Consider the following 60,948-nt stretch of genomic DNA (forward strand, 5'->3'; position numbering starts at 1 on the left):
AGAAATGTGTGTGAATTTTTTTGCTTTTTATTTTTTGATTTGTTTTTTTTTTGTTTTTTTTTATTTTTTATTTTACTAAAAATAAAGATTTAAGAAATTGATTAAGACTTTTTAAATCAAAATTTAAGGATAACAAGTAGTTAATTTTGGCTTGACTCTCGAAAACAAAAGGCATCCCCAGTGGAGTCGCCAAGCTGTCGTAACGATTTTGTGTTCGCCTGACGAATTTGGAAACGAAATAAAAAATAAAGGAGTCGCCACCAATCTTTTTTGGCTAGGTGCAATTGGCCACCTATTAAAATATATCCTTTTAATGAAATCTTAAAATTAATTAAAATTTATTAAAAAGATAATTTTACGGTCTGCGAAACAGTCTAGGTTCGAGAGTCGGTTACGTGTGGGGAAGGATTAGCACCCTCACAGCGCCCGTTAAAAATGGTACCAATTAACAACGTGTTATCCTTTGATTTTGATAAAGACAGTCTTATTTTCAGTATTCGAAAAATAATTTCTTTGATTTTTTAATTTATGTTTTAAAAAATTATTCTCGAGAAAAATAAATCAAAACCTTTTTATTGAAATAATTCTTAAAATGTTCCAGTACGTTGGTAACATTAAAAGAACTCTCTCTTACCTAGAGATTTCTTAAAGCATCTCTACTCGGAATACTTTTAGAATCTCATCTTTGGAGGCTCGAATTTATTTTTCGTAAGAAAATGTCATGTTAAAAAAAATTTATTCTCAAGAAAATATTGAAATAATTCTTAAAATGTTCCAGTACGTTGATAACATTAAAAAAAATTTTTCTCACCTAGAGATTTCTTAAAGCATCTCTACTCGGAATACTTTTAGAATCTCATCTTTGAGAGGTCTAAATTTACTTTTCGTAAAAAAAAAATGTCATGTATGCAATGTAAATAATAACATGTTGATGCACATATTTTATTCTTTTTCAAAAATTTTATTAATTGTTTTATTAATTTTTAATTTTAATTGAAATTTTGAAGAAAAAAAGGAATTTAATCATATTGAAGATTTTCTATAAATATTCCAATACGCTGGTAATATTTTACAAAAAATCTTCTCACCTAGAGATTTCTTAAAGTATCTCTACTCGAAATACTTTTAGAATCCCATCATTGGATTAAATTTCTTTTCTTCCTATTTTTATTACTTATATTTTTAATTTATTAATCAATTTTTATTTATTATTTTTAAAAAAGAAAATCTTTACTGTATTGAAATTTTTTTATAAATACTCCAATACACTGGTAGTACTTAAAAAAAATCTTCTCACATAGAGATTTCGTAGACATCACTACTCGAAATACCTTTAAATCTCATCGTCGGATAAAAATTTCTTTTTCTCTTATTTTTTATTAGTTTAGTATTATTATTAAATTTATTTTTATATTATTGTTTTTAAAGTTTATTAACATAATTACATAAAAAAAATTAACCACAATTTCATCAATTAGTCTAACAAATATAGATATTTTAATATGCATAAATATTAATAAAATAATATATAAAAAAATAAAAAAAATTCAAAAAAAATTTTTTTTACCTGAATCGGATCGATCAACGGTCCAATCAACGCTCGGTTCGGTCCGACGATTTTGCTCAATCTGGTTGGTTCAGCGGTCTGGTATCGGTTTGATTTGGTCTAAGCGGTTTGGTTCCGATTCAGTCAGACCGGTCAGAGCTGATGAAGGAAGTGGGTCGCGAGTCGAGTGTGTGGACCCCGGGTCGGGTCACGAGTTGACGCGCGAATCCTCCTTGGCTGAAACGACGTCGTTTTGGCCCTATGCCCAAAACGACGCCGTTTTGCTTTTAATTTTTCTATAAATAACTTGAAAAATTTTTTTTGTTCATTTGGTCTTGTTTTCAGAAAAAAAAATGAGAGAGAGAGATATGGCTCTGGGGGAGGGGTTCGGTCGGTGGCTGTCTGGCCGTCGGATCGCTGTATCAGTCGCCGTCTGGTCCACCGTCGGCGGTGGTCGCCGATGACCAAAAAATGGTCAGAAGGTCACGAAGACTCCTCGAGATGCCCTCTTTCCAGATTCGATCTCCTTTTCACGGAAACAACCCCGATCAACGTAGATCGAGGCTCAAAGTTTTTGTTTTCAAAATTTTTTTTGTTTGTTTTGTTGAAACAAGATTGATGTAATTTTTTTACTTTTGCAGGTAGCTTCGACGCTGGGTTCCTCCCTGCGGGGAGGACTGTGTTGTTTTTTTTTTTTGTTTTGTGTAAATCTGTTTTCGGTTTGGGTGCTTTGGGGGGGTTGTGTGAAACTGAGTTTTTTACGTGTAGGAATAGGGGTCTGTCTGGGGTTGAATGGGGATTCCAGAGGGAGATTGAAAGAGATTTCAGCCAGCTTCTTCTCTAGCTTGAAGGGGAAATGGCTGGAGATTTTTAAAGGCTTCAATTAGGGGGATCTAGGTGGCTGTAGGGTAGTTAGTTGGTGGCTATAGGGTGGCTGGTCGGGAGGCTGGTTGGGAGGCTGGTCGGGGAGTTGGTCGGACCAGTTCGACGCCGTACCAACCCCTTGACTTTTGTTTTATTTTCGTTTCTTTTGTTTGTTTATTTTTTTATTTTTTGTTTTGTTTTGTTAAATATTATTATTTTTAAAATAAAACAGTAGACCCGAACAAAACCGATGTCTACACTGAGATTTTCTTAAGCGTAAATTAATGTCGTTTTGGGGAGCTATAAAAGGCAAATACCTCTGTTTTTTCTCCAGATGCTTCTCCCCTTCTCTCTCTCTTCCCCTCTTTTCCTCCCCCTTCTCTACTCGAACTCAGATTTCAATTGAAACTCTATCGGCATCTGGCAAAAACTTGTCGAAAACTTCAAATTTGATCGAAAAAGTCGTCGAAAAATTCAAATGTCACCGAAAAATTCCTTAGATTCTGAAAATTTTCTAAAAATTTTTCAAAAAAAAAAACTTCAAAAATTCTAAAATATTTCCCATAAATTCTTAAAGCTGTTTCTAACGCGCCAAAACCTTTTTAGCTCATGTTTTCTCTCTGTCTCCTTCTGTGTGATCTCTGTGGATTTATTTATAGGGATTGATCAGAAAAGTTTTTGATCAATCCCAATTCCCTCTTAGATTGGGATTCAATCTTTGAATCCGATCTGGACTCTGATTGAATCCCAAATTCACGATAAATTTCTAATTTTTTCTGATCAATATCCTTTAATCCTAGCCAAAGAAAAAATAATAGATAAATAATAAAATAAATATATATATATACTAATAGATAAATAATAGATAATAGTTAATAATAAAAATTTATATACATTAATAGATAAATAATAATATATATTAATCGAAAAAAATATATATATATTAATAAATAATAATAATAGCAATAAATAATAAATAAGATAAAAAAATAAAAATACAAAATGGGTTTATCCATTTGGACCAGGCCCAATTGATCCGGGCCTAGACCAAATTGGATGTCTACAGCTGCCCCTCTTTGCACATTTTCTGTGAAACAGAAATTGTGCAAAGACGTAAACACTCATTCAAGACTCAACTTGACATTTTTTTTGCTTTTTTTTCTATTTTTTTTTGTTAAAATTTTGATCAAAGCTTCTCTAAGTAGCGGCTCAATGACTTTTAAAAAAAATAAATAAAGTTCCTCTAAACAGAGGCTCCGCGACCTTGAAAATAAATGGCTCCTCTAATCAGATGCTGAACGACTTTTGAAAATAAATGGCTCCTCTAATAAGAGGCTCAATGATTTTGAAAAAAATAAATAAAGCTCCTATAAACAGAGGCAAACATGACTTTTAAAAAATAAATTACTCCTCTAAACAGAGGCACCACAACTTTATAAAAGTAAATTGCTCATCTAAATAGAGGCATCACAACTTTGAAAAATAAAAAAGCTTCTCTAAGTAGAGGTTCAACGACTTTTGAAAAATAAATAAAGCTCTTATAAATAGAAGCTCAACGACTTTTATAAAGTAAATTGCTCCTGTAAACAGAGGCACCACAACTTTGGAAAATAAATTGCTCCTCTAAACAGAGGCATCATAACTTGGAAAAGTAAATGGTCTTTGACAATCATGTCTACAGGAGTTAAAAATCATGTTTAAAGAAATTTCAGGAGATTATGCCCAAAGGCTTTACAAGCAATCATGATACCGAGAGATATCCTATTTCAAGAATTAAAAACTTACCTGACAAGCTTTTTTTCAAATTTAAAAATGTCTTCATATTTGTCTTCTTTATGTGAGATTTTGAAATACCCTGCTTCTTGAATTTATGCACTATATTTTCTTGAATGTAGTATATGCTATGCGATGCGTGTAAAATTCAATGCATGCTATGTAAAAATTGGCTAATTAATTTCTATTCAATTGTGGTACTCAAGTTTCTCAAGCTCTTTTCTTGGGCCTCGAACCCTTAATTCTTCAAAGACCAAGTTATGCTATTCTTAAAAAATTGAGCCAGTGTAACTCTCAATCATTTCTTTCATTTAATTCTCACATTCTTTCTGTAAGAAATCTCTTTCCAAATTCAATGTCCTTATCAGGAACTGAACATTTCAAATTTACCTTCATCACTCTTGACCTTTCCAATGTAATGTAGTAATCTTTCATGTTATTATTTATTTATCAATCATTATTTCAATATCAAAAAGTAAGAATGTATTCACACATTTCTTCCATTGTAAGGTGTTAATGAGAAAAGAATAAGAATGATTAAGAAATAGTCAACAGAAAGGGCACACAAAAAGTGAAGTAGAATGTCTTTTATTAACAAAACTGTTGGCAAACTTTGGCCAAGAAAGAATTACAAAAATAGGCATAGGGAGATAATGCCCAAAAATGAACAATCGGACAATCATGATAACATATCTCAAGGTTCTTTTGAAAATCCAATCATCTTATGCACTTGAAAACTTAGAGCTTCTCTAAATTTGCTAGCCTTCTGGCCAATGAATTTTCAAATTTGATGTTGTATTCTCCTTATCTAATCTGCCTTTTAAAGTTTTCAACTTAGATAAACCCCTTATGACTCAAACCGCCCTTTTAGAGTTTTCACCTTGTGTCCTCTTTTTTCATTCTTTTTTTTCTTTATTTTTATTTTTTTTTACTTTTTTCTTTTTTAGCATAAATTTCTTCACAGCATCAGAATTTATAGGATGAAATAAATCATTTCCATCCATCTCAATCAGTATCAGTGTTCTACCCGAGAAAGCCCGTTTCATCACATACAGTTTTTCTCAATTCGAAGTCTATTTTTCTTTATTATCGTGCTAGGTTGAGAGGATTCTTTTTAAGACCAACTCTTTTTCTCGAAAGTAACGGCGTCAAACTTTTTGTCATGAGCCCTTATTATTCTTTTTTGATATAGCTGACCATGGCACAATACAGTCAATTTTTTTCTTCTATGAAATTTAACTGTTCATAGCATTATCAAATCCATTCAGCTTTTTTCAATTCAACTTCTTTTAGAACCTTCAAGGATGAGATCTCCACTTTCACTGGTAGTACAGCTTTCATTCCATAAACAAAAAAAATGAAGTTGCTCCAGTAGAGGTATGCACTGAAGTTCGATATGCATACAGTGCCAATGGTAACTTTTCATGCCAATCTTTATAAGTTTTGATCATCTTCTCAAGAATTCTTTTTATGTTCTTATTAGCTGCCTCAACTGCCCCATTTATTTTCGGATGGTATGGCGTCGAATTATGATGCTTGATCTTGTACTGGGTACATATTTTTTGTATCATTCTGCTATTTAGATTCTTGGTATTATCTAAAATGATTTTTTCTAAAAGTTCGTATATGTAAATAATTTTTTTTTATGAACTTACAAACCACAAATTATGTTACACTCCTAAATGATGCTACTTCCACCCATTTCGTGAAGTAGTCTATCATCACAAAAATAAACCTATGCCCATTAGAAGCCTTTGAGGTGATAGCACTAATGACATCCATGCCCCATATTGAGAATGGCCAAGGTGGTGCTAAAACATATAAAGTAAATGGCGGAGCATGGATCTTATCAGCATATATCTGACATTTATGGTATTTACGAGCATAGTCAATGCAATCATTCTTCATTGTCAACTAATAGTACCTTACTCTCATGATCTATCTTGCCATCATGTGTTTACTAGTATGTACCCTACATATTTCATCATGCACTTTTTCAATGATTTTTTTTGCATCAGCCTTACTTACGCATCTTAGTAATACTTTATCACGATTTTTTTTATACAGAACATCCCCATCCAGGAAAAAGCTCATAGCTAATCTTCGGATGACCCTTTTATCTTTTTCTATTGCTTGAACTGGGTATTATTGATCCTTAACATACTGTAAGATATCATAATACCAAGGCTTCCCATCTTCCTCTTCTTTTACATTGGAGTAATGAACTGGCATATCTTTTACATTTAGCCTGATAGGCTGAATGTCAATATTAATTCGAATCATTGTAGCCAGAGTAACCAAAGCATCGACAATCAGATTCTCTTCTCGAGGTAAATGGTCAAATTGGATATTTTAAAACTATTTTATCAACTCTAAAACATACTTATGATATGAAATAAATTTTGAATCTCTCGTCTCTCATTCTCTTTTCAAGTGATATATAACTAGAGTTGAGTCCCCAAACACTTTTAATGTTTTTAATCTTCTATCTATAGCAGCTTGTAAACTCATGACACATACTTCATATTCTGAAATGTTATTTGTGTAATTAAAATTTAACCTCGTCATTACAGGATAGTATTATTTTTTTAAAGCGATCATAATTACCCAAATTTCATGTCTCAAGGCATTGGCAGCTCCATCAAAATACATTCTTCAACATTTTTTTTCATGCTTCTCCTTCTCCGGTTGAAAAATATTCCATCATGCACCTCTTCAATGATTTTTTTTGCTTCAACCTTACTTACGCATCTTAGTAATACTTGATCACGGCTTCTTTTATACAGAACATCCCCATTCAAGAAAAAGCTCATAGCTAATCTTTGGATGACCCTTTATCTTTCTCTATTGCTTGAACTAGGTATTATTGATCCTTAACATACTGTAAGATATCATAATACCAGGGCTTTCTATCCTCCTCTTCTTTTATATTAGAGCAATGAACTAGCATATCCTTAACATCTAGCCTGATAGGCTGAATGTCAATATTAATTCGAATCATTGTAGCCAGAGTAGTTAAAGCATTAACAATCAGATTCGCTTCTCAAGGTAAATGGTCAAATTGGATATTTTGAAACTGTTTTATCAACTCTAAAATATACTTATAATATGAAATGAGTTTTGAATCTCTCATCTCTCATTCTTCTTTCAATTGATATATAACTAGAGCTGAGTTCTCAAATACTTTTAATTCTTTCAATTTTCTATCTATAGTAGCTTGTAAACTCATAACACATACATCATATTCAGCGATGTTATTTGTGCAATTAAAATTTAACCTCACCATTACATGATAGTATTATTTTTCTGAAGAGATCAAAATTACTCCAATTTCATGTCTCAAGGCATTGGCAGCTCCATCAAAATACATTCTCTAACACTTTTCTTCATGCTTTTCCTTCTCCAGTTGAGAAATAATCATTAGATCTTTATCAGGGAATTTCAATTTCATTGGTTTATATTTTTTAGTAGCACGATCTGCAAGAAACTCCGTTATAACACTCTCTTTTATTACCTTTTGGCTTACATATATAATGTCATATTCTGAAAGTATTACTTGCCATCTAGCAATTTTTTTAGACAAAAAATACTTTTTGAAGATGTATTTAATTGGATCCAATTTTACTATGAGCTATGTGGTATGATAGAGCATATACTATCTAAGTCTTTTGGCAGTCTATGCTAATGCACAACACATTTTCTTCAATAAGAAATACTTGAATTCATATTCTATGAACTTTTTACTTATATACTAAATAGCTTTCTCCTTTTGGCTAGACTCATTTTACTGTCCTAGCACACATCCCATTGAATTCTCACACACTGTCAAGTATAGAATTAAGGGTTTCCCTATAACAGGTGACACCAACACTGAAGGATTTGACAAGTATTGCTTAATTTTATCAAAAGCCACTTGACATTCTTCATTCCATTCTCCAAGATTATTCTTACGAAAAAGTTTAAATATGGGATCACATTTGTAGGTAAGTTGAGAAATGAACCGAAAAATATAATTCAATCTTCCCAAAAAACCTCAAACCTCTTTTGATGTACTCAGAGGTGATAAATTTTGAACCGTTCGTATCTTGTTTGGATCGACTTCAATCCCTCTTTCACTGATCACAAAGCCTAGTAACTTTTTTTACTGTAACCCAAATGTGCACTTGACTGAGTTTAACTTGAGCTGAAATCTTTTTAATCTCTCAAATAACTTTTTGAGGTTGGTGATATAATCTTCATCTTCATGAGATTTTACAATCATATCATCTACTACACCTCAATCTTTTTGTGCATCATGTCATGGAAGAGCGTCACCATGACCCTTTGGTATGTTGCCCCAGCATTCTTTAAGCCAAAAGACATGACTTTGTAACAAAAGGTTCCTCACATAGTCATGAAAATAGTTTTTTTCATATCATTTGCAGCCATTTTTATCTTATTATACCCTGAAAACCCATCCATAAAAAAGAAAATTGAATGCTTAGCCGTGTTATCTACCAGTGGGTTAATGTGAAGCAAAAAAAAGTTATCCTTTGGGCTAGCCCTATTCAAATCATGATAATCTACACATATTCGTACCTTTTTATCTTTCTTAAAAATTGGTACTATATTAGCTACCCACTCTGGATACTTAGCCACTTATAAAAAACTTGCATCAAACTGTTTCTTCACCTTTTCTTTGATTTTTAGTAGCATTTCAAGCTTCATTTACCTCAGTTTCTGCTTGATTGGCTTACATTCTGGCTTTAAAGGCAATCTATGCTCTACTATTTTCGTGCTTAGCCCTGACATATCTTAGTAAAATCAAGCAAACATATCTATGAATTCTCGAAGTAAATCTACCAAACGTTGCCTATCTCCTGATGAAAGTGAAGTGCTAATTTTGACATCTTTCTTATTCTCTTCATCTCTCAAATTCACTAAGTCATCTCTCAGATTCACTAAGTCAACTATCTCTTAATGAGGCTTAATTGGCTTATTTTCTTGTTCAATCAATCTTATTAGGTCCGAAGGCATAACATATTCCTTAAAATTCTCTTCATTGTCAAGTTCATCAGTGTTAATTAATTTTCAAAACTAACCTCTTGATTGTTATCATAATTATCTTCATGTTTATTTAAGGACCTAAAAATTGAATGAAATGGGATATGTTGGCAAGATGTGTTTGAAAAAATAGCAATAATGAAGACACAAGAAGAAATAAATGAAAATGCATCATTTCTAATCTTTATTAGAATAATAAAATATAAATGACCTAAACAAGAAAGATCACCCCAATGCCTTGGGTAATAACTATTGGGATGTACAATTACATTGAATTAGTTTCAAAGATCAAAGGCATTTCAATAGCACTCCAATTGTTCAGCTCATAATCTGACGGACAAAGGTAAACCCACTCTTCTTGATTAAGCCCCACTTTATCTTCAATAACATGGATGATTAACTGGGCAAAAGCTCTTTTTATACTTTTTCATGTATTTGGGTACATGAATCCTCCAGGTTTGAAAGTCTCGTACAAGTGTGAGATAATCATTAGTCTTGTTATTTTACCTGTTGGCCTTCTCTTGATCTCTCATTTTGCTACTCCATAGCCTAGACCTAGCCTTTCACTATTGTCTACCATTATTGAGGGTTATTTTATTCCCTGCAAGTTCTTGTTTAGTTTTATTCCTGGATACCAGCCCTTATTGATGACTTGGCTCGTCACTATCTTTGAAAAATGTTGATTTTTAAATCTTTCACCTACAGAGTTGACCAGTTCAAAAGATCGATAGGAACACTCCTTTACTTCTTCGACAGCTTTCACATATGAGGCATTCAAAGGTTAGGTCACTAGCATGTCTTCTTCCCTAAACATTACCACTAACTGGCATTCCATATTGAACTTAATTTTTTAGTGAAGAGTAGAAAAAACAACCTCTGCCATGTGAATCAATGGCATTCCTAGTAGATAGCTATAAGACGGAGAGATATCCATCACTTGAAATTTCACATTAAAAGTGCACGATCGAATTTGCAAGGGCATCTCGATGTCTCCCAAGATTTCCCTTCTAGTCCCATCAAAAGCTCGCACTATCATTTGATTACCTTTCATATGAGAGTAGTCGCTAGGTAGTCTTGCCAAAGTTGACATAGGCATGACATTGATAGCGGAGCCATTATCAATAAGAACTTTAACCATGATATGGCTCTTGCATTTAACTGTGATATACAGAGCTTTGGTACTTCTTCTTCCCTGTGGGAAAATCTCATCATCACTGAATGAAATATAATTTGGCATGACTAAATTTCTAGCCATGTGGTTCACATATTCAATAGATACATTATGTGCCACATATGCTTGGTTCAATACTTTCAGCAGGACATTTTGATGTGGTTCCAAATTCAATAGCAGTGATAATAATGAGATTCGTGCTAGCATTTTGTTCAACTGTTCAACAACTGAATATTCACTATGTTTTACCAATTTTAAAAATTCACAAGCCTCTTTTTCTGACACTGGCTTCAGACGATCCTCTTCAAGTTCCATTTCAGGGTTATTCTGTTCTTTTCCTACCTTAGCTTTCTCTCTTCTAAAACACTTTCAAAACAAGTTTGGCAAAAAAACATAAGATAAATAGTTTAGAAGGGTTTTTTATTGAGATGAAGAAGCGTTGCAAACAAGTAGAACAAGATATGTTGAGAAATAGGAGAGAGAAATATTGGAGTGGAACTTGAAGTATTGAATATAGTTACAGGTGATGGTAGGTGGTGAAGCAAAGTTGAGTAAGGAAGAGAATAGAGCTGAGAAAAGAATTTATGAAGATAAAATTAAGTAAATTTGCTAAAAACTCTCCCCAAAAGCCTTTCAATATTTTAAGAATAAGAGTTATATGTTTTGAGTATTGAATAGTAATAATGGTGAAATTGACAATTATAAAAGGTGTTAATGTATTAAATATGAATAGTACCTTTTTTAAAATTGTTAAAAAGCTAAAACGTTTAGTTTTCCATTTTTTACTTTTTTTTTTTAGTTTTTCTTTCATTTCCAAAAAAAGGTCTTAAAAGCATTTTCTTGGATAAAGACCTCATCTACTAACTGTCCTAGTTTACCGTATCTTTGGTTTTATTTCTTTTGGAACAATCGCAAAGACTTTGATTTTTTTTATTATTATAAAGGGACTGTGATCATATACTAATTTTCTTTCTCTGAAAATATAGATATTGAATAATGGGGGAATTGGCTATTATAAAAGGTGTTAATGAGAGTTTAATTGGTTTTTGATGATATGCATAGTGAGCATTCATGCTTTAGAGAAAGGTTAATAGGAGATCTCTTAACTATTTTCATATCTGATCCACCAAGCCAAACTCTTCAAAACATCTTAATAATGGAATTAACCCAAGAACTCTGCTATATTTTGGGGTTACTTTTCCTTCTTCATTCGGTAAAGTAACATTTGGTGAAACGTCTCTTATGGAATTACTTTTAATGAAGTAATTTTTGGTGAAAGAGTTTTCTGTAAAAGTATTGGTGTTGTTCCTTGAGAAAATTGTTCTGAAAATAGTTGTTCCATAAAGGTGTTGTTCCATGAATATGTTGCTCCGTGAAGGAATTATTCCTTAAATAGTTATTTCGTGAATAAATATTCTGTGAAAGAATTTATTCTATGAATAACTGTTTCATAAAATAACATTCATTGATTTTTTTCTCCTATTCTAACATATCTTCAATTTTAACAAATTTAGATAAATTTAAAAGGATAAAATACTAGTAACCAAAATAAAGTATCTACAAATAGTACCATTTAATGAGATTTTACTTTCGATTCTCATAAATGACAACTTTTGTTCATTTTTAGACTTTTCTTTCTCTTTTGTCAAAAAAAACTTGTATAATATTTCTTACTGCCATTGTTGTATCTTCTTTTCCACCCCTAAATCCTTAAATCTCTTACCCAAGCTTTTTGTTGTTGGTTATCCTATCTTTGTCAAAAAATAAGTGGTTTTGAGCAACGAATGGCAGATGAAGAGTTGAGAGAGCCATTGTGAAATAATAGAGGAAGAAAATAAATGAGACCATAGGAGTTGAGAAAGCCACCAAACTGAACTTTTTTTTTTTAACAACCCATTTTTAAGAGTCAAGCTAGTTTTTTGTAAGCTTTATTCGTTAGGGATTCTGTTATCTATCAGATATGATCCATTATTTGGTTGCTCATTCAACATTTCATTTTTTTTCTTTTTAATAGTTATTTATTTGTATTTTATTTTATTTATAATATATAAAAAGAGTATTAGATTTGTGAACTTATAATTAGTTAAATTCCATATAAATTTAAATTTTAATTAGTTATGAACTCTTAAATCCATTTTTATCATACTTTATTTATATTTGAATTATCAATTTATCATTGTAAATAAAAATTTTTAATATGTCAATTTTTTTAAAAAATGTAAAATATCAATAATATATAATTTTAATATATTATATCAAATGTTCCACATTTACAAATTATAAAATAAAAAATAATTATTATATTTTAATTTATCAAAATTGTCAAACATGTTTTACATTTTCGGTTTTTTAAAAATAACAAAAACATTATTTAATCAAACATGTTTTTTGTTTTCAAATTTTTAAAACAAAACAAAAACTAAATTTTCAAAAACAGAAAATATAAAACAAAAACTGTCAATGATACTAAACCACCCATAAATTAAATTTTTAACTTTTTCAACAAAATTTCAAATTTTCAATTAAGTACCAAATGTGTTTTTTTCTTTTTCTTTTTCTTTTTTTTTTTTTTGTTTAAATAAGGCTAAAGCCTAAGGGATTTAGAGGAAGAGACATTATAGGTCTCGATAATCAAACCTTATACTCGAAGAAATCTACTTCCTAAGAAAGGTGGGTAAACCATTTGGATTAAATCTTAAGTTTTTTTTCGCTTATTACAATTTCTCCTCTCTGAATCATTCTTCACTTTTATTTTTACCTTAGATCTCTTGCATCTTTTCCAAAAAAATAAAATCATATTGGAACTACTTCGCAAAACAATGGGAAAATACCATAACCTCAAATTTTTAAATTCCATCTTTATTCTTTTAAAAATATATTTAGTTTCTTTGTTTGATAAAATGCTTAATGATTGATTTATTTCTATCTTTTTCATTTCAAATTTAAGTTACCAAAAAATAAGAAAATTTTCATAATTCATTGATAGAGTGTGTAATTAGTAATTTTACCATTAATGGTAAATTTTGTTATTGTTAAAAGTATAATTTTGTCATAATAACATTTGTGTTTTATAATTTTATGACCTCCTCATGTTTTTATAAATATATTATTTGTATATATATTAATAAATATGATAAAATACATCTCTAAAGAAAAAAAGATGAATTATATTAATATTATTAGTTGACCATTTTAAAATTAAATATCAAGATCTATCGTTGATCTTTTAATTTAATCATATTATTCATTCTCGTATTTATATAAAAAAAATTATTTGAGTAAACCCAAAACATCTTAATATTAATTTAATTCAAATAAAATATTATATCTTTAATTAAAAATTGACCCAAACATTGTATGGTAAATCGAGCATTTAGCTAAAAGAAAAAGGAAAGTAACTGTTTCACATTCACAAGGGTCACGTTTTTGGGCATTGGGTGGAGTCATAAATGGGCAAAATTGAAGCTTTCTGAGATAACCAGAGGCATTAAGTGCAATGGAATCTCACGTAAATGAAAAGGAAAAAAAAATAATTTAACCCCAAAAATTAAAAGAGAAAGGAAAAAAAAAAAGACAAAGAGGAAATGAATTTGCTTTTATTTTTTGAACGCAAGGAGACGAAACCACCGGAGCAGATGGTCCAAATTCAACACTCATATCTTAAGCATTCATTCCTTAGGGCATTTGAGGAAAAAGGCCAACTATCGACGGTTTTTTTCTTCTTCCTCTTCTTATCTGGATTCTTTCTTTGTATTAAATAAATTGGAGAACAAAAGAAACTTCAATTCTTCTATTTTTGGTAAAAATCAAACTGTAATTAATTACTGTTTATAAATGTAAGAGTTATTGTTTTTAATAACTCTTGTAATAAAATTTTAATATAATATTTAAATTTTAAAAATTTATAATATGACATTTAAATTATAAATTTATTAATAAATATGATATTTATTTTTAATATATTAATTAATTAATTTATAATTTAAATATTATATTATAAATATTTAAAATTTAAATATCATATTAAATATTTTATTATAATTAAATAGTGATTTGAAATATTAACTCTAAATGTTAATTTTACCATGGTATGGTAATTAATACTATATCGATTAAAAGAAAAAAAAAAGACTGTAGAGTTTGGTATGTGAAGCATCATCCATCATCCATCAACGTAATAGGAAAAAAAAAAAAAAAGGGTAAAATTGAGGTAAGCACCATTGGAAAAGTCAAGGCAAGTACTTGTTTTGTTAAGTCAGCTCAATCAATTAAACTTTTGTATGCTCATTTTCTTGTTTTCGGTTATAATGTCAATTTGAGTTTTTTGGGTATACAAGTTTCTATCGATTCATCAAGCTCATCACGAGTAATTTATCAGTAAATCTAATTTATGAAAAAAAGAATAGTTTTACGAAATGAACTTACACTTATTAATTAGTTTTACTATAGGATGAATCTTACGCTTTTTATATTCTATGAAATTTAATTTGATTCGATTATAATTTTAATTTGGATCAAGATTAAATTTTTTAAAATTAATAAAGTTAAAAAAAAAAAATTTTATTTATTTTTAATATATGTTAAAAGACTTTGGTTTTTTATTCAACTATCAATTGAACTTATTTATAACCAAAAGTTATTTTTAGGATAGATCTATAGTACTTATATATTATACTTAAATAGTTTTAATAAAAAGTGAAATCAGAATTCAATTTCGGTTCATAGGAGTAACTAATTTGTATACTGAAATATTAGTAGGTTTATATGTATTAATGTATTTAGTCTCTAAAATTACAATATTATTATTGTTATTATTATTATTATTATTATTATAAGGTGTGATGTACTGACATTTGCTTTGTTATGACATACCTTTGAACTATATCATGAGTCATGACATTGATGATTGATGGTTATTAATGTAATATTAGTATGTATGTTCATTTTTTAATTAATTTTTTTATAAAATTATAATAATTTAAAAAAAAATTGTAAATATTAAAATTTAAAATTATTGAATATTATTTTTTAATTATGATTATATAAATTAAATTAAATTCTGAATTTATTGATTTTATTAATATGTGAATAATAATAATAATTGTTAAACCGATTTAACCGTCACTAAAACCTATGAGAAAAGAAAAAAGAGAAGGAAAATAGAAGAAAAAGAAAAAGTGAGAGAGAAAGGAAAGACAGAAAGGAAACCACGCACGCAGGGGGAGTACTTGTCTAAAGCGTGGGTTAGAGTTGAAACACGTGCAGCAACCCTGCCGTTAGGGGTTTCGCTTGCTCGGGGCCGCAATTCGACTCGTAAACGGCGTCTCCCTCTCCATTGGCCGCTGTAGACCCCACCTTTCCTTCCCTTTCTGTTAAACAAATACTATTATTAAAATTTTAACCCGTTTTCCTTTACTTGTATAAATACACTTCTCTTAACACATTTTTTCATAGCTCTCTGTCTCTCTCGCTCAAAGCGAATATAAACTATCCCCTGAGAGAGAGAATCTGCAGCAAATTGAGCTTTTTTTTTTTGTTAATTTGATTCCCAGAGAGAATTGAAGGGCAACCATAGCTAAATGCTCCTGCCTTTCTTATCCAATTTGTAAGCTTTTTTTTCTTCTTCTCTTTTATGATGGTTTCTGGACTCTTTTTACTTTCTCATTTCCATTGTTAAAGCTGACTTTTTTTTTTATTTGTTTTTATTTTTTGTTGGATTTCCTTTTCTGGGTTGTTATCATTTTTTTTTTTGAAATAAAGGTGAGTTTTTTTTTTTTTTTTCTTTTTATGTGAAATGGTATTGATTTCAGTGAAGGGTAGATCTTTCTTTTGGCTTTTTTTGGAGACCAATTTAGATTTGGTTTTCACTGTTGATTTGCTAAAAATTTTGGCATCTGATTGACTCTTGATGAATTTCTCTTTTTTCCCATCTTTTATCTTTATTTTTCTCCATAGGTTGTGAATTTAAAAGATCTGATTTTTGGATAATTGTCATTGCTCGTTAATGTGGTGGATTTCTCTGGCTATTCAGCTTTGCAAAGAGTATCAATTTGTAAGTTTTATTTATTTATTTATATGTTTGTTTGTGGATTCTTGGTTTCGGTTACAAGATTGTTCTTGTTATGCATGTTGTTTCTGATGATAAACAAGGTTGTGATCTGTCATTATGGAAAACGGTTGCATTTTTTTGTCTTATTTCTTGGTTGCTTTTGATTTTACATTTTTTTGGGTTAATAGAAGTGTCCGATTATTTTTCTTTTAAATTCAGTTCTTTTTGGAATTCCCTGTGCTATATATGAATAGACTTTATCAGGTCTCCAGCGATTGGTTTCTGCTGAGATTTTACATCCTTTTTTTTTAAATAGAATTCTATGATATGTGAATTGATAATGTTATCATTCTTCTAAAAATTGCATTTTTAGCTAAATAAGTATATTTGTGTTCATGCAGTAATTGAGGGTTGTCATTTTCCTTATTGACTGCTTAGTTTTGCATATCATTATAATGAAGAAGAAAGGAAACGTTCCCGGTGCTTGGATTGTATAATCCTGAGATCATGTTGGAGGGCCCATCATATCTTGTCTCGAGGGATTTGCCAAGCTCCTGTGAGCAAGAGAGCAAGTGGATTTATAATACTTTTTGTGTAATTGAGCTCTCAAGAAGCAAGCGCCAGATGGAAGATGGTGAAGACCAGAGGGCAAGAAAAGTTCTTAAGCCACTCAAAGGTGATGAGAACAAGGATACAGAGGGCAATATGTCACTTGCCCAAATTGACCAAACAGATAACCACCACCATGATGATGATTATTCAGAATCAAGTTTACTGATCCACCAGCTTGGGCGAGACATCTCAATTAACTGTCTCCTCCGCTGCTCAAGGTCGGATTATGGTGCCATTGCATCTTTGAATACAGGTTTCTGCTCTGTTATACGGAGTGGTGAGCTGTACAGGTTGAGGCGGGAAATGGGAATTGTTGAACATTGGGTTTACTTCTCTTGCAACCTTCTGGAGTGGGAGGCTTTTGATCCAATCCGTCATCGATGGATGCATTTGCCCAGAATGACCTCCAATGAATGTTTCATGTGTTCGGATAAGGAGTCATTGGCCGTTGGGACCGAACTTCTTGTTTTTGGAAAGGAAATAACATCCCATGTTATTTATAGATATAGCATTTTGACAAACACGTGGTCATCTGGGATGAAGATGAATACTCCCAGGTGCTTGTTTGGATCTGCCAGTCTGGGTGAAATTGCAATTCTAGCTGGTGGTTGTGATCCACATGGAAAGATTTTGAGCTCAGCAGAGCTTTATAATTCAGAAACTGGCAAGTGGGTGACCATTCCAAGCATGATTAAAGCAAGAAAAATGTGTTCTGCCGTTTTTATGGAAGAGAAGTTTTATGTTATTGGTGGAATTGGGGTTGGGGGTTCAAAAACACTGACATGTGGAGAGGTGTATGATTTGAAGACGAAGATGTGGAGTGAGATACCTAATATGTTCCCTGCACGAAATGGGGGCGCTGGAGCAACTGAAGCACCTGCTGCTGCTGAGGCACCTCCTCTAGTGGCAGTTGTAAATAATGAGCTGTATGCAGCTGATTATGCACAACAAGAAGTGAGGAAATATGACAAAGACAAGAACTTGTGGGTCACACTAGGGCAATTACCCAAGCGAGCAGTCTCAATGAATGGCTGGGGGTTAGCATTTAGGGCATGTGGGAATCAGCTAATTGTTATTGGTGGACCTAGGGCTTTAGCTGAAGGGATGATCGAGCTAAACTCTTGGGTTCCAAATGGGGGTCCACCACAATGGAACTTGCTCGAGAGAAAGTCCTCTGGCAGTTTTGTGTATAACTGTGCTGTTATGGGATGCTGAAATGTGCATCCAGTTTTGGTCGCACTGTGTCGCTGTATGAAGTCCTTTTCTACTGGAACTTACAGCTGTGGCCTTCAAGGAGAAAGGATTCTGGAGAGTGGGTAATCTCTGCCTTCCTTTTGGGGAAAGTTCATGTTTTAATTTAGATCAATAGATGCTGTCATAGGAGGAAGTCTGGAGATTTCTTGGACTTTTTAGTTTTATCATGTTTCATTGCTTTGTGTCTTTTTTTTTTTTTTGTCTTGCCTATTCTCTTTTTCCTTTTGTTGGGTCAGAGAGTCGTTTTTTTATTTGGTTACCATCAGGGTTTTGTCAAAGGTTGGTGTCATGTAGAACATGCACAGTTCAATAATTTCAGGACCCAGTACATTAGGTTGTTTACAATATTCATAGAGTTTCTTTCACCAAATGTCAATTTTCTCATGTTGATCAATTACTTAGATAATATGTTAAAACTATAAATAATGGCCTGCTGTCTCCATACCACCACCCCCAAAGCACCATTCCACTCCCCCCCCCCCCAAAAAAAAAAAAAGGGAAGGAAGAAAGAAAGATCATAAAAGCTAAAAATGTTTAACCTTTTTTTTTGCAACTAACTACTGCTTCTTTTTTGTTATTATTTTTTTATGCAGTACATACATTTACATATTTTGGTTAAGGACTTCTTGCGTGATTAGGACATTTTAAACTAATTGTATTATTGCATTACTGACAAAGTATTGTGGATTGTGGTTTATGTAGCTTTATTTTTCATGAAAAAGTTGTAAGCCATGGTCATTCCAGTATCTCCCCCCTACAGTTTAGTGTACAAGCATCCTTAGTAGGAATATAAAAACACTTAGTAGGATAAAATACATGATTTGTTCTCTGCTTTGGTTCATATAGTATGTGAATTTCTTTTGGTTAGTTTTAAGCACTTGTGGAGAACAAAATTTGAAACAGAAAAGAAATAAGAGATTGTTAATATTCCAAAGCAAAACAGAGTAAACATAAATTATTAAGGAAGATATTTATGTATTAATAAAAACCTAGAAAGAATAAATATATTTCTAAGATCCATAAGTACATCAGGGTTGGTAACTTTGAAAAACAGGGATGAACATTTGGTCAATACTAGGTGGATAACCTTGTTGGAAGATTACCTATGAATTTTGTTCACTTAAGCCAGCCTCTCAATATTATTAAATGTCTAGGAGTACTTAGTTTTGCCTTCAGCGAGACAAGCTTCACACAACCTGCAGTAACTTCCTTTAGCTCAAAATACATTAGGGAGGGAAAATAACTTCTCAAAAAAAAAATTTAGGTTAATCTTATAATTCATTCTTATGTTCAGCATTCAGATGGTAGTTGTCGACAAAATTTTGTACTATGCTATTTTATTTCTGTCTATAATATGCAATTTATTCATTCTTTTGAAACTTCACAGTATGCAATTTTTAACATTTTGCTTTGTTGCATGTAATAATTCAATTGGCTTTTCCAGCGCCAGAGTTTGAAGAAATTTTCATTAGTCTCCAATCTCTACTGTTGCTTTATCACACTGTCATTTTTTGATGAAGTTAAATGTCTTGGTTTATCTCTTTTATATTGGATCACCAAAATACAGTACACCTATTCATGAATATCCTGCAAATGTATGAGCCTCTGGCAATATGCAGTTTATCCTTCGTGAAACTGTTGGGGGGACATGTTTGGAAAGAGTTCATCTCTTTCTTTTGGATCTATTTTCTCTGGAATTTAGAATCTTGCAGAAACTTTCACTTTCATATGTGTGATTATGTTGACTCTTTGGTTGCAAAGATTTAGATGGATTTGGATGATAACATTTTGTGACGTTGCAATTCACATCCCTAACAAATTTGCCCTAACAAGTTTTCGCTTTTCATTGGTGTTTTGTTAGGTTGCATTATTCTTTATCCTTAATTGATAACAAAAGCATTATGCATGGATTACTTCATGGATTTATGGCTTCAGTTATCTTTCAGTGTAAAATTTTTCATTTACAGAAGGATGCATCTGACAGCAATTGCCATGACTAAACCAATCATTAGCTATATCTGGAGTGAAAAACTTTTATAGATGTTGTAACTCTTCATTTATTTGTTAAAACCTCTTTTTACGTTTTGTGAATTTGCCTTGGGGTACTGAGATGGGATTGTGGATTTTTTTTTTTTTTTTTTTTTGTCCTTACTTCCCTGTAACATAATCAAAGATGAGGATTTTTCAATATGGTGAAGATATCAGATTATCTGTTTCTGTTCTCTGGATGGAACATGTATCTGTTTTTTTTTTTTTTTTTTTTTTTTTGGAAGTGGTACTTCGAAGTAGGAACTTTGCATGACCAACAATGCAAAATCAACTGCAAAGTGATGTCATATACCTATATATGAAAATTTCTGTTACAGATGTGCAAGATCAAAGGGCTTGGTGCTATCTCTTTCAAAATTTACCTGTAATTTTTGTGTTTTGCTGGAAGGAAAAAGATGAAAACCTGTGAGAAGATCAATATCATAAAAAGTATATCACAATTTTCTTTTTACCTTGTGTTGCTATTCATCTGTACAGAGCTGTGTGTCACCAAAATGGCATTATTTGCATTTTTTCTGTATTCATGTCTTGATCGTGGACATCAGATGTGTGAAAGAACAAAGTAGAAAACTTGGCGTACGTGGCTGGTTGAATGCTATGTTAATGCACATGGGAAGAGAAATGGCCTAGAAGAAAAGTTTTGTGGGGAAATTTTCCGTCATAGCAAATCACCTGTAAACAGATGATTAGCTATGATGGAAAATTTCCCTCTTTTCCTTCTCATTATGGTCCAATTTCCTATCATTGATAGCCATTCATTGAAAATTTCTTTCTATCACTATAAGATATTGTTTTCAAATCTTTACTATGCCTTCATTATAATTGGTGCAAATTTATTGTCGCATAATGTTCAGTACAGATCTATGATTCAGTGTTTCTCTCCTATGCTGTTGTCATTATGTCTGGTGAATGTTTTTTTCTTGTTGTTCTTAACTGTACTTCTGGTTTCTGCATTAGCTATTCAGGTTTAGTTCTAATTAACATGATTAAAGATCTACAATCATGATACTGATTAATTAGAAATAACCATGTTCTTGTTACTCTTCATGCATCAGTCTGATATGAACTTTCTTAAGATTATTCACGAAAAGGATTTGATGGTAAAGTGGGGATTAAAGTGGGGATACTTGATCGTATCATCAAAGAAAAAAAGTTTGATTTAAACTTTGGGTTAGTTGCAGTTTCAGGTCAGGTAGGGTCCCTGGGGTTTCTCCATTTTTTTTTTTTTAATGTATGGGTACTTCCAATGAAAGAAAAAAGAAAAGAAAGAAATAAACACTCAATGTTCAAAAAATGGCTTATGATATGATGACCAAATTCTTTTTCACTGTACTAAGTTGCTTCCAAGTAAGAAACACCCTTTTTAGTTGTACTTGCTGGCTTTTGCTGCAAAAAGCAAGTCTCTCTCTCACCACCTGTACAAAAGATAAGGGTTAAAAATTTAAAAAGAGAGAGAGAGAATGAGGTAGCTTTAGTTGGCCAGCAATAGAAACAGTAGCACAGTTAAGTACAGTGGTTTGTTGTTGTTGTTACTGTTGTCGTTTGTGGGAGAGGCCACGTAGGATTTGAGCAGGTGCAGGAGCAGGGGGGGAAGGGGGGCTCACGTGGATAGTGCTCTGCTCTGCAATCTGCATGATGTTGCATTAACGTATCTCTGCTGTGTTTCCCCTGCTTTTGAAGTTACTCATTTTAACTACTTGAATGTTCAATATGTACTTCGACGACTCAGTGTTTGGCAATTCCATGAAAGCTGACAACTTTTTGCTTATATTATCTATTTGAGCATTTACATTTCTATTTTTTTTTATTTGGATTATTATAATTTCATCTTTTATTAAAATAAAAAAGACTAAATCATTTCAAAAGTTAGCTCCACTCAACATCCTTTTGAAGGAATGACATTATGAAATTCATAAAATTTGTAACCAACCACTAGTACTTTTTTGTCAGTCTTTACCGGTTTACTTGACACAATGCTTTAGTGCATTTTTTTCTTTTAACTCAAAGAGTTTAATGGGAATCTTGTCACCTTCAATATCCAAAAACAAGTGTATAGGTGGATTTCATTTATGTTAGGAACCCACTTCCATGTCGTGCATTTAGAGGTGAGCATGATAATCTAAGATAGTAGATCAATCTTCTAGGATCAATTCTAAAAGTTTCTAATAATGGATTGGGCCAATTGTAAAAATATGTTTGTTATTGGTTTCTAAACTTATAATTTAGAGTCAATTCAAAATTCAATACTACGCTTACGAGGTAAGTGAAAATTATGAATCACTTTCATGTGGTGTTTTGGTATGTTATGATTTCTTTAAAATTAAAGATCATTTAATTATGATTATATTATCATGTTTGATAATAATTTGAGAATTTTATATAACAGTTATTTTATATTATTGATAATAATTAAATTATTATTTTATAAGATAATTTGAATCTCATAAAAAAAGTGAAAAAAACTTATCCTCAAGTTGATTTTTTAATATTATTTTAATAAAAAATTATTTTCAAAATGATGCTCACTAAAATATGTTTCTTTCTAAATTTGTAGATTTTATAAGCAAATTTTCACTTCAATCATTTTATAAAAAAATAATTTTTATAATTTTAAAATTTTTTTAATATATCATTAAATTTTCTATCTTATTATTTAGTTAAAAAAGACATTACACGTATAATTTTTTCAAATTTATTACACTCTAAGTATCAATTCTTATAGCATACAAAAAGATTAAAAGGTCAATTGACAACAATTTATGTGATTCTTGAACGTATCAATAACTTTTAATATATTTATCGTAATTTATTCAAATCTTATGATTTTTTATAGAACCGCGAATACTTATTTTTTAAATTATTTACTCAATAAAACAATTAAAATTGTTGTTTTTTTAAAAATAAACTTATCATTAATAATAAGTTTATTTTCAGAGTTTTATATTCATTGACTTTTTTATGTAATACTAAATACATTAATTTAAATTTATTAGTGATTTATAATATTACATTAAATATATTAATTTAAAATCATTAATACTCAATTTAAAAAAAAATTCACTAGCACTCAAATCATTTTTTAATTTTATTATTATAATAATTAAATCATTACAATGATCTTAAAAGAGATAATCAATCTTACACTAAAATTATTTAAAATTTTATTTTTCAAAATGAAGTACTTTTAAAATTTATTCTTAAAAATATGGAATTTGACCTAAATAAGGTCTCGTATCCTCGTATTGCGGACTTCTTTTACAAAAAAGCACTGCCTGAAATCTTATTATAATGAAATTATTAGATATAATAATAATACATAAACCCATCAGAGTCACCATTTTCGGCCAATTAATTGAAATGGTGATGGCCCATTTAGGCCCAAGTCCACGCCCACTTTTAAGTCAATCCGGTCTTGGGTTGACCCGATACCAACCCGAATTCGATTTTCTTACTTTTGCCAACCGAATTCGACTTTCTTTTTTTTTTTTTTTGTTGAGAAATGTAATGTTGAGTTTGAGTTGATATAAATTAAGTTTGCGTTTTAATTTTATTTTAAATTTAAAATTTAATTGGAATACGAATTTAATTTAATTTTTTTAATTTAAATTTGATTTAAGATAAAAATCGAATTACTTTAATTTATTCGATTAATATATAAAAATAAATTTAATTTTATATTTAATAAAAATTTAATAATTTATGTTTAAATTTGAATTAAAATTTAAAATATTTTACAATTAAAATAATTAAAATATAAATATTTAATTTGACTCGTAAATTATTAGAATTAAATAAAAAATTATTTAAATTTAATTTAAATAATAAATTAAATTATTTAAACTCAATCTTAACTTAGGAGACGAATCCAAATTTAATTTGAATAAAAAATTTGAGTACCTTTCGACTACTAAACTATTATTTACACTTATAATTTTGCCAACCCGAATTCGACTCCTTTTTCTTACTTTTGCTAAGTGTAAGTGTCGGACTCAGTATCTCCTCCATGGAACCATCGAATCAGCCGATTCTGGTCCACTTTCACCCTCAACTCAGTCCAATTCTGAACTCCGAAATTCCCAATATACCCTCCTCTCCCTATCAAATTTCCCTTGCCGCCCAAATCTTCCCTGGCTTGACCCGAACATCCGACCCAAATGGACTCTCTGCAAAGTCTCCCTCCACGCTCGACTCTCTCCACCTCAGCCTTCTCCGTCCTCAACGCTAAACTCGGCACCGACCATGACCTAATTCAAGCACCGAGTGTCGTGTCCGAGTTTCTGACTCAGTGCGATTATCTGGAGCGAAACCTAATCCATCTCAGTAGCACCCTAGAATCAAACCTCGCATCTTACGCTTCCTTCTCCGATCGCATCTGCTACCTCTTCGGCGATGTAAATTGGAAATTGACCTATGTCGGATCCTCTGTTTGTTCTTGGAGCTCCGTTTCAGGTTCGAATCAATGTAAATTTTTATTTTGATTTTGATATTGATTTTGTCTGTTTTCTGTTGGAAAGTTTAGGCATTTTTGGAATCTGTGCATGGAGAGCATTGATTTTTTTTTCTTATTATTTTTCTTTGTTGAAATTGCGGTGTTATAGATGGAGAAGGGTTGGGAGAGGAGCCGCCGGCATTGGCCAAGGAGGTGGCGAGGGTTGAAAGTTCCGAGCATATGCCGGTGAGGGTTCTAAAAGATCATAGCTTATTGAATCTAAAAAAGGCACTAGATTTTCATTTACATGGCTTAAGAATTATTATTGTTCATATTATTCGGGGATTTCAGTTGTTGTGATTCAATATAAAAAGAGAGGTGGTTTTTTTGTTCAATGGTTGAAACTGAACAAAACTTTGATCATATTAGGCTCCGTTTGATTGATGCTTTTGCTATTTGCATTTTATAAATAATTATTAAAGTTATTTCATACTTCTCTGCCAGTAAAGAAGTTATCCATAGCCGCTGGGGCTTCTTCTCGATAACAAGGAGGTATACCTCTAGTTCTAATGTTCAAATCCCACCGTATGTGGGCTTTTCCTAGCTTTATATTGGTTGATTAATTTTTTTTTGGCTTGTTTATTGGTTTCTTTTACTAGATGCATGTTAAAAATTGTTATAATAGTTATATCTATCCATACATGTAACTTCATTGAAAAAACAAGTTATCTGATTGGAGAGATCTTCATGGGTGGACTTCTATAGAATTATTACTTTCCAAGCCTTGAAGATCAAGCAATTCTAGCTTGGATTCACATCTGCAATACATTACCATGGGTTTGCCTTTGCTGTGACTTATGAGTTTTATTGTTTCTGAAGTAATTTGCTAATGTGATCTTACTATTGTATTTGCAATTGCTTTGATCTGTGTTTCATTTGGGTCTATCAATGATGATCTAGTCTGTTAACCACCAGTGACACATCTGCTTATATCTATCTTGCTGCGAAATTTAGCAACTGGGTGTAATGGGCAAAACTTATATTTGGCGGCATAGGTTGTCGTCTTATCTTTTCAGTATCCTGATAAAATCCAGATATAATAGATTGAGAACTATGTTGCTGTTAGAGTTATTGTGTCATAAATGTGCCTTTTGCTGGTAAGAGCATGGTTAGGGTGGTTTAGTAATATAGATATCAGTATTGCAGCAGCTGATTGGGATATGCTGATCTCTTTTTTAAGCAAAATGTTATTTATTTCAATGAATATTGTTTATTGGAACAAATAATATAATAGAATCTATGTATCATGCACTTATGTCTTGTCCATTGTTGGATTATATTTCTATGCTTTAAGATATGTTATCTTTTGATAATTGTCCAAATTCGAGATTTGAGAACCATGAGGCTAATTATCATAGTGAAGTGGTAAATAATGTTTGGTCCAATGAAGCTAAATATCTTCTTGTAGTGTCAACTTAGATCATTTTTTAATTTTAGTGTCAACTTAAATCATTACAAGAAATTATTATTATAATAATGTTTGGTCCAATGAAGCTAAATATCTTCTTCTAGCACTCAAATCATTTTTTAATTTTATTATTATAATAATTAAATCATTACAATGATCTTAAAAGAGATAATCAATCTTACACTAAAATTATTTAAAATTTTATTTTTCAAAATGAAGCACTTTTAAAATGTATTCTTAAAAATATGGAATTTGACCTAAATAAAGTCTCATATCCTCGTATTGCGGACTTCTTTTATAAAAATGCATTGCCTGAAATCTTATTATAATGAAATTATTAGATATAATAATAATACATAAACCCGTCAGAGTCACCATTTTCGGACAATTAATTGAAATGGTGATGGCCCATTTAGGCCCAAGCCACGCCCACTTTTAAGTCAATCCGGTCTTGGGTTGACCCGATACCAACCCGAATTCGATTTTCTTACTTTTGCCAACCCGAATTCGATTTTTTTTTTTTTTTTTACTGAAAAATGTAACAATTGAGTTTGAGTTGATATAAATTAAATTTAAGTTTCAATTCAATTTAAATTTAAAATTTAATTTAAATACGATTGAATTTTATTTTTTTAATTTGAGTTTGATTTAAAATAAAAATTGAATTACTTTAATTCATTCTATTAATATATAAAAATAAATTAAATTTTTATATTTAATAAAAATTTAATTATTTGTATTTAAATTCGAATTAAAATTTAAAATATTTTATCAATTAAAATAATTAAAATATAAATATTTGATTCGACTCGTAAATTATTTAAATTAAATATAAAATTATTTAAATTTAATTCAATCAATAAATTAAATTATTTAAACTCAAATTTAATTTGATAATGAAACAAATCTAAATTTAATTTGAATAAAAATTTTGAGTACCTTTTGACTACTAAAATATTATTTACACTTATAATTTTGCCAACCCGAATTCGACTCCTTTTTCTTACTTTTGCTAAGTATCGGACTCAGTATCTCCTCCATGGAACCATCGAATCAGCCGATTCTGGTCCACTTTCTCCCTCAACTCAGTCCAATTCTGAACTCCGAAATTCCCAATATACCCTTCTTCCCTATCAAATTTCCCTTGCCACCCAAATCTTCCATGGCTTGACCCGAACGTCCGACCCAAATGGACTCTCTGCAAAGTCTCCCTCCACGCTCGACTCTCTCCACCTCAGCCTTCTCCGTCCTCAACGCTAAACTCGGCACCGACCATGACCTAATTCAAGCACCGAGTGTCGTGTCCGAGTTTCTGACTCAGTGCGATTATCTGGAGCCAAACCTAATCCACCTCAGTAGCACCCTCGAATCAAACCTCGCATCTTACGCTTCCTTCTCCGATCGCATCTGCTACCTCTTCGGCGATGTAAATTGGAAATTGACCTATGTCGGATCCTCTGTTTGTTCTGGGAGCTCCGTTTCAGGTTCGAATCAATGTAAATTTGATTTTGATTTTGATATTGATTTTGTCTGTTTTCTATTGGAAAGTTTAGGCATTTTTGGAATCTGTGCATGGAGAGCATTGATTTTTTTTTCTTATTATTTTTCATTGTTGAAATTGCGGCGTTATAGATGGAGAAGGGTTGGGAGAGGAGCTGCCGGCATTGGCCAAGGAGGTGGCGGGGGTGGAAAGTTCCGAGCATATGCCGGTGAGGGTTCTAAAAGATCATAGCTTTTGTAATTCTGAAATTCTTATTGAATCTAAAAAAGGCACTGATTTTCATTTACATGGCTTAAGAATTATTATTGTTCGTATTATTCGGGGATTTCAGTTGTTGTGATTCAATACAAATAGAGAGGTGGTTTTTTTGTTCAATGGTTGAAACTGAACAAAACTTTGATCATATTAGGCTCCGTTTGATTGATGCTTTTGCTATTTGCATTTTATAAATAATTATTAAAGTTATTTCATACTTCTCTTCCAGTAAAGAAGTTATCCATAGCCGCTGGGGCTTCTTCTCGATAACAAGGAGGTATACCTCTAGTTCTAATGTTCAAATCCCACCGTATGTGGGCTTTTCCTAGCTTTATATTGGTTGATTAATTTTTTTTTGTCTTGTTTATTGGTTTCTTTTACTAGATGCATGTTAAAAATTGTTATAATAGTTATATCTATCCACACATGTAACTTCATTGAAAAAACAAGTTATCTGATTGGAGAGATCTTCATGGGTGGACTTCTATAGAATTATTACTTTCCAAGCCTCGAAGATCAAGCAATTCTAGCTATTGGATTCACATCTGCAATACATTACCATGGGTTTGCCTTTGCTGTGACTTATGAGTTTTATTGTTTCTGAAGTAATTTGCTAATGTGATCTTACTATTGTATTTGCAATTGCTTTGATCTGTGTTTCATTTGGGTCTATCAACGGTGATCTAGTCTGTTAGCCACCAGTGACACATCTGCTTATATCTATCTTGCTGCAAAATTTAGCAACTGGGTGTAATGGGCAAAACTTATATTTGGCGGCATAGGTTGTCGTCTTATCTTTTCAGTATCCTGATAAAATCCAGATATAATTGATTGAGAACTATGTTGATGTTAGAGTTATTGTGTCGTAAGTGTGCCTTTTGCTGGTAAGATCATGGTTGGGTGGTTTAGTACTATAGATATCACTATTGCAGCAGCTGATTGGGATATGCTGATCTCTTTTTTAAGCAAAATGTTATTTATTTCAATGAATATTGTTTATTGGAACAAGTTAGCCATTTCTTAATGTTATTTAAGTTTCAAATTAATTATACTGTACTTTAATTTGGCAGTTATATCTTTTATTAACAGTGTTTTAAGCATCAATTTTTAAATATAATAAAATCTATGTATCATGCACTTATGTCTTGTCCATTGTTGGTTTATATTTCTATGCTTTAAGATATGTTATCATTGGATAATTGTCCAAATTCGAGATTTGAGAACCATGAGGCTAATTATCATAGTGAAGTGGTAAATAATGTTTGGTCCAATGAAGCTAAATATCTTCTTGTAGTGTCAACTTAGATGCTCTTTTTTCCTTTTAAGAACTTTCTTCCTGCCTGGGAACTAGGTTCTTTCTTGCTTTTAGAGTACAAGATGACATAATCTTATCCAAAAGATATGACTATATCTTCATGAGATTGGATAAAGAGGATTGATTTGATTGGAAAAAAAACTAATTAGCAAGATATTCTGAATAATGGAGCTAAGTCTTTCTTGTATTTTTAATTTTAGTTAGTTTTTCTCTTCTAGTTTTTCCTTTTGTTACCTCTGTATATGATTGTGATCTAATGCTCTCACCCATCCTTTTTTCCCTTGAAACTATCTTTTCTACCAGAAATAGCTTCAAAACTTCATAATTTAGTTGGTGATATTGAAGATGCTATCTCTTGTACTATGAACAAAAATTTAAGAAAGGATTCATCCACACGAAATTCAGAAGTAAGCACCTCCATTATATAAAACACTCACACACATACACTCTTTTGGAAACTATTCTTTTTTTTTTTCTGAGTAAACCTTTTTCTTTCTTAATGTTGCAGGATACCTGCCTGGTTACTATTTAAACACTCAAACTGACAGAAGGCTTTTTAACTTCAGTCACAAAGACACGCCCTCAATGGGTACATCTAGTCTCAGCTGTTGATCACAGAGTAGATCAAGCTCTAGCAATATTAAGACCTCAGGCAATTGCTGATCATCGAGCCCTTCTATCATCCCCTGGATGGCCACCATCACTTTCCAATTTGACTTCCTCAAGTCTGGATACAAAGAAATCAAGTGAACTACCAAGTCCTCTTTTTACACTGCAAGGTGATCTCAAACACCAGTACTGTGAAAACTTTCTTGCCTGTGCCGCCTGCAGGACTTGCAGAGACAAAGAAAATCTTAGCAACTTGAGGAACATAATCAACCACTTTGGGCAATTGAAGAGCTTGTAAATCCTGTGATCTGTTGCATCCCAACGCCATTTTCCAAAGTGGATTGATAAACCAGAATTCATTTTTGCTTTGGTATATGAAATTACACGAGATTATGTTGATTCTATGGATGAATTATTGCAACCATTGGCTGACGAAGCAATGCTAAATGGGTACAGCTGTAGAGAAGAATGGATTTCAGCAATGGTAGCCTCCTTATCGACTTACTTGGCAAAAGAGATATTCCCTGTTTATGTTGGTCAGCTGGAGGAAGAGAGTGTGACTGGTATTAGGTCACAGGCTAGGGCATCTTTGCTCCATCTTGTTTATTTGATGGTGTCTTTTGATAAACGAATAAAGTCTCTTGTGGAACAGTCTGGGATCTTGCTTTCCCTTCAGGAAGATGGGACCCTGCATAAGATTTCATCTCTATCTGTCTTCTGTGATCGACCTGACTGGCTTGATTTATGGGCAAAAATAGAGCTAGCTGACATACTGGAGAAACTAAAACCAGAGATGGATGAAGAAAGAAACTGGACTACGAAAGTTCAAGGGGCAGTTATATCTAATTCTGATGATTATAAATCTCCTGCAGTTTCCAGCAGCATTTTTAGGTGTTTATCATCTTTGATTGATCGATGCTGATCATTGCCTACAGTTTCTTTGAGATCAAGGTTTTTGAGGTTAGCTGGTACACCTGTCAAACAAAAAATTTTGGATTGCTCACTTCTCAGATGCCAAGAAGCTGAAGGATTGACTGCCTTAACAGATGATGGTGCTTTAATCAAAGTTGCAAACTCCATTAATGCAGCTCACTATGCTGAATCTATTTTAAAAGAATGGTGTGAGGACGTCTTTTTCCTTGAGATGGGATTGGATCAAGGTGATCAACTTGGAGAGTCTTTTGCTGAATATAGTGGTACGGAGGTTCCATTTGAAGAGTATGAGAGTGGTATTTTCCATGAAGAGATTGTTAAGTTTGAGGATTTCAGAACGCAGTAGGTTGAGAAGATATGTGTTGTTGTTTTGGTAGGATTTGATGCCCAATGCAGAGATTACTCGGAAAACAGCACACAATGGCAGGAAAAGAGTGAAGAAGGTTGGCCTCTACCGAAAACATTGGTTGAGGCCCTCGATTATTTGCAGGGGAAAATGTCAGTAATAGGAGAAAATTTAAACAGGCTAGACTTTACTGGGATCTGGAGGAGTCTGGCAGCCGGGGTGGATCGGTTGATTTTCAATGGCATTCTTATGAGCAATGTGAAGTTTCATGATGATGGAGTGGAGAGATTCGGGTATGATCCAGAGGTCATATTTGGAGTTTTCAGGGTTTGATGTTTGAGGCCGGAAGGTTTCTTCCCTAAAGCAAGTGACGGCATGATGTTGTTGAAGATGGAAAAGAAGCAACTTCAGGGTATCCTCACAGGAGGAGAGAAATGGATGAAGGAGAATGGAATTAGACATTTGAGTGTAGCTGAGGTAGAAAAAATTGGGAAGAACAGAGTATTTACAAAGTAGAAGGCTTGGACATATAACTAAGAAAGAGACTTTAGGTCTGTGTTATATTTGATTAACCCATTTGTTTCAGAAAATAATACAATAATAAAGAAAATGATACTGTTTTGTTATTTTTTTTTTAGCATCATTGTTATCAATTGTAAATGCAGAGTTGAAACTTGTTGAGGTTTACTTACTTTGTTCTCATAAAATTGAATTGTACCCACTGTTTCCTTTGCAGAAAACATGAACTGGTTTATTTGCTTTTTTTTTTCTGCTGCTTAAATCATGTTGCTTTAGAACAGCACTGGACAAATGCTAATCTCTCGATATTGTTTAAGATCTAATCATGATTTTTTTTTTTTGGCTGCCGAATGGATGTTTAAGGCCGTCCCTTGATCCAAAAATCCATTGCTGAATCAGCGGTCAATGCACCAAGTTATCCTAATCCTTTCATGACAATTAATTATATAATTATGACTTGACATATAGTAGAATATTCTAAAAGAAGTATTTCATAGATTAACTCTTTTTCCTTGCCATGAAAACTTAAAACAATTGGATAATTATTTGCATTGCAACACATTGGCATTTCCGTCAAGCCAACTACAAAAGCATGTTTTCCTTTTCCAAAGCAAGTTTTTGGACCAAAGATGAGGATGTCTTTCTGGGTTTTCTAACAAGCTTCACCAAAGTAGGTCTGTCCTAGCAAATAGGCCATTGACTGATTAAACAACGATTAAAGAAATCTCCTCAAAGACTTTTGTAATTTGCACAGTAGCAGTAGGGGGGGGTGCATTTCATCTATTGGAAAATATAAACAAGAAAAACAATAAAAAGTTCGAAACATGAAAATTTTTACTTTAAAATTAAATTATAGTATAGTATTATTAGTTAATTATACAAAAAACCTTGTGGTAATCCTTCAACAAACAAACAATTTTTATATGCTTTCCTTTTACAAATCTGCTAATCCCTAGAGACCTTCTGTGATCCATATATCCTTCCGTACCAAAAAAAAGGTTTTTTTATAGAAGGAAAGAAAGAACTAAGCTTTGATATTAACATTAATAGCTACAGCCAGCATTTATTTGTTATTTCTGAGAATCAAAAGCTACTACTATAATACTATAAAATTACAGCATCAGTCAAAGATTTCATTGTCAGACTTGAACAGTTGCTTAAGTCTATTGCAGATTAATTTCTTCTCCTTTCTCCTGAATGCATGCCTTGAGAATATTCTGGTCCAGTAATTTGATAATTCAGCTCTAAAAGTCCAAGCAAATCACTTTGCAAATTAAGTTGTCGGGGTTTCCATAATGATATATCCGGTATTAAAAGATCAGGGTTCAATTTTTGAAACATTACTTAAGTTGACAATTGAAAATGTGAGATGATGCATGTACATGCAATGATCAAGATTTTGAGCATCGATCTAAACCTATCTCTCTTTTTAAGTCATGTCTAATAAATTTATTGACTAAAATTAAACATACAGATAATTAAAATTGTTAAAATTAAAATCTTAATTTTCATAAAACGATAATAAAATTAAGTGTAAACAAAAATGAACACACCAAATTTATACTGATTTTTTCTAAAAATTAGAATTAATCAAAAAATTTTTTTACTCTAAAATAATTATAAATGTGATAATAAATTTTTAAATCACTAACCTTTAAATATAAGTATAATTAGACAATATGACTTTCTTTTTTTAACCTAATGATTAAGAGATAAGTTGAAAGTTATGTAAATGTGGATTCGACCTCGTCATCTCCCTTTCCCCTTTATAAAGGCATTAGCCTTCCTTTGCAACAAAAAAAAAAAAATAATTAAGACGATATGGGTGAAAAACTCAAAATATAATTTACATATTTACTCTGCATAAAAATAATTAATGTTAAATAATAATTAAATTCCACACAACTTAACAAAAATTTAAGAATTTCAATTCAAAATCTTGCCCATTTTAAAATTTAAGAACTACCACTACTTAATTAAGTTTGCAGAATTTTTTCTTTTGAAAAAAAAGTTCTTAGGGTAAACAAAAAAACTATATATTCATGTGGTCATCTGATCAGTAAGTAATTTACGAACTTTTTTCTTGGGTTTTCTTTATAATTTTAGATTACAGCAGACTAGTTTTACAGTTAAACCGTTAAAATGGTTAACCAAGTGTCGGATCTTTGCTCAAAGTTTCGGAGAAAAAAGTCAGGATGAGGGCAGGGCAGGGGTCCAAAGACAACGACAGTGGTGCCGGTCTTTGAATTCTTGTCACAAACAAAGGGGTAAAGATTTGATAAGAAGCCTCAGCCTTTCCTTCGACGCGTTAAGCGATTCCATGCATGCTAGGTGAGCTCACATGTCTGTTTCCACTATGCCACATGGCGCATGCAGACAACATAATTTACGGTGAGACAGTAGGGTCAGTGACCGGAAATTTAGGGCCAAATTATAAGGTCGGTAAATGAAGACAAAAACACTTCCAAGCACCAAAATTATTGCCCCTTCACCCCTCTCTTTTTTTTTTTTCTTTTTTTTTTTTTTTCAATTTGCCTTTATAGCCCTTATATGGTATCTCCATCAGCAGCAGCAGTCACTTTTGTGCCTGCCCTCCTAAATTCAGTCACGTTAAATTTGATCTTCTTCCTCAATGCATCGTCACATCAAGCTTTGTTTCACCCACAAACATATGCAGTTCTTGTCATGGATGTCCAATATATATAGAGCTGATTAGACAAATATGCAACATATATCAGCTGATTTGAATCTGCTAGAAGTAGGAGGGGGCACGAACTAGAGCTAGGAAGCTAAGTGATCACTGACATATGGGTTAACTGCACAACAACTGCCTAGAAAAATGGTGGAAGAGGCACTGTTTTTATAGCTTGGTGCTGATTACTTGATAGACTTCGCAAGTTGGTAGTATATGCAGCACTGCATGAATTTTGTGGTGCTAGAAAAAAAAAGGGTTGACGTTATATTCAACTTACATCAAATTAATTCAGAATGGATCCTTTTTAGAAACAACTTGGCGTAGGGGTCCCTTTTAGCCAGTCCTACCTTGTAAATTAAATCATTTTTAATAGTAAGTAATTGAATTTAATTGAATAGAATTGAGTCTAATATATTGTCAAGTTTGATTCAAATTAAAATTTTGAAATTTGAAATTAAATTTGAGTTCAATTAAATTTATTTTTTTGAACTTGATTTATAATTTAATTGATTTTTTTGAAATCTAGAATTTAATTGAGTTTTATTTTTCATATTAAAACTTGGCCTGTAATTTAATTAATTCATTCAAATTTAACTAGATAGATTTGATTAATTTTGATAAAATTCTAAATATTAACATTAAACATTATATTTTTATTATTTATTTATATATATTAAAAAAATAAAAAATTGATTAAGCTCATGAGTTTCCTGATTCAAATATTAAATTATTAAAATTTAACTTGATTCGTTACTTGAATAGCTCGAATTTAGCTTAATAATGAATGAGTTAAATTTAAATTTTTTTTAATTAAATTTAAATAATTTATGAGTAATTTTTAAATTCAAAATGAATAAATTATGAATAATTTATGAATTTGAGTTAGTCGTTTTTCGAGTTGTTTATACTTCTACCTTTAGTTTAGCTGTATAAAAAAAATAATATCGAGTTAAAGTTGAAAGTCATTGAAATCCAATTTTTTCAATGTCAGTCTAAGCAAATTGCAAGCCCCTTTCATCCAATCACTAAACAGTTCTCTAGATCCTAACATATCTAGCCAATTTGCAAATATGGGATTTTAACTTTTCAGAAAAAAAAAAAAAAATATATATATATATATTTATGTCAGTCGAACCAAGACAAAAGTTCTACAACAGAGGGTAGAGACTAGGGAAGGCAAATTGCAAGGGGCAAGTAGAAAAGGGCTGTGCCTCCAATAATATTAAACATACAACGGACAAACGTATATCAATTTGGTAAAATGTAAACATCTGTACTTTGTATATATAAATTTTAAAATCTTTAAAACCTGATTAGTTACATCCAAGGAATAGTTCTTATATATATATATTAATGTTCTCTTGCCTTCTACTTATACAATATAAATAAATATATATATATACTTCAAAATACCAGATAAATTTAGACACCTGTCGGTTTAGATATGCTAAAGTTTTGGATTAACAAAAATCAAAGGCATTTTTGCAGACTTATTAGTTAATTACCAGGACTTCCATAGTTGTGGGCCTATGCAATGCAGAAATATGTGACAAATGTGGTCCTGTTTGAGTATATGTGTAAATCAAAATAACCAATGTTTTTGTCGTGCAATCCCCATTCTCAAAAGTCTCTTTATAAGCTACCCGTGCCCTCCTATTTCAAAGTCCACCATATCACCCCCAAACCCCTTGTAATATAGAGAGTGTTTAAAGAGAGCAAGAAGCAAGGTTTTTTCATGTCTAGCCAAGGATCGAGAGCTTCTAACAAAATCCTCCTTTCGAAATTTTGAAATCCTCCTGGAAGTTCATTTCGACGCGATCTTTTTAGATTCGGTCTCTCCTTCGTCGAAAACGACCTCAATCAATGTAGATCGGGTTCGAAGTTTTTTATTTTTCTTTTTTTAAAAAAAAAACTCAAATTAATAATTTTTCTTTTTTTGTTACAGGTATCTCTTTGATGCTGAGTTTCTCACCTAATCGGTGAGGATTGTGATTTTTATTTTTATGGTTTTTTTTGTGTTGATTTTCGTAGATCTGTTTTTATGATTTTTTTTGTGTTGATTTTCGTTTGCCTTTCTTTTTTATTTTTTTTAATTTAAAATTTTAATTTTTTTTAACTAATTAATTTTTTTAGATTGTAAAAAATATAGATCCGGTGTCTACCCTCTTAACACATTTTTTCATAGCTCTCTGTCTCTCTCGCTCAAAGCGAATATAAACTATCCCCTGAGAGACAGAATCTGCAACAAATTGAGCTTTTTTTTTTGTTAATTTGATTCCCAGAGAGAATTGAAGGGCAACCATAGCTAAAAGCTCCTGCCTTTCTTATCCAATTTGTAAGCTTTTTTTTCTTCTTCTCTTTTATGATGGTTTCTGGACTCTTTTTACTTTCTCATTTCCATTGTTAAAGCTGACTTTTTTTTATTTGTTTTTATTTTTTGTTGGATTTCCTTTTCTGGGTTGTTATCTGTTTTTTTTTTTAAATAAAGGTGAGGTTTTTTTTTTTTTTTTTTTTTTATGTGAAATGGTATTGATTTCAGTGAAGGGTAGATCTTTCTTTTGGCTTTTTTTGGAGACCAATTTAGATTTGGTTTTCACTGTTGATTTGCTAAAAATTTTGGCATGTGATTGACTCTTGATGAATTTCTCTTTTTTCCCATCTTTTATCTTTATTTTTCTCCATAGGTTGTGAATTTAAAAGATCTGATTTTTGGATAATTGTCATTGCTCGTTAATGTGGTGGATTTCTCTGGCTATTCAGCTTTGCAAAGAGTATCAATTTGTAAGTTTTATTTATTTATTTATATGTTTGTTTTTGGATTCTTGGTTTCGGTTACAAGATTGTTCTTGTTATGCATGTTGTTTCTGATGACAAACAAGGTTGTAATCTGTCATTATGGAAAACGGTTGCATTTTTTTGTCTTATTGCTTGGTTGCTTTTGATTTTACATTTTTTTGGGTTGATAGAAGTGTCCAATTATTTTTCTTTTAAATCGAGTTCTTTTTGGAATTCCCTGTGCTATATATGAATAGACTGTATCAGGTCTCCAGCCATTTGTTTCTGCTGAGATTTTACATCCTTTTTTTTTTAAAATAGAATTCTATGATATGTGAATTGATAATGTTATCATTCTTCTAAAAATTGCATTTTTAGCTAAATAAGTATATTTGTGTTCATGCAGTAATTGAGGGTTGTCATTTTCCTTATTGACTGCTTAGTTTTGCATATCATTATAATGAAGAAGAAAGGAAACGTTCCCGGTGCTTGGATTGTATAATCGTGAGATCATGTTGGAGGGCCCATCATATCTTGTCACGAGGGATTTGCCAAGCTCCTGTGAGCAAGAGAGCAAGTGGATTTATAATACTTTTTGTGTAATTGAGCTCTCAAGAAGCAAGCGCTAGATGGAAGATGGTGAAGACCAGAGGGCAAGAAAAGTTCTTAAGCCACTCAAAGGTGATGAGAACAAGGATACAGAGGACAATATGTCACTTGCCCAAATTGACCAAACAGATAACCACCACCATGATGGTGATTATTCAGAATCAAGTTTACTGATCCACCAGCTTGGGCGAGACATCTCAATTTACTGTCTCCTCCGCTGCTCAAGGTCTGATTATGGTGCCATTGCATCTTTGAATGCAGGTTTCCGCTCTGTTATACGGAGTGGTGAGCTGTACAGGTTGAGGCGGGCAATGGGAATTGTTGAACATTGGGTTTACTTCTCTTGCAACCTTCTGGAGTGGGAGGCTTTTGATCCAATCCATCATCGATGGATGCATTTGCCCAGAATGACCTCCAATGGATGTTTCATGTGTTCGGATAAGGAGTCATTGGCCGTTGGGACCGAAATTCTTGTTTTTGGAAAGGAAATAACATCCCATGTTATTTATAGATATAGCATTTTGACAAACACGTGGTCATCTGGGATGAAGATGAATACTCCCAGGTGCTTGTTTGGATCTGCCAGTCTGGGTGAAATTGCAATTCTAGCTGGTGGTTGTGATCCACATGGAGAGACTTTGAGCGCAGCAGAGCTTTATAATTCAGAAACTGGCAAGTGGGTGACCATTCCAAGCATGATTAAAGCAAGAAAAATGTGTTCTGCCGTGTTTATGGAAGAGAAGTTTTATGTTATTGGTGGAATTGGGGTTGGGAGTTCAAAAACACTGACATGTGGAGAGGTGTATGATTTGAAGACGAAGATGTGGAGTGAGATACCTAATATGTTCCCTGCACGAAATGGGGGGGCTGGAGCAACTGAAGCACCTGCTGCTGCTGAGGCACTGGCAGTTGTAAATAATGAGCTGTATGCAGCTGATTATGCACAACAAGAAGTGAGGAAATATGACAAAGACAAGAACTTGTGGGTCACACTAGGGCAATTACCCAAGCGAGCAGTCTCAATGAATGGCTGGGGGTTAGCATTTAGGGCATGTGGGAATCAACTAATTGTTATTGGTGGACATAGGGCTTTAGCTGAAGGGATGATCGAGCTAAACTCTTGGGTTCCAAATGGGGGTCCACCACAATGGAACTTGCTCGAGAGAAAGTCCTCTGGCAGTTTTGTGTATAACTGTGCCGTTATGGGATGCTGAAATGTGCATCCAGTTTTGGTCGCACTGTGTCGCTGTATGAAGTCCTTTTCTACTGGAACTTACAGCTGTGGCCTTCAAGGAGAAAGGATTCTGGAGAGTGGGTAATCTCTGCGTTCCTTTTGGGGAAAGTTCATGTTTTAATTTAGATCAATAGATACAGTCATAGGAGGAAGTCTGGAGATTTCTTGGCCTTTTTAGTTTTATCATGTTTCATTGATTTGTGTGTTTTTTTTTTTTTTTGTCTTGCCTATTCTCTTTTTCCTTTTGTTGGGTCAGAGAGTCGTTTTTTTATTTGGTTACTATCAGGGTTTTGTCAAAGGTTGGTGTCATGTAGAACATGCACAGTTCAATAATTTCAGGACCCAGTACATTAGGTTGTTTACAATATTCACAGAGTTTCTTTCACCAAATGTCAATTTTCTCATGTTGATCAATTACTTAGATAATATGTTAAAACATATAAATAATGGCCTGCTGTCTCCATACCACCACCCTCAAAGCACCATTCCACAACCCCCCCCCCCCCCCCCCCAAAAAAAAAAAAAAAAAGGAAGAAAGAAAGAAAGATCATAAAAGCTAAAAATGTTTATCCAAAATGTCACCAAAATTTCATTGCTTTGTGTCTTTTTTTTTTTTGTCTTGCCTATTCTCTTTTTCCTTTTGTTGGGTCAGAGAGTCGTTTTTTTATTTGGTTACCATCAGGGTTTTGTCAAAGGTTGGTGTCACGTAGAACATGCACAGTTCAATAATTTCAGGACCCAGTACATTAGGTTGTTTACAATATTCATAGAGTTTCTTTCACCAAATGTCAATTTTCTCATGTTGATCAATTACTTAGATAATATGTTAAAACTATAAATAATGGCCTGCTGTCTCCATACCACCACCCCCAAAGCACCATTCCACTCCCCCCCCCCCCCAAAAAAAAAAAAAGGAAGGAAGAAAGAAAGATCATAAAAGCTAAAAATGTTTAACCTTTTTTTTTGCAACTAACTACTGCTTCTTTTTTGTTATTATTTTTTTACGCAGTACATACATTTACATATTTCGGTTAAGGACTTCTTGCGTGATTAGTACATTTTAAACTAATTGTATTATTGCATTACTGACAAAGTATTGTGGATTGTGGTTTATGTAGCTTTATTTTTCATGAAAAAGTTGTAAGCCATGGTCATTCCAGTATCTCCCCCCTACAGTTTAGTGTACAAGCATCCTTAGTAGGAATATAAAAACACTTAGTAGGATAAAATACATGATTTATTCTCTGCTTTGGTTCATATAGTATGTGAATTTCTTTTGGTTAGTTTTAAGCACTTGTGGAGAACAAAATTTGGAACAGAAAAGAAATAAGAGATTGTTAATATTCCAAAGCAAAACAGAGTAAACATAAATTATTAAGGAAGATATTTATGTATTAATAAAAACCTAGAAAGAATAAATATATTTCTAAGATCCATAAGTACATCAGGGTTGGTAACTTTGAAAAACAGGGATGAACATTTGGTCAATACTAGGTGGATAACCTTGTTGGAAGATTACCTATGAATTTTGTTCGCTTAAGCCAGCCTCTCAATATTATTAAATGTCTAGGAGTACTTAGTTTTGCCTTCAGCGAGACAAGCGTCACACAACCTGCAGTAACTTCCTTTAGCTCAAAATACATTAGGGAGGGAAAATAACTTCTCAAAAAAAAAAATTTAGGTTAATCTTATAATTCATTCTTATGTTCAGCATTCAGATGGTAGTTGTCGACAAAATTTTGTACTATGCTATTTTATTTCTGTCTATAATATGCAATTTATTCTTTCTTTTGAAACTTCACAGTATGCAATTTTTAACATTTTGCGTTGTTGCATGTAATAATTCAATTGGCTTTTCCAGCGCCAGAGTTTGAAGAAATTTTCATTAGTCTCCAATCTCTACTGTTGCTTTATCACACTGTCATTTTTTGATGAAGATAAATGTCTTGGTTTATCTCTTTTATATTGGATCACCAAAATACAGTACACCTATTCATGAATATCCTGCAAATGTATGAGCCTCTGGCAATATGCAGTTTATCCTTCGTGAAACTGTTGGGGGGACATGTTTGGAAAGAGTTCATCTCTTTCTTTTGGATCTATTTTCTCTGGAATTTAGAATCTTGCAGAAACTTTCACTTTCATATGTGTGATTATGTTGACTCTTTGGTTGCAAAGATTTAGATGGATTTGGATGATAACATTTTGTGACGTTGCAATTCACATCCCTAACAAATTTGCCCTAACAAGTTTTCGCTTTTCATTGGTGTTTTGTTAGGTTGCATTATTCTTTATCCTTAATTGATAACAAAAGCATTATGCATGGATTACTTCATGGATTTATGGCTTCAGTTATCTTTGAGTGTAAAATTTTTCATTTACAGAAGGATGCATCTGACAGCAATTGCCATGACTAAACCAATCATTAGCTATATCTGAAGTGAAAAACTTTTATAGATGTTGTAACTCTTCATTTATTTGTTAAAACCTCTTTTTACGTTTTGTGAGTTTGCCTTGGGGTACTGAGATGGGATTGTGGATTTTTTTTTTTTTTTTTGTCCTTACTTCCCTGTAACATAATCAAAGATGAGGATTTTTCAATATGGTGAAGATATCAGATTATCTGTTTCTGTTCTCTGGATGGAACATGTATCTGTTTTTTTTTTTTTTTTTTTGGAAGTGGTAATTCGAAGTAGGAACTTTGCATGACCAACAATGCAAAATCAACTGCAAAGTGATGTCATATACCTATATATGAAAATTTCTGTTACAGATGTGCAAGATCAAAGGGCTTGGTGCTATCTCTTTCAAAATTTACCTGTAATTTTTGTGTTTTGCTGGAAGGAAAAAGATGAAAACCTGTGAGAAGATCAATATCATAAAAAGTATATCACAATTTTCTTTTTACCTTGTGTTGCTATTCATCTGTACAGAGCTGTGTGTCACCAAAATGGCATTATTTGCATTTTTTCTGTATTCATGTCTTGATCGTGGACATCAGATGTGTGAAAGAACAAAGTAGAAAACTTGGCGTACGTGGCTGGTTGAATGCTATGTTAATCCACATGGGAAGAGAAATGGCCTAGAAGAAAAGTTTTGTGGGGAAATTTTCCGTCATAGCAAATCACCTGTAAACATTGATCAATGTTTACAGATGATTAGCTATGATGGAAAATTTCCCCCTTTTCCTTCTCATTATGGTCCAATTTCCTATCATTGATAGCCATTCATTGAAAATTTCTTTCTATCACTATAAGATATTGTTTTCAAATCTTTACTATGCCTTCATTATAATTGGTGCAAATTTATTGTCGCATAATGTTCAGTACAGATCTATGATTCAGTGTTTCTCTCCTATGCTGTTGTCATTATGTCTGGTGAATGTTTTTTTTTCGTTGTTCTTAACTGTACTTCTGGTTTCTGCATTTGTTATTCAGGTTTAGTCTAATTAACATGATTAAAGATCTACAATCATGATACTGATTAATTAGAAATAACCATGTTCTTGTTACTCTTCATGCATCAGTCTGATATGAACTTTCTTAAGATTATTCACGAAGAGGATTTGATGGTAAAGTGGGGATTAAAGTGGGGATACTTGATCGTATCATCAACGAAAAAAAGTTTGATTTAAACTTTGGGTTAGTTGCAGTTTCAGGTCAGGTAGGGTCCCTGGGGTTTCTCCATTTTTTTTTTTTTTAATGTATGGGTACTTCCAATGAAAGAAAAAAGAAAAGAAAGAAATAAACACTCAATGTTCAAAAAATGGCTTATGATATGATGACCAAATTCTTTTTCACTGTACTAAGTTGCTTCCAAGTAAGAAACACCCTTTTTAGTTGTACTTGCTGGCTTTTGCTGCAAAAAGCAAGTCTCTCTCTCACCACCTGTACAAAAGATAAGGGTTAAAAATTTAAAAAAAGAGAGAGAGAGAGAGAGAGAGAATGAGGTAGCTTTAGTTGGCCAGCAATAGAAACAGTAGCACAGTCAAGTACAGTGGTTTGTTGTTGTTGTTGCTGTTGTTGTTTGTGGGAGAGGCCACGTAGGGTTTGAGCAGGTGCAGGTGCAGGTGCAGGGGGGAAGGGGGGCTCACGTGGATAGTGCTCTGCTCTGCAATCTGCATGATGTTGCATTAACGTATCTCTGCTGTGTTTCCCCTGCTTTTGAAGTTACTCATTTTAACTACTTGAATGTTCAATATGTACTTCGACGACTCAGTGTTTGGCAATTCCATGAAAGCTGACAACTTTTTGCTTATATTATATATTTGAGCATTTCTATTTCTATTTTTTTTTTTTGGACTATTATAATTTCATCTTTTATTAAAATAAAAAGGGCTAAATCATTTCAAAAGTTAGCTCCACTCAACATCCTTTTGAAGGAATGACATTATGAAATTCATAAAATTTGTAACCAACCACTAGTACTTTTTTGTCAGTCTTTACCGGTTTACTTGACACAATGCTTTAGTGCATTTTTTTCTTTTAACTCAAAGAGTTTAATGGGAATCTTGTCACCTTCAATATCCAAAAACAAGTGTATAGGTGGATTTCATTTATGTTAGGAACCCACTTCCATGTCGTGCATTTAGAGGTGAGCATGATAATCTAAGATAGTAGATCAATCTTCTAGGATCAATTCTAAAAGTTTCTAATAATGGATTGGGCCAATTGTAAAAATATGTTTGTTATTGGTTTCTAAACTTATAATTTATAGTCAATTCAAAATTCAATACTATGCTTACAAGTGAAAATTATAAATCACTCTCATGTAGTATTTTAGTATGTTATGATTTCTTTAAAATTAAAGATCATTTAATTATGATTATATTATCATGTTTGATAATAATTTGAGAATTTTATATAACAGTTATTTTATATTATTGATAATAATTAAATTATTATTTTATAAGATAATTTGAAACTCATAAAAAAAGTGAAAAAAACTTATCCTCAAGTTGATTTTTTAATATTATTTTAATAAAAAATTATTTTCAAAATGATGCTCACTAAAATATGTTTCTTTCTAAATTTTTAGATTTTATAAGCAAATTTTCACTTCAATCATTTTATAAAAAAAAATAATTTTTATAATTTTTAAAAAATTTTAATATATCATTAAATTTTCTATCTTATTATTTAGTTAAAAAAGACATTACACGTATAATTTTTTCAAATTTATAACACTCTAAGTATCAATTCTTATAGCATACAAAAAGATTAAAAGGTCAATTGACAACAATTTATGTGATTCTTGAACGTATCAATAACTTTTAATATATTTATCGTAATTTATTCATATCTTATGATTTTTTATAGAACCGCGAATACTTATTTTTTAAATTATTTACTCAATAAAACAATTAAAATTGTTGTTTTTTTAAAATAAACTTATCATTAATAATAAGGTTATTTTCAGAGTTTTATATTCATTGACTTTTTTATGTAATACTAAATACATTAATTTAAATTTATTAGTGATTTATAATATTACATTAAATATATTAATTTAAAATCATTAATACTCAATTTAAAAAAAAATTCACTAGCACTCAAATCATTTTTTAATTTTATTATTATAATAATTAAATCATTACAATGATCTTAAAAGAGATAATCAATCTTACACTAAAATTATTTAAAATTTTATTTTTCAAAATGAAGCACTTTTAAAATTTATTCTTAAAAATATGGAATTTGACCTAAATAAAGTCTCATATCTTCGTATTGCGGACTTCTTTTATAAAAATGCATTGCCTGAAATCTTATTATAATGAAATTATTAGATATAATAATAATACATAAACCCATCAGAGTCACCATTTTCGGCCAATTAATTGAAATGGTGATGGCCCATTTAGGTCCAAGCCACGCCCACTTTTAAGTCAATCCGGTCTTGGGTTGACCCGATACCAACCCGAATTCGATTTTCTTACTTTTGCCAACCCGAATTCGATTTTTTTTTTTTTTACTGAAAAATGTAATCATTGAGTTTGAGTTGATATAAATTAAATTTAAGTTTCAATTCAATTTAAATTAAAAATTTAATTTAAATATAATTAAATTTTATTTTTTTAATTTGAGTTTGATTTAAGATAAAAATCAAATTATTCTAATTTATTTGATTAATATATAAAAATAAATTTAATTTTTATATTTTACAAAAATTTAATTATTTTTATTTAAATTCAAATTTAAAATATTTTATCAATTAAAATAATTAAAATATAAATATTTGATTCGATTCTTAAATTATTCGAATCAAATATAAAATTATTTAAATTTAATTTTAATCAATAAATTAAATTATTTAAACTCAAATTTAACTTGATAATGAGACGAATCTAAATTTAATTTGAATAAAAATTTTGAGTACCTTTTGACTACTAAAATATTATTTACACTTATAATTTTGCCAACCCGAATTCGACTCCTTTTTCTTACTTTTGCTAAGTATCGGACTCAGTATCTCCTCCATGGAACCATCGAATCAGCCGATTCTGGTCCACTTTCTCCCTCAACTCAGTCCAATTCTGAACTCCGAAATTCCCAATATACCCTTCTTCCCTATCAAATTTCCCTTGCCGCCCAAATCTTCCATGGCTTGACCCGAACGTCCGACCCAAATGGACTCTCTGCAAAGTCTCCTTCCACGCTCGACTCTCTCCACCTCAGCCTTCTCCGTCCTCAAAGCTAAACTCGGCACCGACCATGACCTAATTCAAGCACCGAGTGTCGTGTCCGAGTTTCTGACTCAGTGCGATTATCTGGAGCCAAACCTAATCCACCTCAGTAGCACCCTCGAATCAAACCTCGCATCTTACGCTTCCTTCTCCGATCGCATCTGCTACCTCTTCGGCGATGTAAATTGGAAATTGACCTATGTCGGATCCTCTGTTTGTTCTGGGAGCTCCGTTTCAGGTTCGAATCAATGTAAATTTGATTTTGATTTTGATATTTATTTTGTCTGTTTTCTATTGGAAAGTTTAGGCATTTTTGGAATCTGTGCATGGAGAGCATTGATTTTTTTTTCTTATTATTTTTCTTTGTTGAAATTGCGGTGTTATAGATGGAGAAGGGTTGGGAGAGGAGCTGCCGGCATTGGCCAAGGAGGTGGCGAGGGTGGAAAGTTCCGAGCATATGCCGGTGAGGGTTCTAAAAGATCATAGCTTTTGTAATTCTGAAATGCTTATTGAATCTAAAAAAGGCACTAGATTTTCATTTACATGGCTTAAGAATTATTATTGTTCGTATTGTTCGGGGATTTCAGTTGTTGTGATTCAATACAAATAGAGAGGTGGTTTTTTTGTTCAATGGTTGAAACTGAACAAAACTTTGATCATATTAGGCTCCGTTTGATTGATGCTTTTTCTATTTGCATTTTATAAATAATTATTAAAGTTATTTCATACTTCTCTTCCAGTAAAGAAGTTATCCATAGCCGCTGGGGCTTCTTCTCGATAACAAGGAGGTATACCTCTAGTTCTAATGTTCAAATCCCACCGTATGTGGGCTTTTCCTAGCTTTATATTGGTTGATTAATTTTTTTTTGTCTTGTTTATTGGTTTCTTTTACTAGATGCATGTTAAAAATTGTTATAATAGTTATATCTATCCACACATGTAACTTCATTGAAAAAACAAGTTATCTGATTGGAGAGATCTTCATGGGTGGACTTCTATAGAATTATTACTTTCCAAGCCTCGAAGATCAAGCAATTCTAGCTATTGGATTCACATCTGCAATACATTACCATGGGTTTGCCTTTGCTGTGACTTATGAGTTTTATTGTTTCTGAAGTAATTTGCTAATGTGATCTTACTATTGTATTTGCAATTGCTTTGATCTGTGTTTCATTTGGGTCTATCAACGGTGATCTAGTCTGTTAGCGACCAGTGACACATCTGCTTATATCTATCTTGCTGCAAAATTTAGCAACTGGGTGTAATGGGCAAAACTTATATTTGGCGGCATAGGTTGTCGTCTTATCTTTTCAGTATCCTGATAAAATCCAGATATAATTGATTGAGAACTATGTTGATGTTAGAGTTATTGTGTCGTAAGTGTGCCTTTTGCTGGTAAGATCATGGTTGGGTGGTTTAGTACTATAGATATCACTATTGCAGCAGCTGATTGGGATATGCTGATCTCTTTTTTAAGCAAAATGTTATTTATTTCAATGAATATTGTTTATTGGAACAAGTTAGCCATTTCTTAATGTTATTTAAGTTTCAAATTAATTATACTGTACTTTAATTTGGCAGTTATATCTTTTATTAACAGTGTTTTAAGCATCAATTTTTAAATATAATAGAATCTATGTATCATGCACTTATGTCTTGTCCATTGTTGGTTTATATTTCTATGCTTTAAGATATGTTATCATTGGATAATTGTCCAAATTCGAGATTTGAGAACCATGAGGCTAATTATCATAGTGAAGTGGTAAATAATGTTTGGTCCAATGAAGCTAAATATCTTCTTGTAGTGTCAACTTAGATGCTCTTTTTTCCTTTTAAGAACTTTCTTCCTGCCTGGGAACTAGATTCTTTCTTGCTTTTAGAGTTCAAGATGACATAATCTTATCCAAAAGATATGACTATATCTTCATGAGATTGGATAAAGAGGATTGATTTGATTGGAAAAAAAACTAATTAGCAAGATCTTCTGAATAATGGAGCTAAGTCTTTCTTGTATTTTTAATTTTAGTTAGTTTTTCTCTTCTAGTTTTTCCTTTTGTTACCTCTGTATATGATTGTGATCTAATGCTCTCACCCATCCTTTTTTCCCTTGAAACTATCTTTTCTACCAGAAATAGCGTCAAAACTTCATAATTTAGTTGGTGATATTGAAGATGCTATCTCTTGTACTATGAACAAAAATTTAAGAAAGGATTCATCCACACGAAATTCAGAAGTAAGCACCTCCATTATATAAAACACTCACACACATACACTCTCTTATGGAAACTATTCTTTTTTTTTTTCTGAGTAAACCTTTTTCTTTCTTAATGTTGCAGGATACCTGCCTGGTTACTATTTAAACACTCAAACTGACAGAAGGCTTTTTAACTTCAGTCACAAAGACACGCCCTCAATGGGTACATCTAGTCTCAGCTGTTGATCACAGAGTAGATCAAGCTCTAGCAATATTAAGACCTCAGGCAATTGCTGATCATCGAGCCCTTCTATCATCCCTTGGATGGCCACCATCACTTTCCAATTTGACTTCCTCAAGTCTGGATACAAAGAAATCAAGTGAACTACCAAGTCCTCTTTTTACACTGCAAGGTGATCTCAAACACCAGTACTGTGAAAACTTTCTTGCCTGTGCCGCCTGCAGGACTTGCAGAGACAAAGAAAATCTTAGCAACTTGAGGAACATAATCAACCACTTTGGGCAATTGAAGAGCTTGTAAATCCTGTGATCTGTTGCATCCCAACGCCATTTTCCAAAGTGGATTGATAAACCAGAATTCATTTTTGCTTTGGTATATGAAATTACACGAGATTATGTTGATTCTATGGATGAATTATTGCAACCATTGGCTGACGAAGCAATGCTAAATGGGTACAGCTGTAGAGAAGAATGGATTTCAGCAATGGTAGCCTCCTTATCGACTTACTTGGCAAAAGAGATATTCCCTGTTTATGTTGGTCAGCTGGAGGAAGAGAGTGTGACTGGTATTAGGTCACAGGCTAGGGCATCTTTGCTCCATCTTGTTTATTTGATGGTGTCTTTTGATAAACGAATAAAGTCTCTTGTAGAACAGTCTGGGATCTTGCTTTCCCTTCAGGAAGATGGGACCCTGCATAAGATTTCATCTCTATCTGTCTTCTGTGATCGACCTGACTGGCTTGATTTATGGGCAAAAATAGAGCTGGCTGACATACTGGAGAAACTAAAACCAGAGATGGATGAAGAAAGAAACTGGACTACGAAAGTTCAAGGGGCAGTTATATCTAATTCTGATGATTATAAATCTCCTGCAGTTTCCAGCAGCATTTTTAGGTGTTTATCATCTTTGATTGATCGATGCTGATCATTGCCTACAGTTTCTTTGAGATCAAGGTTTTTGAGGTTAGCTGGTACACCTGTAACAAAAAATTTTGGATTGCTCACTTCTCAGATGCCAAGAAGCTGAAGGATTGACTGCCTTAACAGATGATGGTGCTTTAATCAAAGTTGCAAACTCCATTAATGCAGCTTACTATGCTGAATCTATTTTAAAAGAATGGTGTGAGGACGTCTTTTTCCTTGAGATGGGATTGGATCAAGGTGATCAACCTGGAGAGTCTTTTGCTGAATATAGTGGTACGGTGAATATAGTGGTACGGAGGTTCCATTTGAAGAGTATGAGAGTGGTATTTTCCATGAAGAGATTGTTAAGTTTGAGGATTTCAGAACGCAGTAGGTTGAGAAGATATGTGTTGTTGTTTTGGTAGGATTTGATGCCCAATGCAGAGATTACTCGAAAAACAGCACACAATGGCAGGAAAAGAGTGAAGAAGGTTGGCCTCTACCGAAAACATTGGTTGAGGCCCTCGATTATTTGCAGGGGAAAATGTCAGTAATAGGAGAAAATTTAAACAGGCTAGACTTTACTGGGATCTGGAGGAGTCTGGCAGCCGGGGTGGATCGGTTGATTTTCAATGGCATTCTTATGAGCAATGTGAAGTTTCATGATGATGGAGTGGAGAGATTCGGGTATGATCTAGAGGTCATATTTGGAGTTTTCAGGGTTTGATGTTTGAGGCCGGAAGGTTTCTTCCCTAAAGCAAGTGACGGCATGATGTTGTTGAAGATGGAAAAGAAGCAACTTCAGGGTATCCTCACAGGAGGAGAGAAATGGATGAAGGAGAATGGAATTAGACATTTGAGTGTAGCTGAGGTAGAAAAATTTGGGAAGAACAGAGTATTTACAAAGTAGAAGGCTTGGACATATAACTAAGAAAGAGACTTTAGGTCTGTGTTATATTTGATTAACCCATTTGTTTCAGAAAATAATACAATAATAAAGAAAATGATACTGTTTTGTTAATTTTTTTTTAGCATCATTGTTATCAATTGTAAATGCAGAGTTGAAACTTGTTGAGGTTTACTTACTTTGTTCTCATAAAATTGAATTGTACCCACTGTTTCCTTTGCAGAAAACATGAACTGGTTTATTTGCTTTTTTTTTTCTGCTGCTTAAATCATGTTGCTTTAGAACAGCACTAGACAAATGCTAATCTCTCGACATTGTTTAAGATCTAATCATGATTTTTTTTTTGGCTGCCGAATGGATGTTTAAGGCCATCCCTTAATCCAAAAATCCATTGCTGAATCAGCGGTCAATGTACCACGTTATCCTAATCCTTTCATGACAATTAATTATGTAATTATACTTGATATATAGTAGAATATTCTAAAGGAAGTATTTCATAGATTAACTCTTTTTCCTTGCCATGAAAACTTAAAACAATTGGATAATTATTTGCATTGCAACACATTGGCATTTCCGTCAAGCCAACTACAAAAGCATGTTTTCCTTTTCCAAAGCAAGTTTTTGGACCAAAGATGAGGATGTCTTTCTGGGTTTTCTAACAAGCTTCACCAAAGTAGGTCTGTCCTAGCAAATAGGCCATTGACTGATTAAACAACGATTAAAGAAATCTCCTCAAAGACTTTTGTAATTTGCACAGTAGCAGTAGGGGGGGGTGCATTTCATCTATTGGAAAATATAAACAAGAAAAACAATAAAAAGTTCGAAACATGAAAATTTTTACTTTAAAATTAAATTATAGTATAGTATTATTAGTTAATTATACAAAAAACCTTGTGGTAATCCTTCAACAAACAAACAATTTTTATATGCTTTCCTTTTACAAATCTGCTAATCCCTAGAGACCTTCTGTGATCCATATATCCTTCCGTACCAAAAAAAAGGTTTTTTTATAGAAGGAAAGAAAGAACTAAGCTTTGATATTAACATTAATAGCTACAGCCAGCATTTATTTGTTATTTCTGAGAATCAAAAGCTACTACTATAATACTATAAAATTACAGCATCAGTCAAAGATTTCATTGTCTGACTTGAACAGTTGCTTAAGTCTATTGCAGATTAATTTCTTCTCCTTTCTCCTGAATGCATGCCTTGAGAATATTCTGGTCCAGTAATTTGATAATTCAGCTCTAAAAGTCCAAGCAAATCACTTTGCAAATTAAGTTGTCGGGGTTTCCATAATGATATATCCGGTATTAAAAGATCAGGGTTCAATTTTTGAAACATTACTTAAGTTGACAATTGAAAATGTGAGATGATGCATGTACATGCAATGATCAAGATTTTGAGCATCGATCTAAACCTATCTCTCTTTTTAAGTCATGTCTAATAAATTTATTGACTAAAATTAAACATACAGATAATTAAAATTGTTAAAATTAAAATCTTAATTTTCATAAAACGATAATAAAATTAAGTGTAAACAAAAATGAACACACCAAATTTATACTGATTTTTTCTAAAAATTAGAATTAATCAAAAAATTTTTTTACTCTAAAATAATTATAAATGTGATAATAAATTTTTAAATCAGTAACCTTTAAATATAAGTATAATTAGACAATATGACTTTCTTTTTTTAACCTAATGATTAAGAGATAAGTTGAAAGTTATGTAAATGTGGATTCGACCTCGTCATCTCCCTTTCCCCTTTATAAAGGCATTAGCCTTCCTTTGCAACAAAAAAAAAAAAAATAATTAAGACGATATGGGTGAAAAACTCAAAATATAATTTACATATTTACTCTGCATAAAAATAATTAATGTTAAATAATAATTAAATTCCACACAACTTAACAAAAATTTAAGAATTTCAATTCAAAATCTTGCCCATTTTAAAATTTAAGAACTACCACTACTTAATTAAGTTTGCAGAATTTTTTCTTTTGAAAAAAAAGTTCTTAGGGTAAACAAAAAAACTATATATTCATGTGGTCATCTGATCAGTAAGTAATTTACGAACTTTTTTCTTGGGTTTTCTTTATAATTTTAGATTACAGCAGACTAGTTTTACAGTTAAACCGTTAAAATGGTTAACCAAGTGTCGGATCTTTGCTCAAAGTTTCGGAGAAAAAAGTCAGGATGAGGGCAGGGCAGGGGTCCAAAGACAACGACAGTGGTGCCGGTCTTTGAATTCTTGTCACAAACAAAGGGGTAAAGATTTGATAAGAAGCCTCAGCCTTTCCTTCGACGCGTTAAGCGATTCCATGCATGCTAGGTGAGCTCACATGTCTGTTTCCACTATGCCACATGGCGCATGCAGACAACATAATTTACGGTGAGACAGTAGGGTCAGTGACCGGAAATTTAGGGCCAAATTATAAGGTCGGTAAATGAAGACAAAAACACTTCCAAGCACCAAAATTATTGCCCCTTCACCCCTCTCTTTTTTTTTTTTTTTTTCAATTTGCCTTTATAGCCCTTATATGGTATCTCCATCAGCAGCAGCAGTCACTTTTGTGCCTGCCCTCCTAAATTCAGTCACGTTAAATTTGATCTTCTTCCTCAATGCATCGTCACATCAAGCTTTGTTTCACCCACAAACATATGCAGTTCTTGTCATGGATGTCCAATATGTATAGAGCTGATTAGACAAATATGCAACATATATCAGCTGATTTGAATCTGCTAGAAGTAGGAGGGGGCACGAACTAGAGCTAGGAAGCTAAGTGATCACTGACATATGGGTTAACTGCACAACAACTGCCTAGAAAAATGGTGGAAGAGGCACTGTTTTTATAGCTTGGTGCTGATTACTTGATAGACTTCGCAAGTTGGTAGTATATGCAGCACTGCATGAATTTTGTGGTGCTAGAAAAAAAAAGGGTTGACGTTATATTCAACTTACATCAAATTAATTCAGAATGGATCCTTTTTAGAAACAACTTGGCGTAGGGGTCCCTTTTAGCCAGTCCTACCTTGTAAATTAGACCATTTTTAATAGTAAGTAATTGAATTTAATTGAATAGAATTGAGTCTAATATATTGTCAAGTTTGATTCAAATTAAAATTTTGAAATTTGAAATTAAATTCGAGTTCAATTAAATTTATTTTTTTGAACTTGATTTATAATTAATTGATTTTTTTGAAATCTAGAATTTAATTGAGTTTTATTTTTCATATTAAAACTTGGCCTGTAATTTAATTAATTCATTCAGATTTAACTAGATAGATTTGATTAATTTTGATAAAATTTTAAATATTAACATTAAACATTATATTTTTATTATTTATTTATATATATTAAAAAAATAAAAAATTAATTAAGCTCATGAGTTTCCTGATTCAAATATTAAATTATTAAAATTTAACTTGATTCGTTACTTAAGTAGCTCGAATTTAGTTTGATAATGAATGAGTTAAATTTAAAATTTTTTTAATTAAATTTAAATAATTTATGAGTAATTTTTAAATTCAAAATGAATAACTTATGAATAATTTATGAATTTGAGTTAGTCGTTTTTCGAGTTGTTTATACTTCTACCTTTAGTTTAGCTGTATAAAAAAAATAATATCGAGTTAAAGTTTAAAGTCATTGAAATCCAATTTTTTCAATGTCAGTCTAAGCAAATTGCAAGCCCCTTTCATTCAATCACTAAACAGTTCTCTAGATCCTAACATATCTAGCCAATTTGCAAATATGGGATTTTAACTTTTCAGAAAAAAAAAAAATATATATATATATATATATATATTTATGTCAGTCGAACCAAGACAAAAGTTCTACAACAGAGGGTAGAGACTAGAGAAGGCAAATTGCAAGGGGCAAGTAGAAAAGGGCTGAGCCTCCAATAATATTAAACATACAACGGACAAACGTATATCAATTTGGTAAAATGTAAACATCTGTACTTTGTATATATAAATTTTAAAATCTTTAAAACCTGATTAGTTACATCCAAGGAATAGTTCTTATATATATATATATTAATGTTCTCTTGCCTTCTACTTATACAATATAAATAAATATATATATATATATATATACTCCAAAATACCAATTAAATTTAGACACCTGTCGGTTTAGATATGCTAAAGTTTTGGATTAACAAAAATCAAAGGCATTTTTGCAGACTTATTAGTTAATTACCAGGACTTCCATAGTTGTGGGCCTATGCAATGCAGAAATATGTGACAAATGTGGTCCTGTTTGAGTATATGTGTAAATCAAAATAACCAATGTTTTTGTTGTGCAATCCCCATTCTCAAAAGTCTCTTTATAAGCTACCCGTGCCCTCCTATTTCAAAGTCCAGCATATCGCCCCCGCACCCTTTGTAATATAGAGAGTGTTTAAAGCGAGCAAGAAGCAAGGTTTTTTCATGTCTAGCCAAGGATCGAGAGCTTCTAACAAAATCACAGATGATGAGCTCAATTCTCTCATCTTAAAACTACAAACATTGCTGCCACAGCTGAAGCAAGGCCAAAATGGCAGGGTAGAGCCTGCTAGACTTTTTTTTCTCTCTCCCTATCTCTTTTTTTTCTTTCTTCATCTCCTTTCTTATTTCTGTTTGTCAAAGCTTGGTGCCAATGTATCAAATTTGCTCCTCTCTTGCTGCTTATAACCTACTCCAAATTCTGTCTAAGGCTCTTTATATTCTGATTATAACTGGACAGTGAAACAACAAGGAGCCAATCATGGAGAAATCTTATTTTAACTCAGAATTTGTCGCAATGATCATGCGCATAGCTGTTGGACTGATCATTGCAATGATAATAATAACATATATTACATGTTCTGATGCTCTCCCAAGCACTCCTAGTAATAAAAGAGTAGCTTGATCAGAAAACCATTCCATTAACAATGAGGATAAATTATATATGAACCCCTTTGCATCAAGAAAATAATGTTGTGCTGTGGGGATTTGAGTGTGAATCTTATATGTAAGATTTTCATGGTTAACCGTTATTGTCTATGATTTTATTTTTGTAGGTATCAGCAACAAAAGTTTTGAACGAAACATGCAGTTACATCAGGAGATTACAGAAAGAGGCAGATGATTTGAGCGAAAGCCTATCACAAAGTCTAGGTTCCTTGGACATAACTAGTTTTGATGCAGAGATTCTTAGAAATTTGCTGCAGCAGTAAAGCCCCAGTACCCTTTCCTCTTTTCTTTCTCAGTTTGTCTGAAGCTTCAACAACAGACCAAAATATGTGTTTTTCGTTCTGTGCAACTGTCATGTTTCATTGTTTCTTAATTACGTCCGAGTTTGATTGGGACTTGGGAGAGCAGTTAGAGTATAAACTATGTATATCAAATGTAAGTATTGAACTCGAAGTTTAGATCAGTTTATAAATCAAATCTCAATACCTATAATCCATTTCTTTATTCTCGTGCTGCAACCTCTTTGTAAAAAACTAAAATATTTGCATGGTTCATTTTATCTGTCTCATCTCATTCTTCCTCATTTGTCATTGTTAAAATAAAAAAAAAATGGTATTGGGGCCCCATTTTACTTGAAAACATACACTGCCAAAAGCATTTTTCTAGGAAGTTCTTACTTCAACTGACAATAATGTTTGATTCCCCTGTTTACTCCATTGGTTCTAGTCATAGAATTAACAGTTCTTCTACATCCGATCAGTGAGACTGATTCAGTTACTGATATAGGACTAGTCCCATTTTCCCAATAGATGATGAAATGCAAATAAGAGTGACTCAATTACAAACTACAAATGTCATTTGGGCCTTTTGGTCTGGTGGTTGGGGGATTCGAGGGGTTTGGTGACAAATTAGATTATCCCTTCAAGCCATAACACTCCTTAATTATATCCCCAAAATAGTACTAATACCAATAAAAGAAGAGTTTTAAGATGCTGCCAAAGCTCAACAATTTAGACATAATGCAACAACCATTATCATGACCAAGAGAAAGAACATGAAATGCAAAAGTCGGTTCCTTTTTTTTTTCTCTGGACGTTCCTATCTAACATGGAAAATATGCCTTTGATTCTGACATCCATGGAATTGAACCATCCTAATTTCATAGTGCAACAAAACAAAGTAAACATAAATTATTATTCATCCGGAGTTTTCTCATGTTGTTGATGCAAGTTGAAGTTAAGTTGAATGTTTCATAAATCTAGATCCTGACAAAATTTTCTATTAATTCACAACATGACACACCAAATTAGATGCAACGGGGGTTGGTAGGAACCATTCGGTTAGATTTGCTTCTCTGTATTTATAGTCTTTCTAGTGCTTGGGAAATAAGTGGTTGGTCTTTCAGCAATATTAATCCGAATAATTGGCAATTTGAAATACTTATATAGATTGCCATTTTCAAAGAATTAAGGAAGAACAAGACTGCTAAGAAACGAATTTACTCGCTGGGTGAATTCTGAAAAATATTCTTAGCTCATCACACAGAGATATATATATATATAGATATATATGCATACGGGTGCAAACGAATTTACTAGCTACTTAGGTTTGACTCATTCATTATTGTGCAAAGCTCAAGCTACTCGAGCAACAAGTTGAGCCAAGTTTGAAAGGTTCATAAATTTAATGGAGTTTTTATTTTTTAAATATATTTTAATAAATTTAATATGTATATATAAGCAAATGAGGAAAATATATGATATCTAGCATTGGATCAACTAGACTCCGCTCAATTACACTCAAGTATATTCATATGGTTGAAAATAAATATGTATTTCACTTCAAACAGTTACGATCTGTCAAATACTAACTGCTGGACTGAAGATTCAGAAGGTGGAACTCTATAAAGCCTCCCAATAATCTAAAGTACCCCCTAGTGCTCTGAAATTGCCTGCAAGCTATCTAATTAAAGGAATACTCCAATTTCAGATGGCCCAAAGATTACAAGCTGTTGGTTCATTACAATAGTTTTTGAGGAGATGAATAGTTGGTTATTTATATAGCAGTGATCCATAAAATTCACTCATCAATTTTCCTAGGTTAATTACTGCTTCAAGTCTTTGCATCCAAAAGCATAAGATACAGTATTTGTCATATCTGCCATCTGAATTGAAGTGGCATGACTCCTTTGGAGTCTTAAAATATGCTAAGTCAATGTGAAGAGAACATAGCAGAATCACAGCTGGTATATATACATGTCCAATTCAACCAAAAGTTAATTCTTTAAGTTATTGCAATCAGTGTGTTAACTGCGACAGTTTCACAGAAATGAGAGACAAGGAAAACTCCTTTGTGCATGAGTATTGAAGTTCCTTGGACTTGAAAAAAACAGATTTCAAGGGACTGATGCAAGATTGCTTGTCGCAGAGCATCTGCTTTTGCATTGGTTGTCTATCCTTGCATTTTCAACTATGCAGTAAAAAGGTGGAAATATTCAGACTCGTTAATTTTGCAGACACAGAAAACAAAGGATCCCCTTTGATGGATACCCTCTTGATACTTCGAAATCAGAGCAGATGTTCTAACCAAGAAAAGGAAATTGGTCCAATCTTGTATAAATGGCCATAAAAATGATAGAAAAAAAAAAAAAAAGTGATGGTCCAATTTAAGGCCTACCCAAGGAGACAGGTTGAGTGCAATCGGCACGGGCACTTTTTGCTTTGGAACCGGGCAGGCCAGGATTTGCAATAATGGATCCGAGTCCTTCAGCGGAGCCCAATGTTCATCACCATATGCCCCCCACGTGGGTCACAATCTTGCGTAACTCAGCTAAGTCGAATTACCCCCTTCTTACGCTATACTTAAGCAATATATATGTATTGTAAGCGAGTCATTTGGGATTTGGCTCCCTTTTGTGAAAGCATCTTATGGAGGTGGTGAATATTGAGGCTTTATCAGAAACTTAAAATGAATGTTCTGGTTACTATTGATGATTCGCAAACATGAAGTTGATACGGTTAAATGGAAAATGTAGGGATTTCCAATAAAAACGAAAGAAACGATCTGAACAAGATTCTGTTTCCGCTGCCTATGTCACTCAAATAGTTTGCTTGCTCGTGCTTGCTTCAACTTCGATCAAATTAAATAAACTGCTACTCCTTTTTGCTTAGTTCACTCCGACTAAACACCCCCTAAAAAGACCGTCATCTTTCAAATTCTAATAAAGAAAGAAGGAACAGAGAACGGTTGAATTGAAGGTGGTGAAAGCCAGATTCTATTTCAAAATAATACAAAACTTTCAAATTCGAACCATTTGAACATGCTCTCCCAAAAAAAAAAAAAAACACAATCTGATACTAGAATTTATTTTTAATTAAATTTCAAGATACAATTTTAGGATTGCAAAATCTTTATATAGCCACCCAATTTACGCAATTATATTTTGCATCACTTTACAACTCAAAAAAAAAAAAAAAAAAAAAAACCTTTTTCAATAATGTAAAAGTTACCTTCAAAATTCATGTTAACAAAAAGAAAAATCTGGCATAATTAAATAACCATGTACATCAAGCTTCAAAAAGGTGACGGTTCAGTTGAGGTCAACCCACAAAGCCATATTGAATCCAAGTGGCACCGGACTGTTATCCTTCCACTGCATAGAGCGGGAGGTTTTCGCTGCTCTGTGAATCCAGCCTCACGCGGTGCCCTCCACTCTAAGAATCAAGAGACCCAGAGCTTTCACTCAGATCCCATGGTTCAACTCCCTTCTCGGAACGGGCAGACCAGAGACAAGCCACTAAGAATCCGACTCGGTAAGTAGAACCAATGGCCCATCACCTTAACGCCCCCACTCGGGTTACAAGCTGACGTTACCTAGCTCGGCAGTTAGTGTTAGTCTCTGCGCTTTATTTAAATAGCAAACGAATCAATTGTTATAACATGTGGGATATCTTCCTCTTTTCATATGTGTCGATTGGTGACTTTGAGTTTGAGGTTTTATCTGAAGCCTAAAATCATTGTTCTAGCCAAAATTGATGATTACCAAAGATCAACTACTTTTGTTTGCGTCACAAACCTACGAATTTCCTAATAAATATGGAAGCAACCCGTCTCAGCAGAACCCTGTTTCCGCTTCCATTATCACGCAATACTAGATTGCTTTTTGTTCTTCTTTGGATAGTTACATAATAGCTAGCTTGATAAGATAAATTGATATTAAAAATAGGTTTAGATTAACCAATATCTCCTTAAGAAGGGAACTTCATGAAAAATTTATATAGTTTTGCAACCCTGGAGTAATAAACTGAAGGATTTAGAGCAGAGAAAGAACAAACAAAGACAGCAGAAACTAATCTGTCACTTGAAGTAAATTGACTCATTTGATCATGAGCTTCATTTCATTAATTTATAGGCTTGAAAAATACAAAAGTTGTTGGCCTAACAGCATGGGTCACCATGCACAGACCCATCATTTTACCTAAACTAATCTGCTGCCAGAAAGTTTCAGTAGAAATGCCATACTAACTTGCTTCAACCACTAACACACTAACATGCTTCAGTACTAGCATGCTTCAACCACTAACACTCTTCTTTGGTATTTCTGCTGGAAACACCAAGACCTTTCCTTAATGTTTCAAACCTTGCCTTTGGTAAGGCTTTGGTCAGAATATCTGCAATTTGATCTTCTGACTTGCAATGCACCAGTTTCACTTCATTCTCAGCTTCAACTTCTCTAATAAAGTGATACTTGATCTTAATATGCTTAGTTCTTCCATGAAACACAGGGTTCTTGACCATTGCAACTGCTGACTGATTATCACAAAAAATTTCTGTTGGATCATCTTGCTTTTGACTCAAATCCAACAGAATTTTCCTTAGCCAAATTGCTTGATTAACAGCAGCTGCAGCAGCTATATACTCTGCTTCTGCTGTTGATTGAGCCACTGTTCCTTGTTTCTTTGAATTCCAGCTGAACACATTTAATCTAATGAAAAACACATAGCCTGAAGTGTTTTTCATGTCTTTATGAGAGCCAGCCCAGTCATTGTCTGTGAATCCTACCAATCTTGAACTGTCATTCTTCTTGAACCAAATTCCAAGTTCATTGGTTCCTTTGACATATCTCAACACTCTTTTTGCAGCCTTAAAATGTAACTCACTAGGATTTTGCATGAACCTAGAGAGTAAATTTACAGTATACATGATGTCTGGCCTGGTTGCTGTCAAATACAATAAGCAACCAACCAAGCTTCTATAAATAGAGCCATCAACTTTGTTAACTCCATCTTCCTTAACAAGTTTCTCATTTTGAGCCAAAAGAGTGTTGACTGGTTTGCAATTTTCCATCCCAAACTTATTCAGGATTTCATTTGCATATTTTCTTTGACAAATGAAGATTCCTTGCTGGTCTTGATGAATCTCTATTCCAAGAAAATAAGACATTTCTCCCATGTCTATCATCTCAAAAATTTCCTGCATTTGGAGCTTAAAATCTTCCACAATAGCTGATTTGCTACCTGTCACCAGAAGATCATCAACATACAAAGAAACAATCAACAGATCATTACTGTTAAAAACTTTAATGTACAATGTTGCTTCACTGAGGCTTTTCTTGAATCCTAACTTCAGTAAATGATCATCAATTCTGGAATTCCACACTCTGGGAGCTTGTTTTAATCCATACAAAGCCTTCTTGAGTAGATAGACTTTGCCTTCATGTCCTTTGGTAACAAAACCATCAGGTTGTTCAATGTAGATCTCCTCCTCAAGATAACCATTCAAGAAGGCAGATTTGACATCAAGTTGGTATATTTTCCAACTTTGTTGAGTTGCTAAGGCTAATAACAGCCTTATAGTGTCCAACCTTGCAACTGGAGCAAATGTCTCTGAAAAATCAACACCAAGCTGTTGGGAGTAGCCTTTAGCTACCAATTTAGCTTTAAGTTTGTTGATGGAACCATCAGCATTCAATTTTTTGTTGAAAATCCATTTGACACTAATGATGTTTTTGTTACTTGGTCTGTCAACCAGTA

General features: G+C 32.4%; 1 protein-coding gene, 1 non-coding gene and 3 pseudogenes across 14 annotated transcripts; 4 read left to right on the forward strand and 1 right to left on the reverse strand.

Moving 5' to 3' along the window:
• Nucleotides 1-15,847: 15,847 nt before the first annotated feature.
• Nucleotides 15,848-18,657, forward strand: LOC111290934 (F-box/kelch-repeat protein At1g74510 pseudogene; annotated as a pseudogene). 3 transcript variants are annotated; one of them, XR_016346533.1, is made up of 3 exons: nt 15,848-16,002; nt 16,353-16,449; nt 16,848-18,657. The product of XR_016346533.1 is annotated as an F-box/kelch-repeat protein At1g74510 pseudogene, transcript variant X1 (transcript). The 3 variants fall into 3 exon arrangements; XR_016346535.1 differs by having other exon boundaries at nt 16,885-18,657; XR_016346534.1 differs by lacking the exon at nt 16,353-16,449.
• Nucleotides 18,658-24,304: 5,647 nt separating this feature from the next.
• LOC111290279 (RINT1-like protein MAG2) lies at nt 24,305-31,982 on the forward strand (annotated as a pseudogene). Its single transcript, XR_016346536.1, has 4 exons — nt 24,305-24,810; nt 24,960-25,036; nt 29,633-29,736; nt 29,838-31,982. The product of XR_016346536.1 is annotated as an RINT1-like protein MAG2 (transcript).
• A 4,112-nt stretch (nt 31,983-36,094) lies between these two features.
• LOC111291316 (F-box/kelch-repeat protein SKIP11-like) lies at nt 36,095-39,439 on the forward strand. Of its 8 annotated transcripts, none has more exons than XM_089768356.1 (5): nt 36,095-36,305; nt 36,377-36,410; nt 36,714-36,766; nt 37,116-37,212; nt 37,613-39,439. In XM_089768356.1, exon 5 carries the CDS (start codon nt 37,836-37,838, stop codon nt 39,027-39,029), a length of 1,194 nt encoding a protein of 397 aa, XP_089624482.1. In that variant the 5' UTR covers nt 36,095-36,305; nt 36,377-36,410; nt 36,714-36,766; nt 37,116-37,212; nt 37,613-37,835; the 3' UTR covers nt 39,030-39,439. The 8 variants fall into 8 exon arrangements, with proteins under 8 accessions (XP_089624482.1, XP_089624481.1, XP_089624485.1 ...); XM_089768355.1 differs by having other exon boundaries at nt 36,095-36,296; XM_089768359.1 differs by having other exon boundaries at nt 36,095-36,296; nt 37,650-39,439.
• Nucleotides 39,440-45,433: 5,994 nt separating this feature from the next.
• On the forward strand, nt 45,434-50,227 carry LOC111291005 (RINT1-like protein MAG2; annotated as a pseudogene). Its single transcript, XR_016346538.1, has 4 exons — nt 45,434-45,969; nt 46,118-46,194; nt 47,861-47,964; nt 48,068-50,227. The product of XR_016346538.1 is annotated as an RINT1-like protein MAG2 (transcript).
• Nucleotides 50,228-58,493: 8,266 nt separating this feature from the next.
• On the reverse strand, nt 58,494-58,799 carry LOC149516198 (signal recognition particle RNA). Its single transcript, XR_016346748.1, has one exon.
• Between the last annotated feature and the right edge of the window lie 2,149 nt (nt 58,800-60,948).

The sequence above is a fragment of the Durio zibethinus genome, chromosome 11, assembly GCF_047325235.1.
Source record: "Durio zibethinus cultivar Kanyao isolate XHJ-2024 chromosome 11, ASM4732523v1, whole genome shotgun sequence".
Lineage (NCBI taxonomy): Eukaryota > Viridiplantae > Streptophyta > Magnoliopsida > Malvales > Malvaceae > Durio > Durio zibethinus.

Coding starts and splice junctions, on each gene's coding strand:
- LOC111291316 (XM_089768356.1), top strand. CDS start 37,836: ATGGAAGATGGTGAAGACCAGAGGGCAAGAAAAGTTCTTAAGCCACTC.